Genomic DNA, 71,644 nt, shown 5'->3' on the forward strand with positions numbered 1-71,644 from the left:
AGGTCCTGAAAGGCCCGGGAATCACATTATAACGACCCGAATCCCACGAGGGCGGACGGGCACCTGCTTCATCAATCCGTTTGATGGTCAGAAGAGAAGGTCGAGAAGAGAAGACGTTGGTTAAGCTGGCTGTTTGCTTTCTTGGAGGTAAACACACCTCGCGGCACCTGGGCTCGGCTGACTTGCTGCTGTTTTGCGTCTCTCCCCGCAGCCGAGCGGACTGGCGAGGAGCCTCTGGTGCACTTTCACCCGAGAACGCCCTCTCCTCTGAGAAGGACAGACTTCCTGTGACCAGGACAGACGCGGGCCAGGAAGCAGGCGTCCTCTCGCTCTTACATGTCGCTCGAGCAGGAGCCTGAACCTGAGGAGCCAACCCTGGAGGGAAAATGGCGAGAAAAATAATAAAACGATGACCCATCATTAGCTCAGCGGTGTATCAGGCTCATTGCCCCCAGCTCCGGGCCAGGCCCCGGGCCAGGCTGGGGGAGGCAGAGGGAGGCTCTGGGGAGGCGGCGAGGGGAGAAACGCACGCGTGTGCCAGGCTGAGGGAGGCGGCGAGGGGAGAAACGCACGCGTGCGCCAGGCTGCGGGCCGGGTGCGGAGACCACGGAGTGCTGTCCCACCATTCGGGGCCGGGAGTCCGAGACCCCGGGGTCCGCAGGGCTGGGGCCTCTGGAGGCCTCCAGGGAGGGTCCGCTTCGGCCTCGCTCCTGGGCTTGCGGACGCCCGTCCTCACGGCTCGCCCCTCTGTGAGCGGCTCTCTCCAACGGACCCCTCATCAGGGTCACCAGGCACGCTGGGTTAGGACCCGCCCGATGACGTCCCATCCGAGGAACCCAGGGTCAGGACCTTAAAATATAAGCTTTAAGGAGCACAATTCACCCCGTGAGGACATGTGAATGCCATACCTGTGACGTGAAGGAACTTAGTAGGAGAAGATGAGAGAAAAACCTTTGGCTCTAGCCAGAGTGGCTCAGTGGATAGAGTGTCGGCCTGCAGACTGAAGGGTCCCGGGTTCGATCCTGGTCAAGGGCACATGCCTAGGTTGCAGGCTTGATTCCCAGTAGGGGGCGTGCAGGAGGCAGCTGGTCAATGATTCTCATCATTGATGTTTCTCTCTCTCCCTCTCTTTTCCTCTCTGAAACCAATATATATATATTTTTAAGAAGTGCCACATTTATAAAAAAAAAAAAAAAGAAAAACCTTTGTGTGGGACCCTCACGTTGTGGGGAGGGCGTCTGAGCTGAGACCTGGAGAGAAACCCCAGGCTCATGGAACTGAGCAGCAGCTGCCGATGCGGAAGGACCCCCACGGTGCGGAGGGCCACGGGGTGCGGAGCGGGGAGGGCCATGGGAAAGAAGGGCCCCCAGGCGGGGAGGGCCATGGGCGGGGGAGGGGGAAGGGGGAGGACACTGGGGTGTGGAGGGCCACGGGAGGGGGGCCACAGGTGGGGAGGGACCCCGGGCAGGGAGGTGCCATGGGCGGGGAGGGCCACGGGGGGGCATGGGTGGGTAGGGGGGCCACGGGCGGGGAGGGCCACGGGAGCAGAAACAACCGTGCAGCGTTAGAGCATCGGAGAGGAGGCACCGTGAGCAAAGGGGAGAGGCCCCAGGAGACCCACACGGGTGGATATCGGGGAGACGGCTCTCAGAACGGACAGAAGTGGAGAGCAGGAGGCCACACGGCTGTGACTGTCTTTATGACGTTTTAGAAAAGGTGAAACTGGAACAACCAACGGAAGGAGAGGAGCGAGGGAAACTTCTGGATGAGGAAGCAGAGTCTGCGGACCAAAGGTCACGGGTTCAATGCCTGGCCAAGGGCAGGTGCCTGACGTGCAGGTTTGATCTCCGGCCCTGGTTGGCACGTGTGGGAGGTAACCAATCGATATCTCTCTGACATCAATGTTTCTCTTTCTCACCCTCCCACTCTCTCTAAAACCCGTGGGAACAAATATACCCTCCGGTGAGGATCAACGGCAACAACAAAACCGCTCTCACACACGTGACGTCATTCTATGCAAAAAACCGTTAGTGAGAAAGGTCACAGACACCCACTCCCGCCCGAGGGGAGACGGAGGAGGGAAGGCGGACGTGCGACAGGAGGCCTCACACAGCGGTGACACGGGTGGCACAGCGAGGGGGCCCCGGGGGGGTGGGGACGTGCGAGGTGCATCTGAAGGCAGGACCCAGAGAGTTACTGATGGGCCCAACGAGGGGATCGCTTAGGGGAGGCGTCGATGGCGGTCCCACAGCGCACAGCGAGCCGACTGTGAAATTCCAACCCAAAGTGAGGGGCGCCCTGTCGCCGTGGCCAGGGCTCAGGTGGACACACACTGTCGCTGTGGAGACCCCTCCTCCCTGGGAGAGGTCACCCTCAGACCAGCCTCCTCCCCATCCTTCCCTCGGGGACCACGGAGGCCAATGCAGGGCTCCCGGCCACAGGGGCCGAGGGTCACCTGGGGTGAGGGCTCCCCGTCCCGGAATCTGACTCAGGAGCCGCAGGAAGCAGGTAGGACAGCAATCAGACCAACAAGAAAACCACCTGCACCCGAGAGTGAGGGCCTGGGGGCCAGGGGAGGGGGTTGGGGGAGGGCAGGGCCCGTCCACACAGCCCACAGCTGAGCCTGGGATGAGCCGGCTCTGCCTTCACCGGCAGCTCGGGGCAGGGCAGCTCTTAGCCCGGAGGCACTGCGCTGGCCCCCACACCCCGAGCCACTTCCGATGCCATGGGCTCGGGCCGCCTGCTGAGGACGCTGTGGGGTCAGTGGGTCTTCAGGAGACGGGCTCGGCCCCGGGGCCAGGACGCAAGGCCGAGCGTGAGGCCACAGCCCAACGCCCCCGCCCCCACCTGTGAAACCTGCCACGACCCCGCTCCTGTCTTCCACATGGGAGTTTATTATGTTTCACAACCATGAAGACACGGGAAGTGGCCGCGACAGAGAACCTTCCGGTGGCAGAACCAACCGCACGGCACCCCCCGCCCCAGCCTCGTCCCCGTCTCCCTCCCGGGTGGTCCCGTGCCCTTCCTCTGTGAATCCAAGGACGTGCAAGGTCCACATCTAAAGTGGCGGGAGCCAGCGGCGACGTGAGGCAGGACGGAGGAACACGGATGGGGACGTGGCAGGAACCTTGCGTGTGACGACGTCGGTGGGAGAGGTGCCACCTTGCATCCACCTCCTGAGCCCTAGTCACACGGGACCCTCGGTGGCGCCCTCCGGGGGCAGGCTGGGTGCGCTGTCGGCCGCCGGCACCTCCTCCTTCTTCAGCGAGGCCGGCACCCGGAGGCTGACGTAGGGTTTGTGACACGCCGTGTTGGCCAGAGGCGGGTAGTGCTGTCGGTAGCAGATGTAGGCGAACAGGAGGCCAATGACGCCGCCCACGAACGAATCTAGGCAGGAAAGAGAAAACCGGGAGAGGGGTTACGATGACGAGTCCTTCAAAGGGGCCACGTGTGTCTTCCGGGAGCCGGCTTGCTGGCTGGGCCCTGACGGCCTCCAGGAAGAGAAGCTGCACCAGAGGAAGAACTTGGTGGCCCTGCAAACTTTCCTAGACCTTACACATCCCTTCAGAATGTGTCCTTGAGCCCAGCCAGCGTGGCTCAGGGGTTGAGCATTGACCCATGAACCAGGAGGTCACGGTTCGATTCCCAGTCAGGGCACATGCCCAGGTCGTGGGCTCGATCCCCAGTGGGGGGCGTGCAGGAGGCAGCAATCGAGGCCTCTCTCTATCCCTCTCCCTTCCACTCTGAAGGTCAAGGTGCCGTACCTTATCCTTAGCTCAGAACGTCATGTACAGCTCATCTTTCCGTTCTGTCTCTGAATCTGCCATAAATGTGGGGCCTCTAACTCTCTCATGTATGTGGGTCTCCCGTACGCATGTAATTAAACGTGGCCATTTCCTCATGTTAATCTACCTTGTGCTGGTTTAATTATTAGACCCGCGGAGAGAACCGAGAGGGGCCGAGGAAAATTCCTTCCTCCCCCACAGCCCCAGGTGCCGGGGGCAGGGACGGGCTGCCGGGTTCACCGTTCTCTCTCAGACATCCCCTCCCTTCCCACCTCGGTGGCTACTAACCAGGCTGAGCCGGCACCAAGGCTTTGCTTGCCCTTCTGCCACCCACACAGCAGGCTGACCTGGGCCTCACATTCCTCTGAGCCTCATGCAGGTGTTTGAAGCGCTTATGTGACACCTGCCACGAGGGACAAGTGCCATCTGTGAGGTCACCACGGGGGTGGCCTGGCCAGGCGGGACCCGGGGAGTGCCGCTGAGGACGCCACCCGCGGGCCAGCCCTGCAGGGCGAGCAGGCGCCATTGGGGAAGTGAGAAATGGAGGCAGGGAGGCCCTGCAGGCTCCCAGCCAGAAGAAGGAGAGGCTTAGCCAACGTGAGAGACGGAAGGCAGGCCCAGCGGGCACCGAGGGGCGGTGTCTGTGATTCTGCAGGACGTACGTTGGCCAGGCTCCCGGTGTGGGCCCTTCCGGGCTCAGGTGAACGAACCCTCAGCACGAGCCGGGGCCCCACTGGCTCCCGGGGCTCTTGCCTGCATCTCTTTAGCCACCTCAACCCCCACTCAGTGCCTGGTAGGGAGGCATCGCAATCATCCAGGCAACAAACAACGGGGGTTTGCACTAGACGGGGACGCGGACGTTGGATTCTGGAAATATTTCGGACACAGAACCAAGAAGAGAAACCAGGGAAAGCCACGGGGAGCAGAGGGGGGTCCCCGGGAGGAGCAGGAAGCGAGGCTGCCTGTGGGCTGGGAGCCGCATGAGACCCCGAGCGAGGCCTGGGAGATGACGGCTGTTTACTCGACATGAACATGTCACGAGAAGCCAGACGAACTTCGCGAGAGGAACTCCCACCCAGGGCACAGCTACTCAAATTGAAACAGAAATGGAGTCACAAAGCCTCATCATATTCATGTTAACGACGTCTACAAGGAGCCGCTCGGGCTTTGCTGACACCCGGGGGCTCCACGCGAGTTCTCGTCATGATGGATGGCCCCGCCCACGGACGCTGGGCAGCTCAGTCACCACAGAAAAGCAGCCACTCCTCTATCTCAGTCAGGCTGCTGCCCCGCGCCACCTCCGCGGCAGCCCAAGCCTCGGGTGGGTCCCTTCTCCAGCTGCAAACCTGAGCCTCCTTGGTTACCCCCCCTAATACGTGAGTGGGAGGAACACAGCTCCCACGCCGTGAGCACTGCTGCTCCTGACGAGTGACGAGGGGGAGACCCAGCTGAGGCTGTGCGGCTGCGGGTTTTCACCGGCCCTTACTGCTGCCTCGCCACCACTGGCACGAACCCCTGGGAGAGGGGAGAAGGGCGTCCCACCGGCCTGGGCGGCAGGAACAGAAAGAGTGGAGGAGGAGCAGCACCTGGGCAGAGGAGGGGGAGGGCTCACCTTGCCAGTGGTGCTTGTAGTCGCACATGCGGGACAGCGCGATCATCATGGCGCAGTACAGGGGCAGGATCGCGGCGCACAGCCGCCAGCTCTTCCCCCGCCCGCTCTCTGTGAAGCAGTGCAGCTTGCCGGCCAGGTAGAACGTCGTGAAGCCCAGTCCCGAAAAGGCAACTGCGGAAGAGAAACAGCAGGGGTTACCTGGCAGGTGGTGAGTGGCAGGGATGCAGAGCACCCAGACACCTTTCTGCCCTCATGCTCTCCCCCAGGATGGCACTGGCACCATCTGGGAAACCTGTGCTCTGCTACGACCAGGCTGGTATGAAGCTCTCAACCATGAGAACGCCCTCCCAGGCTTGCATGTGACCAAATCTATTTTATCCATCCACTCATCCATCCATCCATCCATCATCAATTCATCCATCCATCCATCCATCCATCATCCATCCATCCATCCATCCATCCATCATCCATCCATCCATCATCCATCATCCATTCATCCATCCATCCATCCATCCATCATCCATCCATCCATCCATCCATCATCCATCCATCCATCATCCATCCATCCATCATCCATCCATCCATCATCCATCATCCATTCATCCATCCATCCATCCATCCATCATCCATCCATCCATCCATCCATCATCCATCCATCCATCCATCCATCATCCATCCATCCATCCATCCATCATCCATCCATCCATCATCCATCATCCATTCATCCATCCATCCATCCATCCATCATCCATCCATCCATCCATCCATCATCCATCCATCCATCATCCATCCATCCATCATCCATCATCCATTCATCCATCCATCCATCCATCCATCATCCATCCATCCATCCATCCATCATCCATCCATCCATCCATCCATCATCCATCCATCCATCCATCCATCCATCATCCATCCATCCATCCATCATCAATTCATCCATCCATCCATCTATCCATCATCCATCCATCCATCATCCATCCATCCATCATCCATCCATCCATCCATCCATCATCCATCCATCCATCCATCATCCATCCATCCATCCATTCATGCATTCATCCATCTATCCATCCATCCATCCATCCATCCATCCATCCATCCATCCTGTTGAGGAGCATAGGTTCCTGAGACACACCAAGCAGGTGTGGTACTCAGCTCTGCTATTTACACCTGTGAGCTCCCCTCAAGGCCTCAGTTTCCTTATCTGACAATGGTGGTAGCACACCATTCAGAGTGACCCTGAGGGTTAGTCTGTGAGGAACTGTAAATTGCCAGCATAGTGCTTGGGACCTACTGACCAAGCTCCTCACATTTCTGGCTCAGTAGCTACTACTGTGTGCAGCCTCAGGTCTGGAAAGTTCCATCCTGACAAGAAGCCTTTGCAAGAGCTACCGTGCAATCTGCGCTCCTGAGTTATGTAACGGCAATGCTTGCTTAGAGAGAATTCCAGAGCCAAGTTCTCAAGATCTCATCATGCTGCAGCCCTCGGGGCTCTCAGCAGATGCAAAACCATCCTCGCTGGTAAAGTAAACAAACCCGAAGGCTCGTGAGGTGAATCAGGAGATGGCGTTCCCATCCCGCTCTGCAGAACGCTGAAGCTCTCGCTGAGATGAGAGGGACAGACAGCCAGGAGCCATGCCTGCTTTTCTCCAAGATTCTTTAGAAACAAATTTCACTTTCGGAACCTGTTTTCATGCCCCCGTGGCCCCAAATCCCTTAATATGGTCAGTTTCTCGATTACAGTTTTAATTTCACAGTTTCTCAACCCATAGTTTAGCCTAGCTAAGATGCTTGTTCTGTTTCCTTTTTTATGACAAGCTCTATGCACTAGTATTCTAGGATACTAAGGAATTTCATTTTCAACAAGAGGGTGAAAGAAGACGGTTACAAGTCGGAGAAGGCGGGGCTACGGTGCATCTACAGGTGAAACCATTCAACGGAGCACCGGGCAAGGCAGTGATTTCTTCCTCATGAAATCAACAGAAATTCATTATCATCCGATGTAGCGACCCAGCCAGAGTTCAAATTTCAAGGAAAAATCTTGATGAAAACTGCAGAGTAGACTCAATATGCACAGTAACTTTTCAAAAACAAAACAAAAAAAAATCTCGCTTCTCTAAACCCTCAGCCACGGGATACTTGTGCTCTGTCTGATATAGGAAACAAAATCTGTCTCTGCTGGGTTGAAGAGAATTCTCAGAATCCTTGAAATCTGAATCTCACACCAATAATTCCTTTAAAATGTCTTTTAAAGACAAGAGTTCATTGCAATTATTGGTGGCAATAATTCAACAGCTTAAAAAATATCAATTAATTCAACTAGATAATTTAGGGGAAACGATTTGGGTCCTGATATAATTTAATAGGCTCATTTTATGGATGAGAAACAGAGGCTCAGATAGTCAATTATTTACTGAAGGTTAACACCTCCCTTAGAGAAATGAATTGCCCGGGTGGTGTGACCCATGAACCAAGAGGTTGCTGGTTTGATTCACCGTCAGGGCACATGCCCGGTTGTGTGTCCATCCCTAGCAGGGGGCATGCATAAGGCAGCTGACCGATGATGTCTCTCTCATTGCTGCTTCTACCTCTCTATCACTCTCCCTTCCCCTCTCACTAAAAAGCAATAAAAACGAATTTTTACAAAACCACCAACTGTGAATTATTTCTAAATAGAAAAGAGAAAACACCATAGGATTCCTTGCAGAAGGCAGTCACAGGACTGCTAACTGCCCATTTGTTTCTATGCCCTGCAGGCGTGTGGCCATTGGAATGGAGTTAATACGGAGGGAAGAGCAAGGGAAGTCACCGTCCATGGTGACTGAATGGATATAAACATGGCTGTTTCTGCTAGGTGTTCCTGCAACAGGCCACAGTCCTTGGAGGCAGAAAGACATACATGGCCACCAAAGGTCATGCCCTTGACCCCTGTTTTAGGCAGGGCGATACTTAAGCCACCTGAGCCAGGTGCAATGTCCATCTCAGAATGGAAATGACAGTGCAGTCTTGTTTGAGCATGAGCAATGGGGAAAAGGAAAAGGAACTAAAATGCTCGTCATTAGCCTGGAAGCAAATGTCAGAGGCAGGAAATGCAAACAGAAAAGAAGCAGACAATAAACTCCTTCTGTGGCACCAGTTTGCACCTTCAAAGAGGATTGTGTTTTTGGGGAAAAAAATCCCACCTGGGCACAATGCACGAAGGCGCTGAGGAAGCATGAGGGGCAGGGAGAGCGGGCTTTGCGGGGAGAAGGTGGCTGCCCTTTGGTCAACCCTGTGGTCCTGGGAGTGGGCAAGGCCTTGCCCGGGAGGATTAAGGACTTTGAAACGACAGAAGCCACTCTGCCCCCCGCCCCTCACCCCGCACTACTCAGTGAAGAATTCTTATTAGATGCCGCTCCTTACCCTAGAGAGAGTTACGAACTGTCACCGAGATCGGAAGCAGTTTCAATCCCCAGGACAGCCTTCGCGTTTCCCGCCTTGATGATGTGCCACAATGATCAGAAACATAAATATGAGAACAAGACTTCAGGAGGGAGAGATTACCCTGCTCCATATCACCGTTAGGGGAGCTGGTAAGAGCCTGGGCAGGATTACATAAAGATAACATTTTTATGAAAAATAATTGCATTTTACTTCCAAAGGCCTTACTAGGACATAAAAGCGATAGCAAGATTCGAATGGCAACATACACGTTTGAGAAACAACTACGAAGACCGTAGCCCTTATTTACCCAGGGTGCTCATGGGATTACCCTCTCCTGGGGGGCAGGGACCTCAGGAGTCCTGGAAACTGTAATGACCGACACTGCCCAGCCACCAGCGAGGAGATGCCTCAGATACACCTGCCTTTGGTGAGATGTTGTACCACCTGCACTTGGGTTTGTTAGGAAAAAGCAACCCTTCTGATCAGACCCCCAGCCGTCTAGATTGGGGACTTGAGCCCCACAGGAGGGAAGGTGTGAGAGAACAGAAATACATATTGGTCTCTGCCCCGGTTCCTGGCACAGAGCTCCTAAACCTACGTGATAAGAGCACCGGGAACAGCTTTTATCCTAATGAGGCGACGTGGGTGGGTGCCTGGGTGGGACCTGAATGGAGGCCGGTCACCCCAAGACCAGGTGATGAGAAGCTTGGAGTTTCAGCCCGATCCCCCATTCTCCAGAGCTGGGAGCAAAATGAAGACTTAATCAGCCTACGTGATGAAGCCTCGATAGAAATCCCGCCCTGTGTTCATTGCAACATTATTCACGGTGGCCAAGACATGGGAGCAACCAAAGTGTCCTGCGATCGAGGACTGGATCATGAAGATGTGGTCCACATGCACGGCGACACCACGCATCCATAAGAAAGGAGGAAATGTCGCCATCTGCAACCAATGGATGGACCTAGAGAAAATGATGCTGAGTGAAATACGTCAGACAGAAACAGCTAAGAACCACAGGATTTCATTCCTAGGTGAGATATAAACTGAAACAGCAGTGTGGTAGTTGCCAGAGGGAAGGAGGTGGGGTGGGGCGGAGGGGGCGGGGGGGAAGGGTCCTAAAATATGGTGACAGGAGAAGATTGGACTTTGGGTGGTGGGCACACGGTGCAACGAACAAATTTTGTAACATAGAGACCCACCCCTGAAACCTTGTTCATGTTGACCAATGTCACCCCAATAAACTTAATTTAAAAAAAGAAATCCCAACAGCACAGGGTCTAGAGGCTTCCAGGCTGAACACGCCTACATGCTGGGAGGTGATGCACCCCAACCCCACGGGGCAGGAGCTCTGGACCTGGTGGCCCTCCCCTGCCCCCAGACGCTGCCCTGCGTCTCTCTCCATCTGGCTGTTCGCCTGTGTCTTCATCACACCCTGTAATAAAGTGGGAGGTGTCAGTGTAATAAAGTGGGAGGTGTCCGTGTTCCCTGAGCTCCGTGAGCCGCTCTAGCAAATGAACCAAACGCAGGAGGCAGTCACGGGAACATGAGATTTATCGCTGATCGGCCAGATGCACTGGCAACACCTTGGACTTGGGATTAGATCTGAAGTGTGGGGGCCAGTCTTGTGGGGTTGAGGCCTGAGCCTATGGATCTGACACTCAGCGTCAGAACTGAGTTAAACTGTAGGACGCTTGGCTGGTGTGGAGAATCGGTTGGTGTGGGAAGACCCCCACACGTCTGGTGTCAGAAGTGTGACTGTGACCGAGGGTGAGAGTAGGGAGAAACGTGGAGGGGAGACTGGGTGTTTCTACACAGAACTCGAATGGCTGGGCATCCGTGAGATCTCAACCCAGACGTCAAAATATTCCCCAAATAAAGTTCTGGGGAAAAGTAAAACACCCAGAGTTAGAAAAGTCTAACACAAAAGATTTCAGGGCACACGTAGGAAAATGGGACTCACAACCACGTTAAACATTATAAGGCACAGAATGTAAAATCATTATTTGCAACAGGTTTAAGGAAACTATGGGGAAGCATAAAAAGAAAGACAGAGACCAATCATCACAAAAAAATAACGAAGCAGGTACTTTGTAAGACCAACGTTGAGCTTTTATAAAAACTCAGTAAATGGATTAAATAGCATGTGAGACAAAACCTAATAGAGAATTAGAATGGGAACATGATGGGTAGATAGATAGATGACAGACAACATGAACATCTTGAAGGAGAGGTTAAGTGACATGGACAACACGGTGAGAAAGGCCAGCAGATGTCTAACTGGAGTTCCACATTAGAGAGAAATGAAAGGAAAATGGGGAAGAAACAATATGGACACACGTAACGGCTGAGGATCTCTCAGGATGTTGAGGGACACACACCTGAGGGCTAGAAAGCCAATGACTCTCCTACAAGAGCTGTGACAGGAAACCCACGCAACAAAATGCTTCAGGACGCAAAGGAAAAGCAAGACGCCGAAAGCATCCAGAACGGAGAACAGGAAGCCAAGGGAGGAGCAAGACACTGACTTCAAAACACCAAGATGCTGACGCACAAAACCGCAGAATAGCACCCTCACAGCTCAGGGGAGAGCGACGGCCAGATCAGAATCCCAACGTGATAAAGCGGCCGCCCAAGGCTGTCAACGAAGGAACACGTAGAAATGAAACATACGTGTTACCACAAGGTACAGCCAAGAAGGACATGCAAAGGGCATTGTTCAGGCAGAAGATGGAGCGGCTGGGCTACCGGGTACGTTGGTCAGAGCTGAGGCATTGCATGGTTCTACATTGCTCAGAACAAAAGGAGATTAATGTCATGTCCAATGATTTTAAAAGTCACGTTCTTTTAAAGCCACGTGGGACATTTATGAAAACCGGCCACATGCCAAGCCTCAAATCCAGCCTGGGATCCCAAGATCAAAGGACAAGCCATTTTTACAGATCAATCATCTGACCACCATGCAGTTAAGCTATAAATCATATAAAAATTCAACAGCCATTTTAGTGTATTTTGTAGGTCTTGTACATCTTTTTTGTACTTCTCTCTGGTGTGGTAACAGAGATTCTAAAATCAGACAAGCGTGGTACAAGAAATGAGAATAATCGACCAATATCACTTAAAAGATATTTACAAAATTCTTAAACAAAATATTATCAACCAAATTTTTAGCAGCGAGTGAACAGGGAATGCATCTTAACTGAGGTGGGTTAATTCCGGGAATAAACACTGGCTTAATGTTTTAAAAAGTGATTACTATAAATCATCACATTGACACATTAAAGGGAAAAATGCCAACTTGTTAGATGCACAATATTCAAAATTCATCCTTAGCAAACTAGAAATAGAAGGAAATGGGGAGCAGGGGGGCAGGGAAGTCTACCAGAAAGGTCATGCTTAGCGGTAAAATGCTGAAGATCCCCTTCATAGCAGCAATAAGACACAGGGGTTCCAGAGGGTCACCCGGGCAATCCTGGTCAGTGAAGTGAGATAAGAGAACCAAATGAAAGGCTTACAATTGGAAAGAAAACAAATAAAGCTGTCATTATTTGCAGGTGATATAATTATCCGTGTAGAAAACCCAAATAATTGACAGACAAGGAATTAGAATTACTAGGAGAGTTAGAAAATTTATGCATTAAAAAAACTAATACACCAAAGTCAATTGCCTTGCTGGACAGCAGGAAACCATCAGCTAGGCAATTCAATTTAAAATATAAAATGTACAAGAGCAATAAGAACATAAAGTGCCCGTGGATTAGCTACTAAGTACTGTGTGAGGCCTTTACAGAGAGGAGGGTAAACGACGGAAGACGTCAAGTCCTAAGTAGACAAACATACAACGCACTGGGACAGGAGGACGCCCCTGCCCCCCCAATGGAGCCCGCGAGTCAGCAAAAGGCCAATCGAATCTGAGAAGGATTTTCCTGGAACCGAGTCTCAAACACACAGGGAACAGCAGAGGCCGGGACCAGCCACAACCACACGGAGAACACGGCAGCACACGGCAGGCTCTCGTCCAGGCCACAGGTTAGATGCCCTGCACCTGTGGTCACGTGACGAGCTCCACCGAGGGGTGCCTGTGGAGCTGCAGGAGCCGAGTGTTACTCCGAGGCTCTCGTCTCCCTGGGACGCTGGGTGAGAGCAGAGCCTGTGTCTGGGCCCTGAGGGATGACAATCCTACACGGAGAAGCGGAAACAGCCTTGCGGGTGTTAAGCCACTGAGACTGATATGCAAAGACAAGCCAGCCAACCCTGACGACATGGCGTTGGCCCTACAAATTTCAAAAGTTATTACAGACCTACAATGATTGGGATGCTCCAGAGAGGGATCAGAATAGAGAGGCTCGCCCTGGCTGGGGTGGCTCAGTGGTTGGAGTGTCAGCCCGTGGGTTCAATTCCTGGTCAAGGGCACATATGTACCTGGTTTGCATGTCTGAAATGAGGAAGATAACCAATCAATGTGTCTCTCTCACAGTGATGTCTCTCTCCTTCTCCCCACCCACCTTCCCTTCCACTCTCCAGAAATCAATGAAAAAAATATCCTCAGGTGAGGATCAACAAAACAAAACAAAACAAGAATAGAGAGAACCAAGAAAAAGGCCCATTCTCACATGGGTGTGAGATACGGCAGATCAGTGTAGATCAAGCATGTCAAACTCGCAGCAGCCAATGGGGCAGTGTGCCTGATGCCCACACCCCCCGCCATTCAGGGGCGCTTTGCCTTCTCTGCCTCCGTCAGCAGCAGGAGAGAGCAGGGGCCCCGCTCCCTGCACTGCGTTTCACAGGCTGTCCCTGCACCAGCTCCATCGGCTCCCGCCTGCACCGCCCCTCGGGCAGACTGACAGCCTTCCAATCACTGAGCAAACCTTCCACGTGGGAATGAGGCTCAGGGGACAGTGGGTCATGGATTCAGTCAATTCCGTGTGTTTGTTTTAAAGAAAAAGCAGCCACCGCAGCAGCCACTCGTCAATCCCGTCAACACGTCCCCTGGCCCGCCAGCCAGAAGCTCTCCTGGGAATGAGCAGAGTGGGCGCGTGGGGAGCCCCAGAAAGGGGGTCGCGATCCACAGGTTGAGAACCGCTAGCAGGGTCGCCTAAGACCATCGGAAAACACAGATATTTACATTACGATTCATAACAGTAGCAAAATTACAGTTATGAAGTAGCAACGAAAGTAATTTTAGGTTGGGGGTCACCACAACATGAGGAGCTGCATTAAAGGGTCACGCATTAGAAAGGTTGAGAACCACTGGTCTAGAGAAAGATGACTTGATTCCCCAACACAATGCAAGGTTTTGTCCAAGACGAAGAACCTGACCTGCCAGGATCTAGAAAAATAGGCGAATGTCACAAGACACACACAAGGACCATCAACATCTCCGCCTGGGCTAGAAGGTTAAGGATTCTACCTTAAAGGTGTTTTTCGACAAACATGTATTCAGTTCCTGCTACACAGCTGGCCAGGTATGAAGCTCAGCTCCAACAATGAGAGGCTTGGTTCTCGGCCTTGGCTGAGGAAGCAGAAACAGAAGTGATGACAAACCGTGGAGAGCGTCAGGAAAGGAGCAAATGGGCTCTCGGAGGAGAGAAAGCTTGAGGAGACCGGGAGGCATCGCTGTGTATAAGGTCCTGGGCAGGAGCGGGAGAGTCACAGAGCACTGGAGGGGCGTCCCGGCAGGAAACGGCGCTGCAGGCCTCGGAGGAGAGTCCACGCAGCCAGGAGCTGTTGGAAGCCGGCGTCCTGACCCTGGAAAAGTGCTGGGCGTATGGCCGGCCGGCGTGGCTGAGGGGTTGAGCATCGACCTATGAACCAGCAGGTCAGGGTTTGATTCCCTGTCAGGGCACAAGCCCGGGTTGTGGGCTCGATCCCCAGTAAGGGGTGTGCAGGAGGCAGCCGATCAATGGTTCTCTCTCATCACTCATGTTTCTCTCTCTCCCTCTCCCTTCCTCTCTGGAATAAATAAAAACATACTGAAAGGCGGAGGAAGGGAGAAACTGCTGGAGAGCGTGAGCTGGAATGCCGGCCTCCTGCCCCTGGACTGGGACCCTCGCCATCAGCACCTGGTTCTTGGGCCTTGAACCCAAACTGGAACTTACCCCCAGCTCTCTGCCCCACCCCGCCCCCTAGTCCCCCTGTCTGCAGATGGCAGATCGCGGGACGTCTCAGCCTCCATAATTACATGAATTATGTATTAAAATTCCTCACCGTGAATCTCATTATAGCTACACCATTGGTTCCGCTTCTCTGGAGAACCCTGACTCGCATGGAGAGAAAACTCAACTCGCTCCGGCCTGGCTGGGGATCCCAGACTAGAATTCCCGGTGAATTATTCAAGAAGCTGCTTGGCTGTGTTAACGTAAAAAACCACTGAAATCTGTAAAGAATTTTTGTGAGTTTATTTGGGCCAAACTGTCAACATATGCCGGGAAGCAGAACCTCAATGAATTGAGATAATGCTCCAGAGAATGGCGGGTTACATCTGTGTTTATACATTGCCATCAAAGGAAGGGACGTAGGTGGGTTACATGAAATCCATTGGTGACAGATTAGAGAGGCGGGAGAAAGCAAAGCGGAGAAACCCCTGGGATTGGATAAAAAGTAAAATGATGGACACATACTTAGGTGGGTGCAGGAACAATTAACATGATAATGAAGGAATTTGCGGTATCTGTCCTGGCACCCAGCACATTAGGCTGTGCCCCAGGGGCTCCAGAAAAAGGGAAGTTACAAGTTACCCAGACACTTCAAGGGTATGTTATCATAGATGCAAAAAGACAGACTCGGTTACGGTAATGGTTGACCTTGTCAGGGAAGATACCGGCCTAGGAGGTGACTGCCCACCATCACTGCTTTTAGTTCAAGTTTAATTTCAGACCATCCTTTGTGGTCACTTTAGGTCTCTGAGTTTGCAAGACCGCCATGCAGGCCTCCCCTGAGCTGTCAGGTCAGCATGTGACCCCTTTTGTCCACAGCTGCTCGGAGGGACGCTCAGCCCGATCTCAAGGCCTGGAACATGGAGGAGCCGCGAGGCGTCGGGGGCCTCCATGCGAGAGGACGGAAGGGGAAGACGGCACGTGTGCACCTGGGCGTCGGGGAGGTCACCCAGGTCCAAGTTTCATTCCTGGGAAGGATTTAAACGCAAAACTGAAGCACAGCCAAGCCTTCGTCCAGTGGCCTTCGCGCTGCACTGCCTCGACCCCCCTCCCCCGGGGCAGAGTGAGGAAACGGGGTGACGTTCCAGGGACCCTCAGGCCCGGCTCTCCACCATGGGGCCCTGGGCCACCGCCTCCGCCTCGGGGTCCACAGGCAAGAATGTGCTGGGGAGCGGTGGGAGCTACAGGGTGTTGGTGCTGCAGATGCCGAGTGTCCCTGGGACTCCGGCTGCTGGGACCTGGGACGTCCCTCACTCAGCTGGGCCAGGGCAGTGGATCCTGTTGGTCCTCCTTTCTCCCCAAGGTGGCCCAGCCCTGCCACCCACACCCCCGACGTGCTGGGGAGAGAGCGGTGCCATGTCCGCCGGCCGACTTCGCCTCCTAACGAAGCTGGTCCAGTTACCACGAAAGTGACTGCATTTCCCAAGCAGATGCCAGCGGACGGGAGAGGCAGCCCAGGCCCTGGGAGGCGGGAGGAGCGAGCCTGGAGGGGGACGGCGGCTGGGGACCCCGATGGCAGTTACTCAGGGATGTCTCTGAGTTTCATGCGAAAGGGAAAAGAAGGACGCATCTTTCTAAGGATGCGCACACCAATACGGGTCAGAGAAAACACAGAGAGGCGTATGTGCCCACGGCTGCGCCAGCTGAGGTCGGGCACCACTCAGGGCTTGGACACTTTCCAGAGGAGGGTTTTGTGAAGCACTGTTGGCTCACGATTGATCGATCGATTGATTGATGGACTGATTTCTCTCCTTCCTTTCACCCATTTATCAATCCATGAATCTACCCACATACCAAAATGTGTCTATTACAGAGGACATGTGGTGATTTGAATTTTCATCTTTAGAATACACGTCATATCTTGAACGATCTTGGGGCCCAAACTGGAAGTCTGAGCTAAGAGCCAAAGGTCTGGAACAGCCATGAGGAACCACATGTCGCCCGCGGGGGCGAGGAGGGGCTCATGGGTGGACGCTCAACCACTGAGCCGTGCCGGCCGGCGTGATGCATCTTATTTACCGTTGTATCCCCGGCGCCTGGCACCGCACCCAACACGAAGCCCTTCGGCGAACGTGACGGAGCGAACGCGCACGACAGCCCGGAACCTCGGCTTTGGCAAGAGAGCAACACGGATAACGACGTCCATTAACACCAAGTACCTGACACATGCGAGTGGATCAAATAAGACAACGCACCCAACGCTTGGGAACGGCTGCGCTGCAAAATGCCGGGGTCAGCATCGCTTATCCCATCCCTCACCCACAGGACGGGGCGTCCTCTCCCCACTGACCACAGGGAGGTCATTGCAGAGCTGGTGCCGGGCAGAGCGGGCACTGCCACCCTCCCAAGTCCCGTTCTCTCCACCACCTCCCTGCACCCCACTCTCTCCACCACCTCCCTGTACCCCTCTCTCCACCACCTCCCTACACCCCTCTCCCTCCACACTTCCCTGCACCCCACGCTCTTCACCACACCTCCCTGCACCCCTCTCCCTTCACCACACCTCCTTGCACCCCTCTCTCCACCACACCTCCCTGCACCCTCTCCCTACCACACCTCCCTGTACCCCATTCATACTATTTAGTCTTGGCCTTAAGGCTGGTCCCAGCTGGAACATCTATAATAGATTACATATCGTGTGTAGGCATACATGTATACATATGTGTGCTACATAGTGGTACAGACACACACACACAGAGACACACACACACACACACACAGCGCCATCCCTGAGGGAATAAACCAGAGTGAACCTGGAGCTACAAGGCAGCAGGCCCAGGGAGCACGGTCCAGCACCCGAGTCACAGGACGTGGATGAAGGTCACGTGTAACACCTGCTGGGCAGCAGCACCAACGTTTCTGAGCTCTGGAGCCGCGTCCACGCTTATCCTGCAGCTGAAGGTCCCGTTTGTGAGCTGACGCCCCACAGCGAGGAGATGAACCGAGCCCAACACGCACGCCCTCGCTTTCCCCCCCCTTGACCGTGCGGGGCGACCGGAACCGCGGGGAACCCGTGTCCGCGGCACTTACAGGAGGAGTGGATGCTGGGGAAGCTCTTGCGGCCCTCGGACACCAGCTCGGGGTCCCCCGTGCAGTGCATCTCGGCGTTCATCACCCCATCTGGAAAGCAGCGGTGAAAGAAATCGGGGCGCGGTCTACAAGAGACACCATGGACACGTTCCATGTAAACGCTGCCGTCAGGAGCCTGAGCTGACCCCGCCAGCCCCTCCACCCAACTCCTCCGGCCACACCCAGCCCCTCCAGCCACACCCCAACTCCTCCGGCCACACCCAGCCCCTCCGGCCACACCCCAGCCCCTCCGGCCACACCCAGCCCCTCCGCCACACCCCAGCTCTGCCCAGGGTCCCAAACAGGACGGACAGACAGACAGTCCGGGTAGAGCTTAGGCCTCGGGTCAGAGAAACCTGAGCTGGACTCCTGCTTTGCCGCCCAGGAGTGTCCTGACCTCGGGAAGGTCAAGTGCCTCCTGAGCCTGTTTCCACTTCTGTCAGGGGGAGGCCACCACCTACAAGGTGAGGCCTGAGGGGAACGGGGCTCAGGAGGAACCTCACTCAGTGCTGGTGACGTCAGCACCCCACCCGCCCAGGGCCCTGCATTGAGGCTGCGTCGGGATCCAAGCCTCAGGGGGGCTCCTGTCCTTTCACTGGGACTCTGGGTGGCCGGCTCCCCCTCCTCAGACAGCAGGGCTCAGCTACCCCCACCCGCTCCGAGAGGACCCCGAAGGTCCCGGTCCATGAGTGAGTGCCCGGCCACGCAGTGCGGTGGGAGAGCGCCCTCCGCAGGGGAGCGCCCGGGCCTCCTGCCGCAGCCTGGGCTCGGCTCAGCCTGGGACCAGATGGTGCTGAGCGCGCAGCTGTGCGGGTCCCAGGATCCCGTGACAACCCTGCGGCCGCCCCTGGGGCATCTCACTTTACAGGCTTCGAAGGGTCCCCCCTCCAGGTCACACAGGGCCAGCTCTGAACCCTGCCCCCCAATGGGTTCCTGCACCCACACACCTCACCCTGCTATTCTGCCTCGTTCCAGGGAGGGTTCTCTCCCAGGTGTGCAGTGGCCGATGGCCAACCACCTCTCAAGGAGTCAACCCAGTAACGCCACCGCGGGCACAGCTGCAAACATGGGGCCCCTTATCCGCACGCACTGGGGCACCGTTAACACACACTGGCTCACACACCCCCCAGCTCTAGGAGGTAGGCCCCAGTAATCACCAATACCATGCCAATAATCAATTCCAGTCATCTATCAGAGTCTTCCCCTACTGACCCACACCCTCCGAGCAGGCAGGCCTGACAACCAGCATTTCAGCAGGGCCCCTGGCAGCTCTAAGCACGGGCTGCTCGTGGGCGCGGCAGCCCAGGTCATGGACCGCCTGCCCGACCGGTGTCCCTCCCCTGCCCCCAGCAGATGATCAGTAAAGGCCGAGGCTCTGGGAGGGGGAGGTGATAACCTGCCTGAGGCCAACACCTGGTCAGGGCCCAGGCAGGTCTCGAGTTCAGGCCTTTTGGCTGCTCTTCTCTATGGAGACTGGCCCTCCCAGGCAGGCGGGGAAGAAGGCAAGACACGGAGAACAGAAATCACTTCCCAGGAAGGTAAGAGCATCTCCGTGCCGATCCACCCTTCTCATCCCCGAGAGAACGGTAAAGGGTGACCTGATTGATTCTGGAGGCAAAACCGATGAGAGAGTGGGTGTCAGGAGGCCCTGGGAGCACAGGATGGACTGGGAACCCCGGCCTCGGCCCCGGCCCCGGGCCACAGGAAGTGGAGTCGGTGGATCCCTTTACTACCGACCTCCCGCTTCCTGGGACGGGCTGGGAATTCCAAGGGAGGAAAGACCTGTGCTGAGGACACAACCCAGGACAGCATCGGAGGGGAACCAGCCGAGCGGCATCTGCCTCGTGCTGTGCCCTCCCTGCGGGCACGGTGACCCTGAGCGCCTCGGTCACAGCCGTTTCTCTGGGGAACTCACCTGCCCACGATCAGCTTAATCGTGTTTGTGCAGACGCCGTTCAGAGCGAGAGCCAAGGACACGGCTGCGAGACAGAACCACAGACAGAAAAGTGACCAGCTGGTCTCAGAAGTCAAAACCATCACCCACATCACAGAGCGCTACTTCCTTTACGCCCGCAGGAAGACGAGCCAGCAGCTTTAAACACAGGGATGGTTGGGTGGCAAGTAAATGTGATTAGGACAGGACTTCGGAGAGCGACTCATAAAATCCTGAGTCCTGAGCCGCGAGATTTATCTCCTCCTCGACGGCATGCTCAGTATCACCGAGGAGCCATCTGTCACGGGCAGATTTAAGGCCGCACCAGCAGTTTCTTTTGCTGATAGCAAAAAGCGTGAACTTCTCATTTCCTTCTGCAACCTTCGCAGACACAGTTCTCATGAGAAAGTCCTTCTGCAAACGAGGACACTCCCATTTGGCAATTATCCTTTTTATTTTATTGAACTTACGGGGTGACATTGGTTAACATGGTCATACAGGTTTCGGGCATGGACTGCTGGGTCATGTGGTAGCTCTAGTCGCAGCTTTTCTGAGGGACTCGGTATTGCTTGCAGAGTGGCTGTAGTCTCCCCACCAGCAGTGGACGGACGAGGGTTCCCTCTTCTCCACAGTCTTGCTATCACCTGTCCTGTTGATAACAGCCCTTCTAGCAGGCGTGCGGTGGGTTCTCACTGTAGTTCTGATGTATTCCCCTCATTGCTAGCGAGGTTGAACATCTCGTATATCGATAGGCTACTTGTACGTCTTCTTGGGAGAGGTGTGTTCACGTCCTATGGCCATTTTTTTTTTACTAGTAAATCTTTATTTTGAAAGTATTACATATGTTTCCTTTATTCCCCATTGACCTAGCCTGCTCCTGCCCCTGCCCCCCCATCCCAGGCCCTCAGCACCCCTTGTCTGCACCCCAGGTTATGCATATAAGCATACAAGTTCTTAGGCTGATCTCTTCCCACCCACCCACCCTATGGCCATTCTTTTCTTGGGCTGTTGGACTGGTGTTGAGTTTTTTGAGTTCTTTGTATGTTTTGGATATTAGACCTCTGTCGGGGCTCCTGTTTGCAAATATCGTCTCCCACTTGGTCGCCGCCTGTTTTGTTGTCGCTTCCTTTTGCTGTGCAGAGCTTTTCCGTTTGAAAGCGGCAACTCCCTCCTGTTGACCTGCCAACAGCTGCCATCGGTTATCCAGCAGGCGGCTGTGTCTGAGGGGAGGAGTCCCACGCCCGGTGGGTTCTGAGAAGGCTGGCCTAAAGCACCAGGAATCCGGGATATTCCTTTAAAATACCCAGCAGGGGCTCTCTGGCTCCGAAGGACTTTGATGCCTGAGGGACAGGCCATCCAAGGGTGCGAGTGACGGAGTCAGGGAGCTGCCCTGCAAAGGCGTTGCCCCCGTGTTCATTGCGACCTCACACGTGGCGAGTTCGTGTGCGGGAAGCTCAGATGCGGTGCACACGGAGAGCCCTCGGATGCCCGTCCCGTTTCTTGGCTGAACGACGAAGCACAGGAGCTGCCCTCCCCTCTGGCAAACACAGGAGCCGAGACTCGCGTGGGAACAGCTGCCCAGGGCTGCTCATGGCCACCAGGGGACGAGCGTGTTGTCTACGAGCAGAGCGAGCTTGGAGTGGCAGCGGACACTGCGGGCACAGGGACGAGATGGAGAAAGCCGCTTGCCTTGTTAAGATGTTTGTGTTGGGCTGGGCTGACCTTGGTTAATAAGATCACAAAGGTTTCAGGTGCACAATCCTACAGCACATCTGTGTACTGTACTGTGTGTTCACCACCCACAGTCTAGTCTCTCCCATCACCATTTACTCCATTTACCCTCTCCCCCCACCTTCCCTCTGGTAGTCACTGCACTGCAGTCTGTGTCCACCAGTGTATTTTTTGCTCAATCTCGTCACCTTTTTCACCCAATCCCCCCCGACACACAGCTGTCAGGCTGTTCTCAGTATCTATGAATCTGTTCGCTTATTTTTGTTCATTAGATCCCACGTGAGTGAGACCCTATGGTACATGTCTTTCTCTGACTGATTTCATTTAGCATAACGCTCTCTAGGTGCATCCATACTGCCGTAAAGGTGAGACTTCCTTCTTCTTTACAGCTGAGGAACCGATCACCTCACACCTGTCAGGATGGCATCATCAACAAATCAACCAACATTAAGTGTTGGCAACGACGTGGAGAAAAGGGAACCCTCACGTACTATTGGTGGGAATGCAGACTGGTGCAGCCAGTGTGAAAAACAATATGGATTTCCCTCAAAAAATTAAAAATGAAACAGTAACCCTGGCCAATATGGCTCAGTGGGTAGAGCATCAGCCCTCGGACTGAAGGGTCCCGGGTTTGATTCCAGCCAAGGGCACATACCTCTTGGTTGCAGGCTTGATCCCCGGCCCTGGTCAGGGTGCGTACAGGAGGCAACCAATCAATGTATCTCTCACACTGATGTTTCTCTCTGTGTGTCTCTCCCTCTCCCTTCCATTCTCTCTAAAAAAAAAAAAAAAAAAAAAAAAAAAATCAATGGAAAAATATCCTCGGGTAAAGACTAACAAAAACCAAAAAATTAAAGAAAAAAAGAAACAGTATGACCCAGGGATCCCACTTCTGGAATATATCCCAAGAAACCCAAACGCCTCTCGGAAAGAATGTGTGCACCCCTGTGCTCATTGCTGCGTTATTTACAACAGGCAAGGTCTGGAAGCAGCCCAAGTGCCCATCGGTAGACGAGTGGATCCCGCAGCTGTGCTTCATGTGCACATGGAAAGCCCACCTGCTTTTAACAAGTCGGGGGAAGCAGGGAGAATGGGAGCAACCAGTTCCAATGAACACCTTTGTCAGAGGAAGATTTACCACCTGAGTGTGAGGTGGGGGAACTGTGTATCTTAGGGTGGCGGGCGGCGAGGAGGGAGGGGCCATGGGCGGCTCAGCTGCGTGGTCCTACCACTCAGACACCACGCCTGGGGCAGCGGAGGTGTGGGGGGGGGGGCGCAGAAATGGAAACTGAGAGTGGGAAACTCAGGGAAACCCTCTGATTGCATCCCGTGTGCACAGACCCTCCCTCCTACACGCTGGCCTCCTGCCCTCTCGCAAGCTCGGGGCCTGCCGGAAGGTCTCCTGGGCAGAGAAGGGGATCCCTGGATGGTCTTCATGCCGCTTCTCCCACAGCCATGACGACGGACAGGCTGTGAGGACACCAGGACGTGACCGGGTCTCCCCCACACCGTGGTCCGAGGGCGCACTGCTGTGCTCCAGCCGGTCCGACTTCCCACCTGGTCCTGGCCTGGCCTCTGGCACAGACAAGGTCTCCGGGAAGAAGCGTCTCCAGCTGAGCTGCCAGTGCCTCAGGGAACTTTAAGGGGAGGCGTCAATCCAGAACCCCACACCCCGGCCTCTGCACCACTGGCTCGCCGCCGCACCGAGCAGGTCTTTAAAAGACCCAAGTAGCCGAGCTGGAAAGCGTGTGCATGTCACGTACCGCCCACAGCTGGCAGCCTCACTCCTGACCTGAAAGCCGGAGAAGAGAAGAGGGGGGTCTGGGGTGACAATATCGAGGGCGGAGGGCATCTCCTCATGAGAGCCATGGGGAGCTCCTTGCTGCCAGAACACAGCCAGACTCCTCCTTCTGGAAGCGACCTGAGTTATTTCCATCTGAACAGCACCCCAGGGCATCGGCATGGCCTCTCAGGCAGACACCAGAGAGGAGACCGCTGAGTGCAGACGCAGGAAAGGCCGCGAGCAGGAAATGAGTGACCTGATCCGGGCGCTTCCTGGCCGATAGCAGCCGGGGGTCTGGTGTGAGGGCTGGTCTGCAGCACCCACAGCTCTGTGGGCTCAGAGGCCAGCACGCCAGCCAGGCTGTCTGCTGACAAAATGCAAAGCCACGTGGTGTGAGCTGGCCGGCAAGAGGCCCGAACCGAGGGCACCTGCTCACCAGCGCGTGTCCCTGAGGCTCCGAGGCCCTGGGTCACTTTTGTTGCTGCTGGGAGTTAGCGATCCTTCCATGACGGGTTCTCGTCCCTCAGACGGTGTTCTCTGAGCCTGAAGCTGCGTGGGCCAAGTCTCGCTCCTCTGGTCCCGCAGCGATGCACAGAGGTGGCCACTGGGCCCGCAGAGAAGGGAGCGCATGGCGTCCAGCCTGCGGAAGACGCCCGAGGAAAGGGTCTGGGCACTGAGCCCCTCATGGGAAGTCCTGAGGTCCAGACACTGGGAAGGCTGCACCCAGTCTCTGCCCGTGCTTTTTAAATTCTGTGTGTGTGTGTGTATGTGTGTGTGTATGTGTGTGTGTATGTGTGTGTATATGTGTGTGTGTGTATGAATGTATGTGTATGTGTGTATATACATGTGCGTGCGTGTGTGTGTGTGTGTGTGTATGATTTCAGAGAGGGAGGGTTAGGGAGAGAGAAACATCCATGATGAGAGAGAATCACGGATCAGCTGCCTCCTGCACGCCCCCCACTGGGGATCAAGCTCACAACCCAGGCCTGTGCCCTGACTGGGAATTGAACTGTGACCTCCTGTTCCTAGGTCGATGCTCAACCACGGAGCCACGCGGGCCAGGCCGTCCTTGCTTTTTAAAGCCCTTCCCTCCCCGTTTCTAAGGCTTCCTGAAAGAAGGGGCTTTTTAGAAACACGAGGCTCTCCATCGTTTCTCCAGGGCAGGCTCTCATTTGTTTGGCAAACAGGACGCCCGACACCTCCCCCTTCTCTGTTAACGTGAGGAGGCGGGTTTGGGGTGCAATTCGAAATGCCACCTCAGGAAGACTCACCGAGAGCGAGGAAGCCCGGAGAAAGCCACGGTGAGCCCCTTGCCGCCGTCGCCACAGCCAAATCACCCCGAGGCCCTTCCCCACAGTCCCAGGTCTTGGGGTCTCATACCAGAGGGGAGATGAAGAAACCGTGAGGGCAAGGGGTGGGAATGCAGACGGGTCAGCCACTGTGGAAGACAGTCTGGAGTTTCCTCAAAAATTAAACATGGAACTGCCCTCTGACCCAGCGATCCCACTTCTGGGAATACATCCTAAGCATCCGAAACACCATCAGAAAGAACATATGCAGCCCTATGCTCATCGCAGCACCATGTACAAGAGCGGAGAGCTGGACACAGCCCCGTGCCCATCAGCAGACGAGTGGATAAAACGCTGTGGGATGTCTACACCGTGGAACACTAGGCAGCAGTAAAGAAGAAGGATCTCTTATCCTCTGAGACAGCAGGGAGGGGCCTGAGAGTATGGTGCTGAGGGAAATAAGCCAGTCAGAGAAAGACAAGTATCCCATGATCTCACTCATATGTGGGAAGAAAATAAACTGATGAACAAAAATAGATCCAGACATGGAACAGGAAGGCAGAGATGGGTGGGGGCATGGGAAGAGATTAACCAAAGAACTCGTATGCATATATGCATAACCCACGGATACAGACAATAGTGTGGTGAAGGCCTGGGAGGGGAGGGGAGAGTGAGGAGGGGGAAGGGGTCAATGGGGGGGGTGGGGCAGGGAGACTCTGCAATACTTTCAAGAATAAAGACAATTTTTTTAAGTGAGGGGGAGGGATCTCCAGGTCAGTTGAGAAGGCCCCGAACAGGACATCCGGGGACCACAGTGATATCCGTCCTAACCCAGCCCGGCCGCTCGGGCCATGGGTGGGAGGGGCTCCGGTGCCCCGGCTGGAAAAGCTGACCTCCCACCACCAGCCTCGGACGCTGGGCCGCGTGACCACCAAACCCAAAGCCACAGATGAGCAGCCGGGTCCTCGCCTGGCCTGCGGGGTGACGGGGGAGGCATCCACAGGCTGGCCGGAGATCACGACCTCCGTGGCCAGGCCCGAGAAATGACGGAGCCAGGGTCTCTGGGAGTGTGGACACGGTCGATTTCTGAGCTGCCTGTAACGTGGGCTTATTCGCCACAAACGTGAGACGGACAGGCAGTGGTGACAAAGTGTCCGGTTCACTTTCTTTCGCCACCAAGAGCTGCCCTGCGCTGAGCCCGAGCAGCACCCGTCTCAGAGGGAGGCGGACGCTAACGTTCAGCACAACGGACAGCGGCCACGGGCTGCAGGGGAGGCGGTGCCCTGGACCTTCCGGGCTTATAACGCATCGTCTTGCTTCTCCCAGGAGCAACTGAGGTTTCCTTAAACCCAGCATCTAATTCAGTCCTGCCCACCCCTAAAACCAGAACCGTGGATACTCTACCTAGGAAGGCTTCCTTAATTTCAGTCTTGTCTGTTCGCCGGATGATCTTCACCACACAGATCACAGCCAGGGGCGTGAGGAAAGAAATGGCCTGGAAGAGAGAACAGACGTGTCTGTGAGGACAGCGCTGGGCCCCCAGAGGCTGAGGGGTCATCAGGGCCAGAGGCTGATCGATATTCAGGACCAGTGGCTGATCGACCATCAGGGCCAGTGGCTGATCGACCATCAGGACCAGTGACTGATCGACCATCAGGACCAGTGGCTGATCGACCATCATGGCCAGTGGCTGATCGACCATCAGGACCAGAGGCTGATCGACCATCAGGACCAGTGACTGATCGACCATCAGGACCAGTGGCTGATCGACCATCATGGCCAGTGGCTGATCGACCATCAGGACCAGAGGCTGATCGACCATCAGGACCAGAGGCTGATCGACCATCAGGACCAGAGGCTGATCGACCATCAGGACCAGAGGCTGATCGACCATCAGGACCAGAGGCTGATCGACCATCAGGACCAGTGACTGATCGACCATCAGGACCAGTGGCTGATCGACCATCAGGACCAGTGACTGATCGACCATCAGGACCAGTGGCTGATCGACCATCAGGACCAGTGACTGATCGACCACCAGGGCCAGTGGCTGATGGGTCATCAGGGCCAGTGGCTGCATCGGGCTCCCTGGTGGATGATCTGACTGAACTCCTGACCCCTCCGAGGAGGAGGCTTTGCATCTATACTGCAGACTCCAGACGCTTGAACTGAGGGCTGATTGCAGGTTGTAATTGATGTGTATTGCCGGAGCCGTGTTTCAAGTGGTGGCTTTTCAAACAGAAAGGACTCGTCTATAATTATGACGACTCGTCTTTGCCAGGAAGCCCCTCACGTCCTTCCCTGCAGCAGGTGGGGGAGTGCTCCCCCCCACCCCAGCTCTCCGGCCACACGAGAGCCCGCAGGGCTTGCTCAGCGTCCATCATTCATTCCCCTCGGCGTTCTGCTGAATACTCGTCTCCGCACAGCAGAGACCAGTCCGTGAGCAGGAAGGTCTTCTCTTCCTTTCCTCATGCCCTTTCCCGCCGGACCCACAGCACACAGACGCGCAGGGAGCACTGGAATGAACCAGGAGGTGGGATTCGGGTGCAAACAACACCCTGCAGAACCCGCTGAGAGGCAGGAGCTCTGCTCAGGTGCCACAGGTGCCACAGGCAGGAGTCCCTTCTCCTCACCACGGCCGGGCCTCCCTGGCCCCCTTGAGACTCCGCGATAAGGCTGAGGACACAGCTGGTGGGAGTGGGCAGGCTCTGAGGGCAGGTGGTCTGCCTCCCACACCTGGTCTACAAAGAGGAAGAGGGGCTTCCTAACAGGACAAAGCGTGGCCAGAAGGTACGTTTGTCAGGACAGAATTCATCCATACGAACAGGCTCTGCTGCCTCCTCCAACCAGAGCTCAGAACATTGTGGGCGGGGCGGGGGGGGGGCGGGGAGACCTGAGAACCCCTCTCTGCTCACTGTTCCTTTCTGACCACGAGTGGGAGCAGCGAGCCTGACGAGCCCGCTCATCAGCTGTGGCCCTGAAGGCCTTGGCTGTTCACACCTCAAACAAGCAGGTCTTGCCCCCGAGGGCATCCAGGAGAAGGTGCCCAGGTCTGTGGCAGCTGCGGGAAGAGACTCAGAGGGAAGCGGAGCAGTAGAGCTTGCTCTGGGGCCACTCGAGAGGCGACAGGAGGACACTCACTCCTGGGGAGTCCGGACGTCTGGGGGTTCCACCAGGCCCGGAGCTCTCATGCCCGCGTCTGCAGTTCCCTCAAGCACGCGCCCAGGACAGGCTGGCTCCGTCTCCTCGGCGCTGATGCTGGTGACAGCCCGCTCAGACCCACTCGGTGTTTAAACAGCAGTGACTACCCTCCTGCAAAGGCCTGTCTGTGGTTCCCTGTCTTTGGACATAAGAACTGGAGGCAAAGAAATGTGGACGTGGAGAAGTCTGCAGCAGCTTGCTCCCTGCAGCTCACAATCAACCATCCCACATCGAATAAACAAACAAATAAAAAACCAACAGCGACGGCTGAGGGCACGCTCACTTCAGTCCAAAGTGAGAGTCAAGGTCAAAACGTCCTTGGCTCCTTGTTCCTCTCACGTTAGGCCGCAGAACAGGCCTCCACTCCCAACAGAGACGCAACTCAGTGACAGCAAACAGCTCTGCCATGACCCACAGTCACACCTCAAACACTGAAGAAAACCTTACAGGAGAACCTGGATGATACCCCAGTTAGACAAGAACAGGACCCAGAAAAGAACGGCAGCTGGGAAGACTCTCCCAAAGAGGCTCAGAATCTGAGCGGGAGTTTGCCCAACGACCGGGAGGCAAGGGCACACCCGGGAGACCCACCCTCAGGCTCGTGGCTCGATGGCCACGGGGCGTCTCAGCACGGCTCCCTGCCTCAGCTCTCCTGCTCCGCACCCAGAAATCTTAGCATTTGTATCTAGACTTTGAAACAACCCATTGCTCACCTCAGCCCAGGACACAGCCACAAATTTCCCACGTCACCCCACACGAACACTCATCTCTAAACTATGTTTCACAGCACATGGAACTTGAAGAATGGGGGGTACGTGATAAAGAGAAGCTCCCCCATGAAAGCCATACAGTAAACTAGTCAGACACCCCGGTTCCTTTGTTCTAGGATTCACAGATTTGACTTAGAGCCAAAATGGAAGAAGTCTCATTTAATACTCAAGTGTTAGGTAGTGATCTCCTTATAACCACCCTAGTTTTTATTTGCTCTGAGATTGATGAAAATCCAGTTTATTTTCCAGCAGAAAAGCAATGATTAAAAAGCGATGGAAATAAGATTTGAGTGCTCACTAGTGCTCTGGGCCGTTGAAGGAGTTTGCAGACACAAAGACCTTCCCCGTCATCGCTGATGACAAGAGTTCCTCCATAAAATCAGAGGATCTCTTTCAAAACGCAACCATGATTCTCTCGTGCTCTGGGAGAGCTTTGGGACCAGGGCCTCCTCTCCAGAGGCAGGAGGGCTGGCAAAGCGGAGTGACCTTCCTCTCTCATCGCCGCGTGCCTGGAGGGCTCCTCTCCGCCCGCAGCGAGGCCGGCACCAGCCCGGAGCCCTGAACCCGGTCCCAGCCCGAGGGCAGCCTCACAGAAGGGGGCTCGGGGCCGGCTGCTCAGATGGGGTCCCGGCCCTGCCACTCACTCGCTGGAACGCAGTTCTGCATCTGCCACCGTGGAACTGAAGACCCTCCTCCACGGCGTGTGGGTGGGGCTCACTGAGACCATCTGCCCACGCCCACCAAGCGCCTGAGGAGGGGGCCTCAGAGGGTGCGGCTGCCGTGGGGCAGGTGACGCACAAACACCCCAGCGCAGCCATGCGACGTGGGCGCTGGCCCTCTCATTCCAGAACCCGAGACCCAGGCACTACCCCGGGCTGGCGTCACACTGGGCGCCTGGTCGGCGGCGGGCAGCTGACCGGCTGAAACCCGCGGCGAAGACCTCAGCTTCTCTTCGCAGCAGGCGAGCTGCAGTTTGCAGCGATTTCACTGTGAATATTGGGGACAGCCCAGCGCAGCTCGGCCGGCAGGCCCCTCTTCCCAGCGCCCGCCATCACTCCTTCTCGCGTGAGCCAGCGGCGCCCGCCACCATTTGGTTTTGAACTTGAACCTGATGGACTGCTCACCGTCTTTCTCTCAGGTGGCCCTGTCTCCAGGGGGTTAGAAAAGCTGAAGGGGAAACTCACTGGGTTTGTACTTGGGAGAAAGGCCGAGCCAGCGGGAGACCTGGTACTTACAAACATGAGGCGGGTGGGGATGTTGTCCGACTGCACCAGGGGGTTTTTGTACAGCCAGATCTCCTCCGGCTGGATGACTCTCTGGAACGGGTCCAGAAACTCCGTAAAACTGAAACAGCAAAGAAAGATGCGTGAGGGCCGAGCGCTCAGCTGCTGTCTTAGTTCCGGGAAGGCCGCGTCCTCCTCACCCCCAGGGAGCACCAGCCCACCTCCCACCCCTGGGAGCACCAGCCCACCCCCCACCCCAGGGAGCACCAGCCCACCCTCGGGAAGAGGAGGGTGATGCTGCCCCATCTGGGGGCTCTCAGCCGGACCAACTGGGGAAAGACAGAAAGAATGACAGAGTGGGTGGCATCTTCCCCCGCCACCTGCCTGCGTGGACTGATTCTGGGCATGAGAACAGCTGTGAGCGCAACATGCAAAGACCCTAAGAACCGGGGATTCCAAAGTGAATGGGTCTAGTTCTGCCTGATGCCGAGCAGGTGCTCAAAAGAACTTATGGAGGAATGAGTGGCCCCTCTCTAATTTCAGAGAGAAAACACGTTTGCTGATGTCCCCTCTGACAAAGGATCGTCATCGCATTCTGGCTGCAGAAGGGAGTTATGGGAAATGAATTATACCTCGAGGGGTCACACACACCCCCTCCCCAGACACCGGGAAGCCGCGTGCCGGCAGGATGGCCCAGGGCACAGCACGCGGCCAGGAGCCTGACGATTCGATGCTCGCCCGTCCCTCTGCTCCGACACCTGCCTGACGGTTAGGAAGAGCTCCACAAACGAGCTGACTCACGTGGGAATCCGCCATCTAACGGGTTCGTGGAAACGCTCAGCTGGACAAGCTCAGCCGGAGCTGAGGCCCCGGAAGCAGGGGAAACACCTGTCGTCAGGGGGCCCGAGCCGAGTGCTTACAGACTGGCTGAGCTCGAGTCAGTAAGTGATGGGACGTGGCCCCACAGCCAGGAAGTGGCGGCAGGGACCTGAACCCAGGGCTGTCGACTTCTGGTCCGAGCGGCCCGTGGGAGACCAAGGCCTGCGAGGCACCAACACGCACGTGCTTGGCCGTGTGCTGCCCGCGGGATCTCCACCGCCTGAGCTGGCGGGCACCGAGGGGGGGAAGCTGTGGTGACCCTCTTCTCAGGCGGCGCCCGCCCAGCAGGAGCCATGACGAGTTCGAGTCCAGCATCTCCCAGACTCTGCCGGGACGGGAGATGAACTCGGACCTCAAGGCCCAGCTGCGGGACTGGACATCACAGCGGCCAAGGAAAGTGAAGTTGGTGGCAGTCGGAAAGCTATTATCTTCGTTCTGGTTCCTCAACTCAAGTCTTTACAGAAACCCACGTCCGGCTGGTCCTCGAGCTGGAGAAGGGGGTCATGGGAAGCACGTGGTCTTCGTCGGGCAGAGGAGGGTCTGTCTGCGCCGACCGGAAAAAGCCGGACAGAGAACAAGCAGAAGCGTCCGGAGCCGCACGCCGACCGCCGTCCTGGAGGCCTCGCTCTTCCGAGTGCGATCGTGGGCAAGAGGATCCGCGAGAAGCTGGACGCAGCCGGCTCCCAAGGTGCATCGGGACACAGCGCAGCCGAGCAGCCGGGCACAGGGCTGAAACTTTCTCCCGTGTCTGTAAGAGGCTCATGGGCCAGGACGTTAATTGTGAATTCCCAGAGTTCCAGTTGGAAAGAAAAATGACTAAAATATCGTTCTCAGTTTAAAAACAAAGGGTGAGGTGCCAGCCCACACACAGAGGGGGCGGGGGTCAGGGGTCAGGGGTCAGGGGTCTCTACTCGACGGGCAGAGTCCACAGCACTAATCCCGCGGGAGCAGGCGCTGCAGAGCCCAGGGCACTCACAGCCTCCCAGGCCTCAGCGGGGCCCAGACCAGTGGCCAGCTCCACGGCCGCCTGACTGACAGGGTCTCCGGGGCCTCGGCTGCTTGGCGGAGCCCGGAGGCGCACACACCCCTCAGGGAGGCGGGAGGGCTGGCGTACAAGTGCCCGGTGCCCGGGAGGCTGGAAGCAGCGTTGATGTAGGGCTCGTTATCACCATAAGTTTTTGTTTGTTAACCTTCACCCAAGGATATTTTTTCTATTGAGTTTTAGAGAGACTGGGAGAGAAGGAGGGGGGAGGGGGAAATGGAGGGGGGGAAGAGAGAGAGAGAGAGAGAGAGAGAGAGAGAGAGAGAGATTGATTGGTTGCCTCCCAAATGCACCCTGATCCTCGAGCCTGCAACACAGGTTCGTGCCCTTGACCGGGAATCAAACCCACGACCTGAGTTACAGGCCGACACTCTAACCACTGAGCGCACCGCCCGGGGCTATTGTTCGTTTTCAACTCCTCCCCTCCCAGGTGGAACATCCTCTCCACAATCAGCCGGAGGTTAACGGGAGACCCCCAAGCAAGCAGTCTGCACCTGGTTAGATGGCGCCTATGATTTTCAATCTCTGTTCAAGGAGCGAGTCACCCCCACCCCCCGCCTGCCCCGTGCTCCTCCGGACTCCCAGGATGGTCCGCACCTGGGCATGGTCTGGGGCAGCCTCCACAGGTCCACCACCTGCTCCCCACAGGATAGGCCTGCACACCTGTCACTACCTGGTGGCGAGGGGGGTGAAGATCCAAAGATGTGGGGCCCAGAGCCCTCGCCCAAGTCTGAGAATGGAGAGGCCACCAGCCAGGTGCCCTGGGCATCTGCTCTGTGCCAGTCGCGGTGTCGCTGCTCAGGGCAAAGGTCTGACCGGCAGACAGTCAGACTTGCAGGAGCCCCGAGTCCGAAGCAGAAGATGGACAATCGGACGATGGCCGCATTTGGGGAGCACCGTGCAGTGGGAGAGGCTGTCTAGGCGCTCAGTGGAGAATGACGGACTCTGCGCTGCAGACTTGGAGGAACTTCTCAGGGAAAGTCAGAGCCTGCCGGCCCGGAAGCCAGAGCGAGATCCGTTGGGGGGGGGGGGGGGCGGGGGGGGCGGTCTGGAAGCGGGGCTCTGGGAAGGACGTGCCGAGGCAGTTCACATCCTTAGATCTGCAGCTCCGACTGCAGTTAGTAACACTAGTTACATTTACAGTCACCATCTGGGAACCCCAGGCTCTGCTCTGCACAACCTGCCTTCAGGCTGGGCCTCCCTGGCCCCCCGCTGCCGGCGCGGCTGCCGGCCCAGCAGGACCTCACAGGTAATCCTGTTAGGTTCCCTCATAGTTCAGCCCCATCATTCCTGCCAAGATTTTTATGAACCTTGATTCTATTATCCTACATATTAGCCTTCCATCCTGGTTCTGTGTCATTCGCAAATTTGATAAGCCTGCTTTCTATGTCTTTATCCAAGTTGCTGATAAAAACCTTGCACAGGAGGTCAGAGGCCTGAGGCCTGGCCCAGGCAGCACCCCGCCCCCCGCTGTACCCCAGAGCACAGCCAATGCCTGCTCACTGGATGCCCTGCTTGTTCACCCTCCAACTACTTCAGCAGCCAGATTTCCTCCCCTTGTCCCCAAGGGGCACAGACTCGGTAACAACGGTAACACCTCACCCACCCAGAATCACACACACCCCTCCCTCAGGACCAGCCAGCACCCAAACAGCCCCTGGGTGTGCAGGACTCGAGCCTAAGACAGGAGCCTATCAGGCCCTCCGGCTGAGCCTATAACTCATTTCACCCACAACCATGTTTACACGTGACCACCTTCCTTTCTTCCTTTCAAGGCAGCTTAGCAGCTGCAAGTCAGAAGCAGGAACATAACTTGGTTTGAGTAAGTAAAAGGTCTGTAGCCTTTCAAGAAGACAGATAAACTTTCGACTCTAAGAAACAAACCACAATAATTAAATTCCCACTAACGCGCCCCAGCTGGTTTGGTTCAGTGCATAGAGGGTCGGCCTGCGGATCAAAGGGTCCCGGGTTCTATTCAGTCAAGGGCACGTACCTCAGGTGCAGGCTCCTCCCGGGCCCGGGGCCCTGGTCAGGCTGCCTGCAGTAGGCAACCGATTGATGGGTTTCTCTCTCATCGATGTTTCTCTCTGTCTTTCCCTCTCTCTTCCACTCTTCCTAAAAATCAATGGAAAGATATCCTCAGGTGAGGATTAAAAAAAAAAAATCCTACTACTGCATGGGAAAGGGGTCTATGCCTCAGTACACCAAAAGGAACCACAGACGCGGCGGGCGTGGCTCAGTGGTTGAGCGTTGACCTATGAACCAGGAAGTCATGATTCGATTCCCCGTCAGGACACATGCCGGGTTCCAGGCTTGATCCCCATTAGAGGGCGTGCAGGAGGCAGCCAATTGACGATTCTCTCTCGTGGATGTTTCTATCTCTCCCCTTCCCTTCCTCTCTCTCTAAATCAATTAAAAGCTATTTTTTTTAAAAAGGAATCACAGGTTCCACCAGTGACAGGTGGGACAAACAGAAAACAAATAACAAGGTGGCAGACGTGTCAACCTTAAAAATAAAACAGCCAGTTGTTTTTCCAGCAAGAATGACTTCACTCGGGAATAGCAGAGGAACTGCAATTCAGGACATGCAAACTGTTGCCAACTGCATGCACGTGTGGAGAACAAAGGAGGGAAGTGTTACTCTTTAGAGGAAAAGGAGGAAGTTGGGAGGAGCAGTTAAGAACAAAACTCCATCGGAGGAGAGCTGAGTGCCGCGTTGCAGTGGCTTCTCACTGGCTGCGTCGGTGGTTTCTCATTGGCTGGGCTATTGCTGGGCAAGGAGAAAACCTTCCTCTGCCGGGGTTATGACGTCAGCTTCTTCCTGCCCCCACTGTCAACGTGAGCTTCCTGGGGCGGTACCTGCGTGAGAACGCCCCTTTGGATGAGGTTTTCCTTTATTGTTTTCAGCCTTAGACTCGACCATATCAATAATTGCATTAAATGTAAATGACAACCACTCCGAGTAAATGGCAGAGACTGGCCAGACTGGATAATACTAAAAGGTAAAACTAAACGCTGTTTATAAGAGACACACATTAAACATAAAAATGCAGGTAAGTTGAAAGTAAAAAGATGGAAAAATATATTCTGCGCAGACATTAATTCAAGAAAGGTAATGTAGCTATGTATTAGCATTAGATAAAGTAACTTCAAGATAAGCAATATTAACACAAAGATGAAACCTTAATAGCAATAAAAAGGTTCATCAGAAGAAGGCAACATTTAAGAACACCAATTTGAAATGTAGACATGAGAATTTTTTACTTTGAAATCATCACTAAAGGAAATAAAGGAGGGTAGCAAAAAAATTTTTGAACTATTCAGTTAAACCAAGAGGAAAAAATATTAAAATGAAGCACCACACAAAGGAAACAGAAAAAGTTGGCAGCAATAAGACAAAATAAGTTCTTTCCAAAAAAAAAAAAAGAGGATGCTTTAATACCCTTGTTTGACACATATAACCTATCTACATATTAAAAGTCACAAATTAAAAGGAAAAAGCATCATGAGAATATAGCAGATTTGACTAGCACAGCTGATTGCTTTAATAGAGTTAGAGCTTTGTACCCACAATGCATTATGTTCAAGCTATGTAAATTTACAAAAAATTGACTGTGTGTGGCCATACGGAATATCATAGAAACAAAACACAGAAATCCCACGAGCCACAGCCTCTGATCTCAGCACACAGACAAAGCACCCACCCACCCACAGAGCTGGTAACAGCAGCATTGGGTCGCGAGCCCAGGTGTCCTGGCCCTGCAGCCGGCAGTGTGACCTCTGCTCCTTCCCAGGGAGAAACGGCCATTCCCTCAGTGATCTGAACATGCTCTCAGACGCAGTCACTAGAATATTACCCTGAGCCAGCACCCGGCAAACATAATCAGAACAGAATTCACTTGCAATCCCACCGACACGTGAAAGTTTGTATCTGATAACGATACCACTGAGAAAATAATGTCTCTTTCAATCACTGACAAATGGAAGAAAAAAAGTAAATCCACTACCTCTCTCTATAACTTAAAAATTCTTATAAAGAATTAAAATTGAAGAACAATGATATAAAATACTGAACAACACAGAAAACAGTATTTCTATTTTGGATGAGAAGGGACTTTCTAAATTGGACAGAAACTCTTAACCCATAAAGGAAAAAGATAGATTTAACACATAAAATTTAAAATGTGCACAATAATAGAAATTGCAAAGAAATATAAAAGTGAGCCCTGACCGGTTTGGCTCAGTGGATAGAGCGTCGGTCTGCAGACTGAAAGGTCCCAGGTTCGATTCCGGTCAAGGGCATGTACCTTGGTTGCAGGCACATCCCCAGTAGGAGGTGTGCAGGAGGCGGCTGATCGATGTTTCTCTCTCATCGATGTTTCTAACTATCTATCCCTCTCCCTTCCTCTCTGTAAAAAAATCAATAAAATATACTAAAAAAAAAAAAAAATATATATATATATATATATATATATATATAAAAGTGAACCATAGACATGGAGAAAATACTTGCCAAATAGGAAAGATTAATATACTTAATGCATAAAGCCCTCTTACATAATAAGATAAATTTAAAGATCCAATAAAAGCATGAATGGCCGAAACCGGTTTGGCTCAGTGGATAGAGCATCGGCCTGCGGACTCAAGGGTCCCAGGTTCGATTCCGGTCAAGGGCATGTACCTTAGTTGCGGGCACATCCCCAGTAGGGGGTGTGCAAGAGGCAGCTGATCGATGTTTCTCTCTCATCGATGTTTCTAACTCTCTATCCCTCTCTCTTCCTCTCTGTAAAAAATCAATAAAATATATTTAAAAAAAATAATAAAAATAAAAATAAAAAAAAAAGCATGAATGAAGGAGAATAACAGATATTTAATTTAAAAAATACAAATTGCCAATACATGAAGTGAAAAGACGCAAATGTTTTATTCCCTCCCATGGGATAAAATAAGCAAGTAGATCTACAGAGATAGACAAACTAAGAAAAAAAAAGTTAAACTATGGATAAAATATAGCCTCAGTTTTTGCTATTATATAGAAACTGGAGGCCCGATGCACGAAGATTCGTGCAAGAAGGGGCCTTCCTTCCCCTGGCTGCCGGCACCGCCTTTGCTCTGGCCCAGAGCCGCCTTCCCACGCTGCCCAGAGGCCTGGAGCAGCTGGGCAGTGTGGAACACCTGTGTCGTCGCCATGGAGACAACGCAAGCATCCCGCTCCTGGCCACTCGGCACCTGTGTATACAAATTAACCCACCATCTTTGTTGGGTTAATTTGCATACTCACTCCTGATTGGCTGGTGGGCATTGTGAAGGTACAGTCAATTTGCATCTTTCTCTTTTATTAGTGTAGACTAGAGGCCTGATGCACAAAATTTGTGCAAGAGTAGGCCTTCCTTCCCCTGGCTGCCGGCACCTGCTTCCCTCTGGCACCTGGGACCCGGGCTTCCCTCTGGCCGCCAACAGGCACCAGGGACCCGGGCTTCCCTCGCAGCCCCAGCTTTTGTCTAGAAGGTTGTCCATAAGGACGTCCGGTCTAATTAGCATATTATGCTTTTATTATTATAGAAGATGTGTGTTTGAAAGTTTAATTTTAAAAAATGAACAGAACAGAATTGGCAGAAAGAGGTACAGAAGTTCAGGGAGCACTGCACTTTCTGTATTTTAATTTTCACAACTATTTTATAATCTTGAATTTTTTTAAGTGAGGGATGACAATTGATTCCCATTACAGTCACTGTGTGTAAATCTTCCTCATGTGTGCCCAAATCTGACCTATTTTTGATAGCTGTAATTCTGAGACATGTTTTTGTATAGTGCTCTTTTCCTTTACTATGAAATCATAAAATCTCAGTTTCTCCATGGTTTTCAGAATGATTATCTCAGTAGCTAATAACGTCCTCTGTGCCCAGAGTCACCAAATTATTCTTCAAAGGGTGACCAGTGGAGTGTTCATTGATTTTTATTTGACAGAAGTATTCACTTTGCTTTGTCCAGAGCACAGCAATGAGCATCTTTACACGGGAAGATTTCTGCATCTGTAACCCTCGTGCCTCTTGTAAAACTTTTCTTCTAAACATTTTCAATCAAAGGGCAGGAATAATTGTGTGCAATATTTTGCTCTTCGAGGGGGTGTGTCCATTTACAATTCAACTGCATGCTCCGACCACATCTGTCTCGCCACAATCTCGCAGTCCTTGGTTTTTCTTTAAATAGTTAGCGGATATAAAACATAGAAAGGCTGATTTCTGACACTCACTGCAGGCATTCCCAAAGCAATCACAAAAGAATCAGAGCCGCTCTGAGGATATTTCTTTTTTCCCCCAAACAGGAAATGTCGATACTGATTTTTCTGATTATGAATGAAAGTAATACACTTTACTGTAAAATAGTTTAGACCATAAATAACATTAAAAAAGCAAGTATTACAAAGTTCCACGGCTTGAAATAACCACCATCAAGATTTTTTGTGTCTCTTCACAGACATTTTTCTTATAGAAGCGGACACAAATTCAGGTAACGCGTCGCCGCATTAAGCTTGCACTGCGCACACTTCCGTGACTGGCTTATCACTTAGCAGATATGGATGTCCTCACAACTCGTCCACACAATTAATTCCAATGGCCGCACGTTCTTCTCATTGTAGCACACGAAAGCTTGTGCCGATCTACCCTCGGCGTCGTTTGTGTCCAGACACACCTGGCATTTCTTCGGGAACCACAGTGTTAGGGGTGTCTGAGTTACCAGCACCTGTTGGTTCCGTTCGTATCTGCTGCCCCTGTGTCTACTGAAGAGCTCTTCTCTACTCTCTCTTCTGAGCGGCAGGCGCTCTCTGTGAGGAGCTCTAACTCCTCGCCCTGTAAGTTAGGACAGCCGTGTCACCTGCGGGGGGGGGGGGGGGGGGGGGCAGAGACTAAACCATCTGAGGGTGCCAAGCCCCTGGCACGAAGCCGCAGGCGGGGAGCTCAGCTGTGACCTTGCCTCCCTCCGCCTCCCTCTCTCCTTCCCCCCAAGGTGGAGGTACAGGCCAACTAAGAGGCACCTACACATGTACACACACTGGCCGCTTCCCTCCCCAGGGGGGTCCTGGGTAATTCTTCAGAACGCCTTCCCAACTTCCTACGTCCTACTCAGGGCTCAGCTCCCCTGCAGCACCGAGAGCTGCGCCCTCATCAATACACTGTGACATGAGGAACCTTTTAAGTGACCTATGCCTCCGCCTCCTCCCTGGAGGGAAAGGTGGGGTGGGGGGAGTGGAGATGGGCTTTAGCGCGGACCACGTGCCCGCGTGTGCTGGGCACCATCTCACATCGTCATTTCATCTTCACAGCCTCCTGGACGAATACACAACTCAGGTCATGATGCTCACGTAAACTAAGATTACAAAGCACGTCTCACAACCAGCAGGCGGGTTTCCCAAAGCCTGAGGGAACGGCCCTCCTGCCGAGTGGGGGGCCCTCCTGCAAAGCGTCCTTGTCGCTTCACCCAGAGCAGCTGCCCTGCAGACCGAGACGAAAGCAGCGTCCGGGCCGTTCTCTCTCTCAGAACGAGGGCTGTATAGAGAGCAGCCAATCCTTCTGAACCTCAGGTGAGTGCCCAGCACATCCACTCCTTAGTATATACCAGCAGAGACTACAAATCGTTCACCAACGAGAGTAGCATTAGGCTTAACAGCCCAAACCAACAAACAACCCAGGTACCCACAGGAGTACATGAGTGAATGAGGAGAGGTACAGGGATGCAACCAGATGCTCACAGCAGTGGAATCCACAAACCACCACCACACACCACGCGGATGAATCTCCAAAACCTGCGGGCAGCCCTGGCTGGGTGGCTCAGTTGGTTAAGCGTTGCCCATACACCAAAAGGTTGCAGGTTCGATCCCCAGTAGGGGCGAACGGGAGGCAACTGATTGGTGTTTCTCTCTCCTGGGGTGAAAGCAGAAACATCAGTGATGGGATGCACCGGCACTGACAACCGTGAACAGGGCCCCGTGTCCATGGGGTCACACACTTTTCTGTTTCAAGTCTCCTGGGGACCCCCAGTCAGTGCCTGTGAGGGACCGCCCAGGCTTCCCCACAGAACACGAAGACGTCGCATGCTGGCTCATTTCCTGCCACCATCCCCCACCCCCGACACGCTCCATGCTGAGGCCACACCTGGTGACCTAATCCCACCCACCATGTGCGCCCAGGCCTCCAGGTCTTTGCTCCAGGACACTCTGTCTGAAGAGCCGTCCTGGGCCGGGCCCTCTATGCCTGTCCCCGATGCTCCAGCTGAGAGAGAAGGGACTGCCGATAATTCTCTAACACGACCGTGTATGTTCTTACAGCAATGTCCTCACACACCGTGCCCTCTGGGCTCCAAAGACCTAAGGACGACCCCTCGGGGTCTGCAGCGTGTCCTCGTCCCATCTCTTCGAGGATTTGGGCCACAGCTGCCACCTCCCACTGCTCAGGTGTCGTCCTGAGTCTGACTTTACATGGAGCGACTGCTCTTCCTTCCCGCGTGGCTCCAGGCCGCACACGTGCTTTCCTGGAGATCAGGCCGTGGCAGGGCCTCGCTTCTGGGATGCGGTCACTTCCGCTCAGTCTGCAAGCTGGTGCTGGACGCTCCAGCTCAGTGGCTGACAGTGCGGGGCCGGCCCGACTGCCTGTCTAAATCCAGGCAATGGCTCGGCTAGTGGAGCAGGTGACGTAACCTCTCCAGGCCTTGGTCTCTTTGTTCGTGGAGTGGACAGAATCTAGAGTGTCCACTTTGAGTGAGACGGCGTATCTTTGGTCAGGCCCTCGACTGACCAACGCTGGCCGCTACTTTTACTAAAGCAGCACAGGGAGGCGACTGAGAGCCAGACGAGGCAGCGGGAGCACGGAGACTGAGATCTCAGCCTGTGACGCGGCAGCTCCTTCACCCGCCTGTGCTTCCGTTTCTCCATCCGCGAACAGCCCTGTCAGCATACCGTCTAAGGGCTCCCCACAGACATGTGACCCTCCTCCTCAGGGCCTGGCACACGGTGAGCCCCGCATGCAGTCACTATCGGAGTGAAACTGGAAGGAGTGGGCACTGGTCTCAGGGCTGTTGACCGGCTGCCACGTTTCCTCGCGGTCTTGCTCACGCAGGCCGAGGGCTGCAGCATCTGCAGAGACGTTCCCAGAATCTCCCCTGGATGACGGAGGGCAGGGCACAGGAATCCTGTGTGCCCTGCTCCTGCTCTGCCCACATCCATACGTGAGGGCCAAGGGGCCTCTGAACCCAGAGCTTCACGGTGCCCGACGCAGCCTCCACGCCCCCGTCACACGTGGACTTTTCCTAAACGCTGCGTCCCTCTACCAGTGCATTCCTGTTCGGTCACCCTTCCTGAGCCAGCTCCAGTTTGCATTACTCACCCCTCATTCTCTTCCCAGTGACTTGAAGTTCTCAGGCTGGACTGTCCCAAAGGCACAGAGCGCCGTTTGGGGCGTCTCTCAGGGCAGCTCTGGGGGCTGGGAGCACCTTAGAATCCCGAGTCACCAGCACCTGCCTGCACACTGAGCACTGGTCCCCAGGTGAGCCGGGGACACTGTCCTCCCACCATCGTGGTCCCAGATGCACTTCATTCCTGCAAACGCAGACGCCACAGGACCTCCTGGCATCGGGGGATGGGCTTCCTGGCCTCGTACAGAACAACTGGTCAGAGAACAGGTGCGTCCACAGGTGATGTTTCCCCTGAGGCACCAGTTTGCAACGCAAAGTATCCCTCCAACCAGATTTTTCTCTTATCCAGGGCAATCAACAGGGTAGAAATGCCAAGCAGAACCAGGTGAATGAGATCAGCTACGTGTTCCCAGCAGCGGAGACATTGGGTTCTGCCTGCCCAAAGGGACTTTCCACTCCTGCCCAGGTGAGGCCCTTTGGCTGAGACCACCGTCTTCATGAGCAGAGGTGAGTACAGCCCGCCCAACCTTGCCATCCGACCAGCACCGGCAAACGAAGAATAAACTCCCCCGCCAGCCTCTGTCACCTTGCCAGGGCCTATCGGAGAAGACAGAGGGTCATCTGTGTCTGGGAGCCCAGAGCCTGTCCTCCGGGAGCCGCCATCTGCCTGCCATGACAGCTCCGAACATCAGGATCCCACGGGGGGGGCTCCCGCCAACACTGACGCTGGTGTTTGCAGGTAAAGGAGCCACAAGCTGACACAGCGATTGGATATGAAAACCAGGAAATCGGCCCAAAGAGCCATCCATGCCCAGGCGTTTCCCGCTGGGTGAGTTAAGTCGTTAATACCAAGGGGGAGTTTGGAGAGAATATAAAAACTGGCTTGCTTTTACACATCAAGAGGGCTCAAGAAGCACATTAACAGTAATCATCAAATTTTCAAATCCATTGCACAGACCTTTATGTATTTGTAAACATCTCATAAATGTTTGAGGAAATATGAAGGAAAACCTGAAAACAATATAAATATGATTGGACTCTTTATTTTTTAAATCCTCACCCAAGGATATTGTCCCATTGACTTTTAGAGAGTGGAAGGGAGGGGGAGAGAGAGAAACATCGATGTGTCAGACACATCAATTGGTTGCCTCCCTCCTGCTCCCCAACCTGGGGCTGGGATCAGGTTGAGACTGAATCGAACTCAGGACCCTTCAGTCCCAGGGCCAACGCTCTACCCACTGAGCTGAACCAGCCCGGGCGTGTTGACCCTTTTCCACCGTGAGGTTCTCAGCAGCAGGCAAACCAGGCCACTTCGGAGCGCTCCTCACTTCCCTTCAGCGCCACTCAGTCCCCAGCAGGTGCTCAGTTCTACCTGCACCCAACACTCTCATCTCTGACACATAATTTCATGGGGCTTGGCCTCTCTGCCCATGGAAACTGTCCAATCACTAGTCTGAATGTTTATTTCAAAGGTAGGAAAGTAGAGTAAGAAGAGGGAACCGTGTTTTCCCTTTTCCCAAGATCCACTGAAGTTCTGGGCCCCTGTTCCCCTGAATCGCACGGTGTTTCCTGAGGCAGGAGGGCCTCCTGCACCTGGGGGCTGGGCCCTTCCTGACGTGGGGGTAACACTGGTGGCTTTCACCCGGGAAGGAAAGCAGGCGAGACAGGGCACGTCTGTCCCCGTGTGCCCGGCTGCCAGCAGCTCCCAGCCTCCCACCTGCCCGCGGCGACTGGGCTCCGGCAGAAACCAGGGAGGAGGGGCCTCCAGACCGGAATGGCTCCGCGAGCTTTTCAGTAACACAAACAAGCAAAACAGCCAGCAAATCCATCAAGTCCACGCAACTTTAACCCGTGACACGTGTCAGAACAGCGTGGGCAGCGGGGAGAGGGGCCCTGCCGCCAATGGAGGGACAAGGCCGGGGTGAGCCCTGGTGATGGGCGATGGCAGGCCTGGGGGGTGTGAGCTGCAGAGGCCCGGGGGCACCCCCATCTCTGCCAGGCTGACCTCCTCCCTCCCAGATCTCTATTCCAGGGGCCCCGCCGCAGCCCAAGGGGCCCTGGGTGCTGGCCTCCGCACAGAGCGCCCAGGGGGCGGCGGGCGTCTGGAGCCCACACCGGGGCGGCGGGACCCCCACGTCCCGAGCTCCCGCAGCCACGACTTTCCGGCCAACAAGCACCACCGACGCCTCCGGGAAAACGCTCACCTGCGCCCGGGGCGCTCAGCGGGGGACACGGCAGGACCCCGAGCCTGGCCTGGGGCGGCGGGAGCCCCGGGAGAGGAGCCGGGAGCCGGGGCTGCAAACACGGGCTCCGAACTCAGAGCAGAAACTTCCCGAGGGCGCGTCCGCCTCCAGGGGATCCCCGAACCCCGGGCCGGTGCGGCGGCGGCGGGCGCCGGCGAGGAGGACCCGCTGCCCCGCCCGCTGGTGGCGGCGGCGGCGGCGGGAGCAGGTCTCAGACCCGCGCGGAGGGTCCCCCGGTCCAAAGGGCACATCCCGGGCTCGGAGCTGGGCCGGGACCTGGAATCCAGGCCCCGCCGGGACGCGGTGGCCCAAACAAAGTTGGGGTGCAGCATCGCTCGGTCCACGGGTCCCCGCGCCTGTGCGCCCCTACTTACACGAAGACCCCGAAGAGCAGGGCTCGGACCCCGATCTCGACGGCCAGCTCCCGCATGGTGCAGCCGGAGCGGACCCCGAAGGGAAGGCGGCGACTGTGCGCGGCGGCTCCCGCTGCTCGGCCCGCGCGGCTCCCCGGATCCAGGCCGCGGGCGGGGGCGGGCGCCGGGCGGGGGCGGGGGCGGCGGGGCGGGCTCAACCCAAACCTCCCGCCTCCGGCCGGGGCTCCGGGACGCGGCAGCTCCCCCTCCGCTCCCGGCCCGGTCCCCGCGCCTGGGGACTCCCGGTTCCCGAGCGCCGCCTCCGCCTCCTCCGCCTCCACGCCGGGAGGGGAAACCCCGCCGCCCCGGCCTGCGCGCCGCTCCCCGAGGGTGGGCGGCCCCTGCGCAGCTTCCAGCTCTCCGCGCGGGGTCCCTGCCCCTCCCCTCCGTCCTCTCAGGTGGGCGCCCCCTGCCCCCCGGCACACGCCCCCCGGCACCCGCTGTCCTCTCGGGTGGGCGCACCCCGCACCCCGGCACACGCCCCCCCCGCACCCCGCACACGCCCCCCCGCACCCCGCACACGCCCCCCGGCTCGGGCACGCACGTGGCCCGGTGCCGGCGGGATCCTCGGAGCTTCTGGCGCCTCCCTCCGCGCCGAGCACGCTCCTCCCTCCGCACCCCTGCACCTCCCCGGCCTGGAATTCTGTTTCTAGGAAGTTTCCCCTGCACTCGCGGGAGCCAGGTGGCCCTGCGATGGGACAGGGTCGTCAGTCTGTCTGTCTGTCTCTCTCGGAAGAATTTATAATTAAGGGCCCGTCCCTGCCAGGACAGAAACGCTTTGCTCCTAGGAAAGGACTGACAGGGCCCGATCGGTGTGTCAGATCCCACAAGGCGGCCAGCCCGGCCCAGGATGGCGGGGGGGGGGGGGGGGGGGGGTGTGGCCCCAGCAGCTGCCCAGCTGTGAGCGCGCACCACGTAAAGGCCCTTGGGCGCCCTGCTGCTCCCGGCGGGTAAATGCATGGACCCAGCACCCAGGAAAGGCAGGCTGAGAAAGGCATCCAGCCCCAGCACCCAGGTGCCCAGCCGGGGCTCCTCTGGTCTGCGTGACCCCAACGTTCTCCAGGGAAGGACGCCTGGGTGGGAGGGCCTACAGCTCAGAAACCCTCTCTCATTAGAGTAAGCAGGTTTGCCTGAACAAAGCCAGCGTCCTGACTGAAGTGTGAGGCTGATCTTTGAAACAGTCACGTAAGTGCAGCGTCCCCGATGCTCTCAAAGTGCCACTCTCTGAAAATCTCTCGTTTCATGTCAACAAAGTCACCTCACAGTCATGCCTCTGCTGAAGGGTCTCGTAAATCCCCAAAAGCACTGTCCAGTAGGATGACCCCATGTTGACCAGACTATTTTCAAAGAGAAAGCCACCGTGGAGAATACCATTGGCAACAATTCCTTCCTTATAATCTAATTTCCCAATGAGACCATCGGCATGGCGACCCTCACCTGTAAGGACCCGTACATCCAGGCTTTCCAGGGTTACCTGGTGTGAACTTGCTGATAACCCTAAAACACCAAGGATCCAAGAAGAATTCCAGAGGTCAAGTTCAACCCAGTACACGACTATCTTCCATGATGGTCTCAATAAATAGGTCTTCCTGAACACCTCCAGGGATGGGGAACTCACTCACTGTTCAGCTCATGGGCCGACCAGCTGTCATGTCCTCTCAATGACCTCTCCCAGTGAGTGATTGGCAGATGTTAATGATTCCGTTCTGAAAACAATTACTGCCCATCTCTCATGCTTCTGGAATTTAACTGAAGAATCCACGCTGGGTTGAAAAGGAGGTCTTAAAAACCCCGTGTTCGTATTTGTAGCTGTGTACCTGTATGAAGACAGACGTTTTTCTTTTCCACACGATCCAAACAAACACTGCTACAGTCTCGTCATGTTGCTTGTCATGGGCTTACTCTCTCCTGGTTGAAAATGCAGATGAAAGAGTGTATTTGAAAGGAGTTTTGTGGGGGTTTTAAAAAAGATTTTTTATTGATTTTGAGAGAGAGAGGAAGGGAGAGAGAAACATTGATGCGAGAGCAAAGCATCAAGCTGCCTCCTGCATGGCCCCCACCAGGGATGGAGCCCGAAACCCAGGCATGTGCCCTGACTGGGAATCAAAGCAGCAACCCCTTCCATGCAAGGGACGATGCCCCACCCACTGAGCCACACCAGCCAAGGCAATAATAGCTATAGTTTCTCAGCACTCACTGTATGCCAAGCATTGTCTTAGGAACTTTACATTCTTCATGAACTTAATTCTTACTCAACAGTGTAACCTGTATATTATTATGCCCATCCTTCAGATGAGGAATTTGAGATACAAAGAAATTAAGAATTGGGCACAAAGTCACACAGGAGTAAACAGCAGAGGCAGGAGTTGAGCCTGGGGACTTGAATCCCTCTGTCCCAAGCTCTGTGCTTCCAGGAAGAGGGGGCGTGTGGACCTGAAGATGAACAGCCACGGGGAGAGCCAGGGAGGAGGTGTTGGCTGGAAGGTTCCTTAGATGCCGGGAAAGGGTTGAGGTTTTAGCTTCAGGAAATGATTTGCAGGAGACAAAAGGAGGGTGAAGCCAGCCCTGGGCAAGAAGTGCAAAAAAGAAAGCTGAGTCTGCCCTGGCTGGTGTGGCTCTGTGGGTAGAGCGTCAGCCTGCAGACTGAAGGGTCCCGGGTCAATTCCGGGCAAGGGCACATGCCTGGGTTGCAGGCTCAGTCCCTGGTGTGGGGTGTGGAGGAGGCAGCCAATCAATGATTCTCTCTCATCATTGATGTTTCTATCTCTCTCTCCCTCTCCTTTCTCTTTGAAATCAATAAAAAATATATTTTAAAAAGAACTCAGTCTCAAATGAGAAAAAAAGAATTGAGAAGTGAGGAACATAGCTACATCAAGGGACTTGGTCATACAGAATAGAAACCAGAGTTAACTAACTTAACAAGCAGTTCTTTAGATGGATTTTATAACACGGACAGAAAAGAAAGAACCAGACTAAAACAAACAAATAAAAAAAACCACCGCTGAGAAACAAGCAAGAACAGGAAGATCCCGCAGCAGGAAGTACACTGTGGCCACAGGGAGAGACCGCCTGCTGAGGCCGAACAGAGGGGCTCCTGCGTCAGGTCAGGTCGCAGCGGCCTGGGGACCAGCGGGCCAGGTGCCGAAGGATGAAACCCAGCAAGGCGGCCACCGAGGAAAACCACACGCCTCTCGGGAGATGGCTGAGCACTGAAGACATCCGCTCTCAAGGTCTTGTGTCTGGGGTCAGCGTCACCGCCTTGTGCCAAGGTCCCTCTGCTCAGAAGTCCCCATCCCATCCCGAGGGCAGACCCTCATTATAAGTGATGGAGGTCGGTGGCCAACGCCATGGCCGCATGCTGCTGGGCGAGTACGTGGCTGGGAACCTCTGCCCGTGACCGCCCGAGCACCTGCTTAGCACGGCCGCTGTCAGAGGAACCAGGGCAGGAAAGCGAGCCTGATGGGGGAGAGGGTTCAGGGCCGCCCGCCGACCTCACACGGACACGAGTCACCATGACCACGGGGTGTTTTCTCCATCCGAGCAAAGGCTGTGCCTGCGTCGCTTCCCTGCCTGTGCCTGTGCCGACCTGACATCTCAGCGCGAACCCTGTTGCACAGAGACGCTCCCAAATCTGCTGTTGTAGATTCCTCTTTTTCCTTTTTTCCAGCTTGACCTGGAGGGCTGTTACAGCGAATCAGTAAGCAGGACTCGATGCTCGTGCAGGTGTCTGACAAATCTGGCCACTGACGCCGAGGCAGGAACTTGACATGACAGGGAGAGCACAATTACCATTGTGAACGTGACCCCAATGGGTGATCGAGCGCACGAGGAAAGAAAACTTTTACTGGGGAAGTTTCATTTCAAAGGAAAAAGCTCCAGAAAATTCTAAAAACAATCCTTTGATTTAATCATTAGCATCTGAATTGCTCTGCATGAGAAAACGCCTTTAAGCATTCATAAGATTAAGGTGCCAAAATTAATGTGTAGCTATCATAGAAGTGCTTACAATTGTCCAGAAATCGTGCATAATTAAATAGCAATTTTTCAAACGCTTCAATAAAACGCCGTCAAAAAAGAACATGAAGATTTAGGGGAAGAAACGTTTGTGAGCTGTGAGCCCTCTTGTGGCCATAGAGCGCAGTGCAGCCAAGACCTCCACCCTGTCCCCCACCCCAGTCCTGGAGCAGGCGGAGTTGGGGGCCAGAGTCTAATTGTGAGGCCTGACTCCCTCACCTCACCTGCCGGGGCCTCTGATCCTAAGGAAGCTGCTGGGCAGTAAGCAAATGCTCTTCTCTCTTTCTGGCGCCATCGAGGACATCAGAACAGAGCCCGGCCTTTCCCGCACCTCCCTTGTTACTGGGCAACAGCAGGCAACCCTTAGGGAGCTTCAGCTGCTTTGAGGGACAGGTTGTTGGACTAGGGAGAAGGGCCAGGATTCCTGCGTGCAGGTGCTGCAGCTGAGGCTCCAAGGGGCTGTGTGACTGGCCCATAGTCTCACTCTTCCCGCCTGATGTTAAATGCCACCTTCCTGGGCTTGTTTATTTATAAATATGGTTTTATTGATTTTAGGGAAAGAGACAGAAACATCGACATGGGAGTGATTCATCCATTGGCTGCCTCCTGCACGCCTCCTACCAGGGATCCAGCCGGAAACCCAGGTGCTGCCAATTTACCTCCCATGCACCCACCCGCGTGCACCTGCTGCTTCCCACCCGGCCGCACTTCCTCGCACAGGTTGTCCTTGCGACTCATTGGCATCAGGGCAGCAGCCAGCCAGCTGTCCTTCCGGCCAAGGCCACTCTCCAGGCGGCAGCCAGAGGGGCTTCCAAACCTCAGAGCCAGCCAGTCTGTCACTTAGAACCCTCCGGGGCCCTGTTGCTTTAGGAGAAAGTCCAAGATGGCCACTGTGACCCGTTCAGCAGCCTGCTCCCCCCACCTGCTCTAGCCTCACAGACATTCCTCTCAGGGCACTCCCTAGTGCCAGCCATGACCCAAGACCCTTTCAGGAACATCACCTTGTTAATCTCCACACCTTTGCAGGGAGAATTACTATTCCCTTTTAAAAAAAAAAAAAAATGAAGCAGGCACAGAGTGGCTAAAGGGACTTTGCTAGGCGTCCTGGTTTGAAATCGACGGCTCCTTCTGTCTCAGGCTGCTGCTCCGCACCCTGATTACCGTCACTGACCATGTTGTTAAGCCCGTACTGTGTACAGGACACCATGCGAGGCCGACTCAGGGCACTCTCTCCACTGAACAAGTCATAAAGCACCTTGTTCACACACGGTCAGCAAGGTGCTACCTGGAGACCACCTGACTCAGCCCTTTAATCCTGGAATCTAGGACAGCGTCCAGCATACAATGGTGCTCAATAAACATTTGTTCTTTTCTCTACTGCATGCCATCTTTCAGGATGTGTAGTTTGTAGTGTTTCTAGAGGCCTCCTCTTATGAAAGATAAAAAATAAGAAAATATGAGCTTTGCTTATGTTCTTCCTTGGTCTTTGGGCTCCTATGAGTCTAGAAAAAAAATTTTTTTTACCTCTCCAGGTAAAAAGTGTACCATCACGCAAGTCTCTTGCCCTACTGGCAGGTTCGATGATGATGTGATGAAGATGCTGGAGGATGTGAGCCATTCGTGGACTATGTCCCGTGGTTCCCATAGGACAGGAGCCTCAGGGGCTGGAATGAGCTCTTGCAAAGCCCAGGAAGGCACTGGCTGCTGGGACGGGTGGCAGACCTAGAGGGAGGAGCCTGCCAGGCGGCTGCTCATCCGGTGACAGGCGTTGTCGGTTTCCACGTGTTGCCTCGGCAACCTTGCCCTTCAGATTTGGAAAGTTTCATGAACAAGATTGCCCTGGTGTTAAAGATTTCATTTTTAAAAAAACAAGTAACAGGCCGACTCAGCCCCGGGGAGTGTACTTGTTTGGAGGGCCTTTCCCATTAAGCCAGGCACAGGATGAACAGACGGAAGGCCGGAACCATGAACAGGAAAACAATGAGAACCACTTTAATGTTCATCCCACTAATTAAGGATTTGTGGAAATCGGAAACCATTGCCCTGGGATGCAGTTGTTGAAAACTATATTTTGAATATCTGAATTAAGGAATGTGTTTTGTAAAGTGGACTTCTCCTATAAGTTGGCACAGCCTTAATGGAGATACAGATCCGTCTGCCCCATAAAGCTGCCTGGGAAAATACAGCGACTGGTGGTTTACGGAACATCCCACTGTTGGTGGCAAAGCTTGCGTCTCCCTGAGGATCAGGTGCCACCAATAAGTGACTGTCTCAGTGAGGGTGGTCATGAGCATGAATAAGACAGCACATGCTTAAAAATACTGCAAAAGCGAAAGTGCTAAACCACTGCTAACGGTTTGTTTAATCCCATCTCACCGGATTCAGGGGCTTACGTTTCTGCTCATTCGGACCCTCCTTCTCTTTCCCATGGTATTACATAATACTATTCTGCTGCCTTCAGCAAGCACATCACAAAGAGGGTCACGAGTGTGAAGTTCGCAGAGCAGAAGTGTGTGCAGGGTGGACACAGCCTCAGGACACCGGTCACTGAGCAGAAACCCAGGCCATCCTGGCCCAGTAAGCAAAGTCCTGGTGATTGGCCTCTCAGCATTGGGTTTGCTTCGGGACAAATGACTTCACTACTGGACATGGGTTGACAGGTCTGGTTGAAACGTCCTTGCACCTTTTATGTGCCCCTGAGCCACAAAAATTCCTTCCTCCACACAGATCAGTTTCTTGGAAGGAATGATAGTACCTAGGAGCCACGTGTCACTTGAGGGGCAGTCAAATCCCTCCAAACTGAGATGTCTACTTGCCTCTCTCATCCTCCAACTGGTTAGGATGCTCACCTGCTTCTTCTCCAGAACGAATGGGAGGAATGAACATGGGCAGATGGTATCTGAGAGCAGAAGAAAGCCTCTCACCCATTCATATCATCCCTTTCTTCACTCGTTCATCCATTCATCACTCACTCACTCTATGAATCTGGTGGGTACCACACAGTGCTATGTCCCATACTGGGTATTACAATACCTGGTGAACAGGACCCAGACCTGACCCCTCACCTCTGCTCTCCATTCTCCCATCACATGGGTGCTGTTCCTACACACCTGTTCCTGCCCAGGGCATTTGTACTTGCTGTCTCTTCTGCCTAAAATGCTCTTCCCCAAACTCTCTCAGAGCTTTTGCCTCCCTATCTATCCCTCTGCCCCAAGTTCACAGCCATCTTTACAAAGAGGCGTCCCCTGACTGCACCATCTGAGAGGAAATCTCCCCTCCCACCCTGCATTCATTTCCTTTTTAGTTGCTGTGAAATTTTTCTGATATTTTGGACAGTTCTTTGTTTTCTTCCCTATTGGGTCCTCAGCAGCTGGCACACTGCCTGGCATATAATGAGGGATAATAGATTGCATTGATTTAGCCAGTTGCCCTTTAGAGTGCTTTCCTTTTTATGGAGTGTTTTAATTAGTCATCCCCACAAGCCTATGAAGTGGGTGCCAATAGAGGCAGAGAAGCTATGCAACTTGGCCCTACAGTTAGTAAGACCTGCACCTGGTACACTGCGCAGCCACGTGCTGAGTAAGGAGAAACAGGCTGGTTTTTGAACTCAGGAAGTTTGGTTCCAGTATTTGGACCCCTGACCCTGTACCAGAGTTGTCAGACAGTGTTAGGAATGAATGAGTGAATGAGTAAATGAATATAAGAATGAATGAATGAGTCTAGGGTGGAAGACAAGATAATTAGTTAACACCTGCAAAAGTACGAAGAACTGTAGGCTACTGAGCATCGGATAGAGATCAAACCTACCATCAGGGGACACCTGCCACGGCCGTGACACGCAGTGACAGAGAGGAGTGTGGGTGGGAGCTCCTGCATCAGGTAACCGGGGCGACACGGGCAGCACAGAAGGCGGCTGGACCCAAGATCAGCCTCAGGTGCAGAGTATCTTTGTGATGATGGGGAGGACGAGGCAGGGCATATACCAAGGGAGAAGCAAAAATTGATATGTTTTTTTGGGAAGAAAATTTGCAGAATCATTCTATCTCTAAGCAGCATACAGAATTTGAAATATATCCTCTTTTCAACCCAGCAATTTCACTTTTAACTATCTTTCCTACCAATGTACTTGCACATCTATAGAGAGGAATATGAAAGGTAGCTATTGAAATATCCCAAAACTGAACAATAAGGAAACAAGTATTTATCAATAGGGACATGGATTAAATGCATTTTGGTACCACCATAGTGTGTGGAATATTCTGGAACAATTTCTTTAAATGACTTTAATCAAGATACACGGCATGGTGTCAAGTTAAAAAGTTAAGGTAACTTCACGATGCACGGAATGATCCTGTTGATGTATTTAAAAAGGAAAGACACGAAGCCCTATATACGTGTACACACACACACACACACACACACACATGCACACACGTTTAAATGCATGCTGTGAAATGTTGGGGGTGTTTTGAAAGCACATTCAGCAAATTCTTATTCATGATCTCTGGGGAGAAAGAGGAGGAGAAAGGAGGTTCTGACTAAATCTGAAATGTTTGCATTTCTATAAAAATGTAGTCAAATAGTGTTGTGATTTTAAAAATATATATCAAAAGCCTCACATTGAAATAAAAAGTTAAAGAGCACTGTGCTGTCACTATAAATAGTGTCCCCTGGCAACATCCCTCAAGGCCCGCCCAGGGGTCACACAGCTTGACCCAAGTCATCTTCCTAACATTTCTCGTTTAGCTGCTTTGCTTCCTCATTCACTCGGGTCAGTGCCTCTCAGATTCTGACTCCTGGCTTATTTCTGACTCAGCATTTGAGCTTCATCCAAGGTTCGGGACCCCTACCTGTGCACCCACCGTCGACTCTGGGCCTGCTGTGGACCAATCGATGCAGTTTTTAATTTTCCTCGCCCGAAGGGTTTCCTACCTCACCAGGAAGTCAGGTGAATGTCCTCCTCAACCCCCCAGCCTCACAGCTCAAGAGGAAGGAACTTGGCACATCTACAGAGGAGACGAGGCCGTTCGCAGCCGGGCCTGGGGACAGACAGGCGAGGATGAACTCTCTGTGGGAGCCTCCCCTCGCTCTGCTGTGCAGGCAGGATTGTCCCCGTGGCGGTGCTTTCCTTGGACTCTGACACAGGTTAGCTCAATGTGTGGGAAGGTGAAATCATTTTTGGTTAGTTGAGTTTTTTAGTTGCATTAATGAAACCAATGTCTTCGTTAACTTGGGCGTTTCCGCAAAGCCAAGACGACTTCTCCGATTGGCCCCTCCCTGCGTGTTCAGTTCCTGCCTCCACACCTGTCCCAGCAGCACCTGTGACCTGCCCCTGGTACACTGTGCGCGGCCCACATGCTGAGCAAGGAGAGAAGCAGCCCCCAGGAAGGCCTGGGGATGAAGGCCACGAAGAGAGACCTTTACACCCTGGAGCTTCCAGTCCAGGTTGGAGGACTGGCCCAGGACACATAATCTCAATACCTCTGCTGAGTGCTGAACAGTCACAGGCACAGGGACCTGAGGAAAAAATCTGAGGTCCTGCCCGGCCGGTGGCTCAGTGGTTGAGCATCAACCCATGACCCAAGAGGTCACCAGTTCGATTCCAGGTCAAGGCACATGCCAGGCTTGCAGGCCCGACCCCCAGTAGGGGGCCTACAGGAGGCAGCCGATCAATGTTCTATCTCTCTATCCCTCCCCATTCCTCTGTCTCTAAAAATCAATAAAAACATTTAAAACCAAGTCTGAGGTCCTTAGCTTGCACAGGGTCTAGGGTAGAAGACAAGATAAATAATTAGTTAACATCTGCAAAAGTACGAAGAACTGTAGGCTACTGAGCATCGGATAGAGATCAAACCTACCATCAGGGGACACCTGCCACGGCCGTGACACGCAGTGACAGAGAGGAGTGTGGGTGGGAGCTCCTGCAGAAGATCTGGGACAGGCTCCGTGGAGGAGACGAATGAGTAAGAGCATCAAGGGAGAGAAAGATGGGGCAGCAATGGAAAATGCATGAGATTTGAAACGAGCAAACTGGCATGGCTCGAGCAGTGATGACCATCAGTGATGACTGAGTGGCCAGGGAGGAGGTGACCCAGGAGAGGCATGTGGGCCTGGCCAATGGGGAGCCTGGAATGGCCACTCCCACCACTTCCACTGCCTGAGAACCCGCCCACTGGCACTTCAGTGCTGACCCTCCAAGCTCTGCTGTTACTTCCGCATCCTTGTATCAAACAGATATGACTTACCTCCCGTTTGAATTGATGGAAATTTATTTCAACCCTTGTTGACTTTCTTTATAAAATAAAAGGTCCACTTTTAGAAAGTCCTAGATAATGAGCATATGGACGATGGCTGTTCGGGGACTTACAATGGCAAGGAGGCGAAGCCGGGTGTCTGGGTCGGTCTCAGGGCGGCCAGGAAGCTCACTGCTTTATGGACCAACACACCTGCCCCAGCATGTCATCAGCTGTTTCTCCTGAGTGATGGGAGCCGCTCCCCCCCCCTCCCCCTGCACGAGGCAGGCCAGGGTCCACTGCAGACACCTGGCAATCTCTCGTCCTCCAAATGGCAGGTAAGACACTGAGAGACTCTGAGCACTGCCACCTAAAACCCTTCCTGGGTAACTTTCCGAGAAACTCAGAAACAAATGTTACAACACTTTAAAGAGATTTGGCATTTGGGGCCACAGGAGGATACATAAAGTGAATTAATTATTTAGCTATTTTCTGTAAAGCAGCCAGAAATACCTTGGAGGCATCTGAGTTTAATTCTGCTAAAGAATTAGCAGTCTGCTGATTTCACCCTTTCATATTTTACTGTTTTTCCCTTCTGTTTATGCCATTAAAGTCTGTAACAGCAGAAAAGATGAAAGAATGCACTCAATTGCTATAAAATGCTAATCTCACTCTGGCCTGAGGTGGCTGTTCAAGGTGCTTTCTCCTTTAATGAGGAAACGCCTGGGTACATTTCTGCCTCCCAAAGGAAGCTGTTGATGCTAGGGTCACAGCCTCCTAATTTATGGGTTAATTTGATCAAAAGCAGTTTACACTGCAAACCTGCATTTCCTTCACTGTTGGCAGCAGCGAGGAACCAGTGTGTACAGCCAGCATTCGCTCCTCCCTGAAAGGAGTGCAGGAGCCACAGGGATGGAAACCACGAGTTGATGGAACTTCCTCGTGCACAGAGGCTATGAGGAAGGAGAAATGATGGGATAGAACGAAATTCGTGGCAGCGGCAGAAACAGGCACAAAGCATTGTTATCCTGAGGGCTGGACTCCAGGGAAGGGGCAATGAATGGCCACCTGGGGGGGGGGGCGAGTTAGTGATGTCACCTCAACGTGGCAGAACCCACCTGGCATCCTGTCCCTTGAGAGGCCCAGTGAGGAGGTGACACTTGGGCAGAGATTTAACTGAAGCAAAGGAGTCGGCCCAGGAAGGCGGAGGTGACGGGTTTGGAGCAGAGGGTCTGAGGCAGGAGGTGTTTGGAACATTTGAGAGCACAGACTCATGAGTGACCTTGAGTGAGGGGAGGGGTGTGAGCCAGGTCTAGGCATGGGAGTGGCTGTGCTATGTTTGATAGGAACCTATCCAGGATTTTAAGCAGGGAAGTCACATGATTTGATTGGCTCAATTCAGAGACGAAGATCACTCTGGCTGCTCAGCGTAGAACTGACTGTGACGTGGTGCAAAGGTGGAAACGGAAAAGGGGAGAAGCTAGCACAGTTGCGAGGAGGACCTGGAGGGGAAGTGCTGGGGAGAGCCCAGTGGGTCTGGGGTGCAGTGTGAAGGCTGAGGAGACCAGGAGCAAGATTTGGGTGCAAGTAGTTTACGGAGAGGTGGATCCCAGGAAGCACCCCCACCTGCCGTGACCTCCAGGCTGGGCCAAGGGAAATGGGGGGTGTGGGGGGGACTCCCACTGCACCTGCTCCTCTCAGACCTTTGCATCTTCAGAAGCAATGGGCCTGGTGCCCAGGAGGATAGCAGACAGGGGAGGTGTTAGGCATTTGAGGAAGATGCGGTGTGAAATAGTCATCGGGAAGCGTGGGGAGAAGTGACCAGAAAACGGCCTGGGCTGGAGCAGAGAGGGCACCCACTCTGAGCTCAGAAACATCCCCTCAGCCCTGAGTTTTTCCACCACATTCAGGCGCATGGCAGTCAGCGAACAGGGGGCTGGCTTCCCAGAGCTGGGACATGGTCAGGTGTGTGTGAAGAACTGGGGGAGGGGGACCAGGGAGTTTGGTTTATGCGATGCATCAGGAGAAATCCAGTTTTGTGGGGCCTGAAATGTAAGCAGTTTGGGGCCCCTTTTCAAGGAAAAGGGTACAAAATCAAATACAGAATTAAACACAAAAGTGAGAATATTTTTAGAATGAGAAAATGTATCATAAAAAATTTAAAACTCAACAGATATCACAAAATCCAGAAAAAAAACACAATTTTTTTGTGAATTAGCTGCTTAGCACAACTTCATGTTCCTTTCTTTCCTGCTTCTTTTGCCAATTTACATGACAATAACTCTGTTATTTTCTACACAGAGAATAGAAAGATAGCTCAGTCTTTCCCCTAACAAGGTTGATTGATAGTTCTTTTTTCTTATTGATAGTTGGGACAAAGAGCACATGCACTTTCAGCCAGCTAAACTTCACTATCTGTAACACTGCCACAGGTTGTAGGCCACAAACAGGATGTCTGATAAATTCTACTACACACGATGGCCATCAGGAAACACACAGTGCATTTATCATTGTAAATGTTGCATCACTAGGATCTGCCCACCCATTCATTTACTCACCCACAAATCCACCCACCACCCACCCACCCATCCATTTAAACCCTTAAGCACCTGATAAGTGTAAGACATGAAGCTTACTGTTTTATTTAGACAACAGAAGCCTTTCAAATTATTTTCATTTCTCACCGCACTCCCCCCATTTCTCTTTATAAGGATGGATTTTATGCAAATCCCTCATCTCATTTATAATTACATCTTCAAGATCACGGTGAGCCATTTTCTCCCCATAGAGGCCCCTTCTCCATGCTACTTGCCCTGCTGGTGCATGACTAATTAGCTCCTCTAGTCATAACGACCCTTCTTCTAACATTCAGGCACCCAGCATCGTGGTGTCACTTCCTAAAACTTAATAAGAAACAATCGCTTGGGGTTTGTAATTTTACCAACGGTAGCTACATTGCCCAGGGAGAGGTGAAGAAATAAGGTCCAGCTCAGTAGCTAGGAGAAGAAAACTGCACAGAGGCAAGGACTGTGGAAAGTAAGGGAGGTCCCTACCAAGCAGGCTGAGCTGCCCGTGCGGGAGCCTCATGGATCACACGTCTTGATAGACATCCGGATTGTTCTCTTCAGCAGCTGAAAATATCTCTACTCCCACCAACCTTCTGACATTGACCGCCACTCCCCCCTCCCCCCATCCCCAACGGCATTTCATAACTTTGGACAATGTGATAGGTGAACAATGGCATCTCTTTGTTGCTTGATTTGCATTCTTTAATTATGGAGTGAGGTTCTCACTTTCATTTTTAACCTGTCACTGCAGGTGGTGACAGGAGGAGGCAGCTTAACCCTTTGCACTCGCTTGCTTTTTTCTTGATTCCTTTATTCTAATGCTAACCGTGTCGAGTCACACTCGACATCCGAGTGCAAAAGGTTAAAGCCGAAGGTAATGTGAGCAGCTTCCTCTTAATCCCAACACCAACCTCACCAGGTGATAAGCCTCTAATTTAGCCTTCAGAGAGCTGGGCTGTGAAGTCTCAGCAGCACCTGGAGCCTCAGCACACCAGGAGCGGGGGCTGTCTCACACCTGGCCGCTCCCTCTCCTGGCCTCTCCTGTGGCTTCATCGAGTGCTGAGTGGCTCCACAGCCGGCGCAGGGCGGCCATGAGGCTTTGCCTGCCTGTAGGAGCTCCTCGCAGCCTTCGCTGACCCAGTCTGAGTTTCGAACCCTCCCCGTGGTCGGACACTTCTCAGGACGGTGTGAGCCCAGCCGCGTGGGTTTCAGGAAGCGCTGAGGGGGCTGTGTCAGTCCCCGGGCGGCTGTGCTGGTTCCTTGGACAACCTGGGCGGCTTGAAACAACAAAAAGTAGTCTCAGTCTGAGGCCAGGGTCTGAAATCCAGGTGCGGGCAGGAATATTCTCTCTCAAGGGCTTCAGGGGAGAAAGTTGTCAGCTTGAGAAACGGAGGGAGCGGCGAAAACAATCTTTGCTGCTCCTTGGCTTGTAGCTGCGTAACTCCAATCCCTGCCTCCATCCTGTCGCCGGGCCTCTTCGCGTGGCCATTCCACGGTCCCCTCTTCTTATGAGGACACCAGCCAAGTTGGGTTAGGGCCACCCTAACGGCCTCAGCATAACTTGATCACATCTGCAAAGACCGAGTCCCCGTTAAGGTCACATTAACAGGGACCAGGTGTTAGGGCTTCGACACACCTGTGGGGAACACAATTCAACCTGTAACCGCTGCCTAAACCTGGAAACTTCCCTCTAAAATCTCACCTCCAACCCATTCTCCACCTCGCCACCTGGTCCACTTTCTATTCTAGGGACTGCCCTCCCACCCTTTTCTCAGGAGCCCGTCACACTCCTGCCATCTGCAAACTCCTCAGCACATGTGGGTCTTTGCTAATTTCTGCCTCTTCTTGAATGTCTTTCCTGTCCCCATGCTTTGCATTCCAGCAGCCCCCAGCCATCCGCCCTCCCCAATGCACCCTGCACTTTGACTTTTATTTCTGTGTCCAAATATCCTTCCCTATCCTATCCTCACCTGCTGAGCTCTCACTCATCCTTCAAGCCTCAGAGCAAGTGCTGCCTCCTCCAGGAAGCCTGCCCCATCCCCTTCTTTGTAAACAGAAACTGCTCCCGGCACAACGTCTTTCTGCCCGGTCTTAACATGTCTGTCTTCCCTGCAAGAACATTTCTTCCAGCCCGAACTGTGGCCTCCATGAATGAGCCTGGAACACAGAAGGTGCTATGAAGCTTCTGGACAAGACACATGGATGATCATGTGACTCTCTGGTTGCAACAGAGTAAAGCTGGCACATTCCCATGTCTGATGATCATAGAAATACTGAGTATGAAGCACCAAGAATCTGTCTCTCCCTGGACAGCAACTGTCCTGGCGGAATCCGGATGATGGAAGCCTTTGGAGCGCTGGAGTCTGCGGAAGATTCACGGTGTCAGCAGGAGCAGGTGGAGGCGGCCAGTTGTGGCCATTCCCATGCATTTCAGAGGTAGCAGCTCCCACCTGCCACTCCCCAGTCCCACGGCAGGCACGGCACACAAGCTCCTGAAGAAGCCTGCACTCAGCTGGCAGGAGCCAGGGTGGCAAAGGGACCCTCTCCTCCAAAGACGGGGGTGTGTGCTTAGACCTCTGATTGTGGCTTCTGACCCCAGAGGAGCAGACTGAGAGGCAGGCACCTTCGTCGTCGCCCCTCCCCCTCTGGAGCAAGCCCCTCCCCCTCTGGAGCAAGCCCCTCCCCCTCTGGCTGAAATAACTTCCAGCGGGGACGGGGGGGGGGGGGGGGGGGGGGGAGGGGGGGGTTGGATTGGATTGTTTTCTCCCTCTTAGTTCTTCTCTTGTCCCCCTTTTGCGAGCCAAACGTTAAAAGCTAGGACATGACAAAGCAACTGTATACAGGAGGGAAATTAGAAAGTGATCACACACATCTGGTCAGGGTTTCTGATTTGCCCAGACAGACAGACAGCCTAGAGCATGAATTTTAATCAGACCTGGGATTTTTCCCCAAAGATGCTTCTCCTGTTCCCAGAGCAGCTTATCCCACAGCCCAGGCTGGGAGAGCCACAGCCCAGGCTGGGAGAGCCACAGCCCAGGCTGGGAGAGCCAGCCAAAATCTTCCTGCCAAGAGGCTGAAACTGATCTCTGATTGCTAACACCCTCCCTCCCCTGGAAGGTTTGAACGATGTCACATCTCCCGGGAGACCCGTCAGCCCCCAGACACTACCGAGCCAAAGAAGCCTCAGAGTGACGGGGCTCTGAACAGTTTAAATTACATCCGCAGAGAAAGGGAAGGAGCCAAATTCAAGGGAGAAATCCCATCAGTGTTTCCCAAACAAAAGGTCTCTTCCATTATGACTTCAATTATTCTTTCCGCATTTCTGATTAAAATGTAATCACTCTCACAAGGGTTCACAGAAGCCAGGATTCTGGGAAAGAGATTGCCCTTTCCACAGAGATAAATTCACAGATTGGGAGACTATTTAGTCAGAAGTGTGGTTTGGGGGCAGGACCAGACCTCACCTCTGTCTGTGGTCAGGAAGGGGCGATGGGAGTGTCCACGGCCAGAGACGCCACAAGGGCAGGAATCTTGGTCTAGAGCGAAGGCTGACATTTCATAAATGCTTAATAAATGTCTATTGAATGATCAAACGTGGAGAGCGGCCACAGTGTTTGGACAGGTTCAAGCCTCGGACTAATGAGAGGGCACGGACCTCTCATGGCAAAGCCACGTGCTACCCTCCCAGCACAATTATAGCCAAAGGCTGTAGCTGTAAGCTTGAACCTGTGGTCCAAACCTGTGGTCCCACGTGGCTGAGTGATGTGGGCTTGACAGAGTTCAGGTGCATGGAACGGAGTAGATTAGGACATCGATAACATCGTGACCGCGCCCTCACTTTGCCTCGTGGAATCTGCCTGTAAAATAAAGACGGCTCGCAGGCGGTGTCGCTGTCTCTCCATCAGAGAAGCAGTGTCCCACCGAGACCCGGCTTTCATTCTCTCGTCTGTCTTTTCTAAAGCCTTCACCACGCCCCCTCAGGTTCACCCTTGGCCGTGCTGCGAGGCACAATAAAAAAATGGAGACAGAGGAAGAAAAAAGATGGCGACCGGCAGGAAGGTAGGGAGAGAGAGAGTGTGAGTGAGGAACCCATAGAGGAGAGTGTAGACGTGTGTGGTGTGTGTGTGTGTATGAGCTAGGGTCAGTTAGATTCTGCAGGTCTTCCAAGGGGCTCCCTAACCGGGCAGTCCTAGACGGCGGAGCCCCGCGCACAAAGCGGACACTTCTCGGCGGCTGCTGCGGACGCGGAGACCACGCCATCTTGGGAAACAGAGCTGCCTGAGACTCGGATCCTGGCTTCTGACACAAACCAGGACCCTGCAGCCACTGGGGACAGAGAACTGCCATCACAGCTTCAGACCAACAAACAACAAGAATCCAGACTTCCCCGCAGATTTCCGTGAGTCAAAGAGCCTATCCCCCTCCCGGCAGGCGCGCGGATAGCGCCATAGTAACTGAAAGACCCGCCCCTCCCCCAAGCTGCTGAGCGCCCACAGGCGCGCGGAAAGCGCCATAGTAACTGATAGACCCGCCCCTCGCCCAAGCTGCCGAGCTTTGCGCAGGGACGCAGGGACGCGCTTCCCCATAGGGAATTTGGCGCGCGCGCGGGACAGAAGCAGCTCCCCGTCAGGGAAATCTGTCAGTGCGCACAGAGGGATCCCCTTCAGGGAATTTGGGGAAATTTGGCTTGCGGGTCACAGCTCCCCCTTCAGGGATACTTAGAGCTTGCACAGAGGGGCTTCCCTTTGGGGAATTTGGCGCACAGGACAGACTCCGCCCCCCTTCCGGGACTCTGGGAGAGTTCACCGAGCCAGCTCACCTTCAGGATTTTAAGAATGTGCGCTCTAGCCGGTTTGGCTCAGTAGAGAGAGCACACACAGGACGCAGTTCCACTTCAGAGAATTTGGCACGCCGGACACAGCTGCCTGGGATCCCTGACTCACAGCGCATCCACACTAAGAGCCAGCGACCCCAATTGTTGGTGTGTGCACACACAGGGACCCTGATTCTCAACGAGAAACCGCACAAGGCAACAGAGACTTTGACACTCGAGTCTTGGTGCAGACACAGGGAAACTCTTGACTCCTGGCACATGCTAAGGATCTCATTTTCGGCACATACCAACAGTGTGGTGCAGACAGGGCCCCTGATTCTAAGTGTGCACACGAGACCACACGGAACACTGGGGACACTGACCCTGGGCAAGTCTGGTTCCCGCCAACCAAAGGCAGCCACACGTCCTAGTGTCAGAGCACTTCAGTGAAACTCGGGTGGAGCGAAGTCCCCACAGCACACGGCCCAGGTCCACGCAAACGGAAGCTTGAGCTTTCTGGTAATAGCCAGAATGGGGAAACGAAATAACTCACAGAGGAAAGAAAATGTGGAGTCGCCAAGAAAGGAAATTAGTGAAATTGAAGCTTGCAACATGACCGAAAAGGAGTTCAGAGTAATGGTCGTGGAATTTATACATCGGATGGATGAGAAAATCAACAACTTATGCAAGAATCAGGAAGAAATGAAAAGTGATATAGCTACAATCAAAAACACCATGGAAAGTTTCAACAGTAGACTACAAGAAGCAGAGGACCGAATTAGTGAGTTAGAAGATCAGGTACAGAAACAAGCTCAATCTCAACAGCAATTGGAGAAAAAAATTAAAAAGCAGGAGGAAAGCCTAAGGGAGCTTCGGGACAACATGAAACGAAGTAACATGCGTATAATAGGGCTGCCAGAAGGACAAGAAGAGCAGCAGGGATTAGAAAATCTATTTGAAGAAATAATGACAGAAAACTTCCCGGATATGGGAAAGATAAAAGTTACGCAAGTACAGAGAATCCCAAGCAGGATCAATCCCAAAAGACCCACACCAAGACATGTCATAATTTCAATGGCAAATATAAATGATAAAGAGAGAATCCTAAAGGCGGCAAGAGAGAGACAGAGAGTTACCTACAAAGGAACACCCATCAGATTGTCAAATGATTACTCAACAGAAACACAACAAGCTAGAAGTGAATGGAAGGAGGTATACAAAGTGTTGCAAAGCAAAGGACTGAATCCAAGAATACTATATCCAGCAAGACTATCAATCAAAATTGAAGGAGAAATCAGGAGCTTTGCAGACAAAAAAAGCCTCAGGGAGTTTATCACCGCCAAACCAGCAATGCAAGAATTGCTAAAGGGAATACTGTAAAAAGAAGAAATAAACAGGTAAGAAGGAATACAGACACAAAAATAGATATGACTACAAACAAATACCTTTCAGTAATAACTTTAAATGTAAACGGACTAAATGCTCCAATCAAAAGACATCGAGTAGCTGAATGGATAAAAAAACACGACCCATATATATGCTGCCTACAAGAGACCCACCTCAGAACAAGAGACTCACACAGATTGAAAGTGAAGGGATGGAAAAATATCTTTCAGGCAAATGGAAATGAAAAAAAAGCTGGGGTAGCAATACTTATATCTGACAAAATAGACCTCAAAGTAAATGCCATAACAAGAGATAAGGAAGGCCACTTCATAATACTAAAGGGAGAAATCCAACAAGAAGAAATAATTCTGGTAAACATATACGCTCCCAATATAGGAGCACCCAAATACATAAAAAAACTCCTGGAGGCTATCAAGGGAGAGATTAATAGCAATACGATCATAATAGGAGACTTTAATACCCCACTATCACCACTGGACAAATCCTCTAAACAAAAAATCAGCAAAGAAACAGCAATCCTAAATGACTCACTAGACCAGATGGAATTAATTGACATCTTCAGAACATTTCACCCCAAAGCCACAGAATATACATTCTTCTCAAGTGCACATGGGTCATTTTCAAAGACAGACCATATGCTGGGTCACAGGCAAAGTCTCTTCAAATTCAAGAAGATAGAAATTATATCAAGCATCTTCTCAGATCACAGTGGCATAAAACTGGAAATCAACTACAATAAATACAATCCAAAGAAATCAAACACATGGAGACTAAACAGCATGCTATTAAACAAGGACTGGGTCACCAGAGAGATCAAGGAAGAAATAAAAAACATCATGGCAACAAATGACAATGAAAACACAACAATCCAAAATCTATGGGACACAGCGAAAGCAGTCTTGAGAGGGAAGTTCATAGCTCTACAAGCCTATTGCAAAAAACAAGAAACAATGGTAATAAATTACTTAACCCTACAACTCAAAGAGCTAGAAAAAGAGCAGCAAGAAAAGCCCAGTGTAACCAGAAGGAAGGAAATAACAAAGATCAGAGCGGAGATAAATGACATAGAGACCAAAGAAACAATACATAAGATAAACAAAACCAAGAGCTGGTTCTTTGAAAGGATAAACAAGATTGATGGACCTCTAGCCAGGCTCACCAAGAAGCAAAGAGAGAGGATCCAAATAAACAAAATCAGAAATGAAAGAGGTGAAATAACAACAGACCCCGCTGAGATACAAAGGATTGTTACAAAATACTACGAACAACTCTATTCCAACAAACTGGACAACCTGGAGGAAATGGACATATTCCTAGAAAAATATAACCTTCCCAAAATCAATCAAGAAGAATCTAAACAGCTCAATAGGCCAATAACTATGGACAAAATTGAAGCAGTCATCAAAAAGCTTCCGGCAAACAAAAGCCCGGGGCCTGATGGCTTCACAGGAGAGTTTTACCAAACATTCAAGGAAGAACTGAAACCTATCCTCCTCAGACTATTCCAAAAAATTCAAGTGGAAGGAACACTTCCAAGCTCCTTCTATGAAGCCAGCATCACCCTAATACCAAAACCAGATAAAGACAACACAATGAAAGAGAATTACAGACCAATATCTCTCATGAACATAGATGCCAAAATCCTCAACAAAATTCTAGCAAATCGGCTCCAGCAGTTCATCAGAAAGATCATACACCATGACCAAGTAGGATTTATCCCAGGAATGCAAGGATGGTACAATATCCGCAAATCAATAAACGTGATACATCACATAAACAAATTGAAAGATAAAAATCACATAGTCATATCAATTGATGCAGAAAAAGCATTTGACAAAATCCAACACCCTTTCTTGATAAAAACTCTCAACAAGGTGGGAATAGAAGGCTCATACCTCAACATAATAAAAGCTATATATGATAAACCCACAGCAAACATCATACTCAATGGACAAAAACTAAAAACATTTCCCCTAAGAACAGGAACGAGACAGGGATGCCCACTCTCACCACTCCTGTTTGACATAGTACTGGAAGTATTAGCCATTGCAATTAGACAAGAAGAAGAAATAAAAGGCATCCAAATTGGAAAAGAACAAGTAAAGCTGTCTTTATTTGCAGACGACATGATATTGTACATAAAAAACCCGAAAGACTCTGTCAAAAAACTAATAGACTTAATAAATGAATTCGGCAATGTAGCAGGATACAAAATTAATGCCAAGAAATCTATGGCCTTTCTATACACCAATAGTGAACTTACAGACAGAGAGACTAAAAAGGCAATCCCATTTACCATCGTACCAAAAAAATTAAGATACCTAGGAATAAACTTAACTAAGGAGGTAAAAGACCTATACACGGAAAACTACAGGACACTGAAAAAAGAGATAGAGGAAGATGTAAACAGATGGAAGAACATACCATGTTCATGGATTGGTAGAATCAACATCATTAAAATGTCCATACTACCCAAAGCAATCTATAGATTCAATGCACTCCCCATTAAAATACCAACGGCATACTTCACAGACCTTGAAAGAACTCTCCAAAAATTCATCTGGAATAAAAAAAGACCCCGAATAGCCACAGCAATCCTGAGAAAGAAGAATAAAGTAGGAGGGATCTCAATACCAGATTTCAAGCTGTATTACAAAGCCACTGTTCTCAAAACAGCCTGGTACTGGCACAAGAACAGACATATAGATCAATGGAACAGAATAGAGAATCCAGATATTGACCCAAACCACTATGCTCAATTAATATTTGACAAAGGAGGCATGAACATACAATGGAGTCAAGAAAGTCTCTTCAATAAATGGTGTTGGGAAAATTGGACAGAAACATGCAAAAAAATGAAGCTTGATCACCAACTTACGCCATACACAAAAATAAACTCAAAATGGATACAGGACTTAAACATAAGACGGGAAACCATAAAAATACTAGAGCAATCCACAGGCAGCAAAATCTCAGACATATGCCAAAAGAACTTCTTCACTGACACTGCCCCTAGGGCAATGGAAGCTAAAGAGAAAATTAACAAATGGGACTACATAAAAATAAAAAGCTTTTTCACAGCAAAAGAAACCATAAACAAAACAACAAGAAAGCCCACTGTATGGGAGAACATATTTGCAAATGGCATCACTGATAAAGGTTTAATCTCCAACATCTACAGGCAGCTTATACAACTTAATAAAAGGAAGATAAATGATCCAATAAAAAAATGGGCAACAGACCTAAATAGAATCTTTTCAAAAGAAGACAGAAGGAAGGCCAAGAGACACATGAAAACATGCTCAACGTCACTAATTATCCGAGAGATGCAAATCAAAACAACAATGCGGTACCATCTCACACCTGTCAGAATGGCTATCATCAACAAATCAACAAACGACAAGTGTTGGCGAGGATGCGGAGAAAAAGGAACCCTCGTGCACTGCTGGTGGGAATGCAGACTGGTGCAGCCACTGTGGAGAACAGTATGGAGTTTCCTCAAAAAACTGAAAATGGAACTCCCATTTGACCCAGTAATCCCACTCCTGGGAATATATCCGAAGAAACTAGAAACGCCAATCAGAAAGGATATATGCACCCCTATGTTCATAGCAGCACAATTCACCATAGCTAAGATTTGGAAACAGCCTAGGTGCCCATCAGCAGATGACTGAATCAGAAAACTGTGGTACATCTACACAATGGAATACTATGCTGCCATAAAAAAGAAGGAATTTTCATCATTTGCAGCAACCTGGGAGGAATTGGAGAACATTATGTTAAGTGAAATAAGTCAGTCAATGAAAGAAAAATACCACATGATCTCACTCATTTATGGATAATAAAGAACATTATAAACTTGAACAAAAAGATAGATACAGAGACAGTAAAGCATCAAACAGACTGTCAAATTACAGGGGGAAGGTTAGGGAGTGGTGGGGGAGATAAGAGATCAATCAAAGGACTTGTATGCATGCATATAAGCATAACCAATGGATGCAAAACTCTGGGGGGTGAGGGCATATATGGGAGTGGGGTGGGGGGGGCAATGGTAAGATATGTACACATATAATACCTTAATAAAAAAAAAAATGGAGACAACCAAAATATCAATCAGTAGGGAATAAGGAACAGAGATCAATTGTAAAACACGTGTGGACATATAAGATGTCCCTGTCCAAATGAAAAGAACAACAGCCATGGGGGGGAGGGGTGTGTGTATGTGTGTACAGGCCTGGCTAAGGGTACACCGAGCTGTTAGCTAGATCAGTGGTCGGCAAACTCATTAGTCAACAGAGCCAAATATCAACAGTACAACAATTGAAATTTCTTTTGAGATCCAAATTTTTTAAACTTAAACTTCTTCAAATGCCACTTCTTCAAAATAGACTCACCCAGGCCATGGTATTTTGTGGAAGAGCCACACTCAAGGGGCCAAAGAGCCGCATGTGGCTCGCGAGCCGCAGTTTGCCGACCACGGAGCTAGGAGATTGGACAAGAGAGGGTCGAGGGAGTAAGTCTTTCACTAGTTATTTTATATTCATCTGTTGGGTTTTAATTTTTAGCAAACCACATGTTAATTTTGTAACACAATATTATGTTGCCTGTTGACGTATAAACTGAGACTCAGCTGTACCAGATTTTGTTTCCAATTCTCTGAACTGAGCCCTTCATTGGCATTGCTCTGTCTCTCGGGAACTCCAGGTGCGAATGTCAGCCAGGCTTGGCTGTGGCCACAGGACAGGAGTGACGGGTGGGCAGGGATGGAGATGCGGTTTACAGATGAGGTCGGGCACCTCTGGGTGGTATGGCTGTAGACTATAGGTGACAGTTTACAAAACACATGGGTGAGCCCTGGTTAACCACTTTGCATGAAGCATCAGAAATCAAATGATCCACCTGACATAACTGGGGAAAGCATGGAGGCCACCTGTCATTGGAGTTGTGAGACAAGGCTCCAAACGCCACCAGAAATGCGTATGTCGTCCACCATGCATCTGCTGGGTAAGGGCTGACATCATAAGCGTTAAGTGCTTAACACCCAGAAGGGCCAGGCCAGGAAGGGCCTCAGAGACAGTAACGGTGGCCTGAAGGCTACCTACACCCATTCTTTCCCCTTTTCCGTTTCCTAAGGGCCTCCTCCCAGCCCCCAGGTGGGCGTGCTCTGTTCCTTCCTCTTCAACCACCCCTCCACCTCCATCTCCTGGGCTCCTCTCCCGTCCCACGCTTGGCTCTGGAATAAAATGCCAGTTTCCTACTGTCTGACTCTTTAACATGACACTCCAGTTCCCCTTCTTGTTTATTTGAAGAGAGGTGTTGCCAGTTATGAGGGACAGAAAGGATTACAAAATTATGCACTTAGGGAAATTACAAAACTATGAAGCGGTGGTTCTAACTTTAATATTCATCAGAAAAACTGTAGAAACACCCAAAGACTCCTAGGGCTGATATACGTTCAAATAAAACTGTCATGTACATTAAAAATTTTCCACATGGAACTTAGATTAGTGAAAACACTGGGAGACTTTTTTTTTTATTTACCCAAGTAAGAAAGAAAGCAAAACAATACTCACAGTCCAACTAGTCACATCCCGGTAATAACAGAAGGAATCCAAGAAAAGCAGGAAGTGGAGGCCACAGAGAAAAAACAGCTGTACCTTTTTATGCCTAAAGTTAACTCAGAATATTTTAGAAAGTATTCCAGAAAATATTCAATTAAATATTCATTGTATCGTCCATTCTTGTGTATATTGAAAATATAGATCATTGGTTCCCCTTAGAAACCCTTAATTCTAAATTTAATATTTAGAAATTAAAGAAAAAGGAAGACAATAAGGTTCTTCTATTGTCATTTTCTGAAACAAACATCAAGATGTGAACACACAGGTCAAGTGGAAGACCTTGCACGAAAGCAGCCAGGTGGCCTCTGGAGGCTGCAGTTGGAGGAGGTGCCCCCCACTTCTCCTCCCCCCTCTCCCCTTCCCCCATTCCCCACCCAGTCCCCTAGGAGCATCTGCTGTGGTGGGGGCTGTCCTGGAGGAAGAAACAGAGCCGGCTGCAGCCTAAACCAGATGTGGGGATGCCGGGTGGGACGGAGCCGCAGGGACCATGGTCTCCCTCTGGCCACCTCCAGGGGAGCAGACTTGGGGAAACCGGGAGTAAGACCCCAGCTGCGAGGGGCACCATGGGCTCCTGAAGGCCTCCTCCTCGGCCCAAATGACCAAAGTCTCTTTGTTTTGCCAGGAACAGACCTGCTCTAGCTAGATGGGAGCGGAGGTGGGGGTGGGGTGGGGTGGGGGGGTGGGGGGGAGGTGAAAGGAAACTCTTGGAAGGACACTCTCAGAAGCAGTTGTAATGGCTGAGGAGCCTGAGGTTTTTGCTTGGAATCTCTACCATTAACATGACGTGGCTCTGCAATGCTGCCATGAAGCTCTGACATAACCGTCTGGAGTTAGCACAGACTCCGCAGGTTAAGGGCTCAGTCCCCAACAAGACTCTCACTTCAGACACAAGTCACCAGATCGGGGTCCAGGCCACCTGCTCTTCTGACCAATTGGCTACAAATTCAGAAGGTTCACATGAACCCCTGAGATTCCATAATTAGCTAGAAAGACACAGAACTAAGGAAAACGTGGACTTACCATTGTGTTTTCTTGTAGAGGACGAGGCAAAGGAGAAGACATACTAGCAGAGGGTGAGTTCGGGATGTCTCAAAGACAGAGCTTCTGCGTCCTCCCCCATGAGGTCAGGGCACATCCCCCTCCCAACATCTGTGCTCACCAACCAGAGCTCAGCCAAGCCTAGGTATCCAGAGTTCTTGCCCGAGTTTCGTTTTGTAGACAAGACTGAGTGAATCACTGGACTTCGTCTCCAGCCCCAGACATGGGATGTGCCACCCAACTCAAAGCCCAACCCTCTAACCACGTGCTCGGTGCTTCTGGTGTGACCAGCGCCCCCTGGAGCCATTGGAGTATAAATGCGGGTGTAGTCCAGTGGACCACCATGAACAGCAGACACACTCCTGCCACTTGGGATGCTCCGGGGGTTAAAGCTCCCTCCCAGAACCAGGGACGAAGGCCAGGCATCATCTCTGCTACACAACCGCTCTCCATGCCCGGCTTCTGGTTCTCCATGTTTTCTCAAGAGAACAAATCTAATTGGTCCAGCCTGGGTCCAGAATCCACCCTTAGTTTAATATGCCAGAGACCCAAGGGGCACAAACCCAGCTGCTAGGTAGACTGCTACCTGGGAGAGACTAGAGAGGAGGGGCAGGCGGACTCTGCTCCCCACAGGTGCCTATTAGGTCCTGAATAATAGCATCACATTGAGAACCCAGCAGCCTGGAACCAGGAGACCTGGTTCTATCCCAGTTATTCCCTTGGAAAAAAACAAACCAGTAATTTAATATCATTAGTGAAAGTATTGAATGTATTCTTAGAATACTGTCAGAGTTGAAATGAGCGTCATAAAATCCATCAGAAATGTGACAGGAAAGCCTGAGTTCTGTGTCTTTCTAGCAAGTATGGAATCAAACTTTGCAAAATGACAACATTTTCTTCAAGTAATTGAAACCTTCAATCTTGCTATAGCAATACCAATAATATTTTTATTTTGTGAGGTTCAGAAATTATATTAGGTCCTCAACTTTTTAAAAATAATTTAGGAAAATTCATATTAAGGAAACTATACCACTCTGAAGATTCTAAATTCTAAAAGAGCAAAGGATAAAGTGAAAAGATTGAGTATGTTTACACTATTGAAACACATTTTTGTGTGATTTTTATAAAAAAAGAAAGCTGGAAATATGAACGTCGTTGTCCTACCTGATTCTCAGAGCAAATCCTATCACACGAGAACGGAGAATGCCACCGAAGGGCTGATACCCCGGTGGATCGTGTGTCCCACAGAAGCTGCTGTGGAAGGTCGTCGGCTCATAAAGTGAGTTGACAAGGAAGCATTGTTTCTCTTTTAGAAACAGCCAGACAGAATGCACTTGGATACTCAGAGTCCTGTTATGTTTACGAGACACGTGCCCTTTCCAACTCGCCCAGTCGAGTGAGCACGGCACTTGTGTACAGGACGCCTCTGATGACGCTAATCTGCATAAAGCCCAGCACCGCGGCCCACGAGCTCCCACTGCCGGAGGAAGTCAGTGTGGTTCATTGCCTCAAGCCTCTGGAAGAACAACACAGTATCATCACCACCAAGGACTGTTTTTGAACCCACTGGCCATTGTGTTAAACCACTGAATGTGGGCTCAAGACCCAGCCAAGTTTGGGTCCCATAACTCCCATCTTTACAGGGTTTTGACTTGGCCCAGGGACTGGGGACCCTGCAATTATCCACGGGCTTGCCTCCGTGTTTGCGTGGCTTCACCCATGGCTTCACCCACAACAAAGAACTTGGGAAATCAGATTCCTCTCAACAGCTGGGGGAAGAGCGCCAACAGGACCAACATCATCAAGACCCAACTGCCAACTTGGAGAGTTACCAGAGGGTAGTTTGCTCTCCCGCTGTGCGTTCCCACACAGCTCCTGCAGAAGACCCCCACCCCGGAGGGCAGAAGACAGGGTCCCTGACACACTCTAGCAGGGGCTTTCTTAACCTACACGTTTCACAGACTCCTGGCATCTTCAGAACCCAAGAGGAAA

General features: G+C 52.5%; 1 protein-coding gene across 1 annotated transcript; it reads right to left on the reverse strand.

The window, feature by feature from the left end:
* Positions 1 to 3,073: 3,073 nt before the first annotated feature.
* Positions 3,074 to 44,031, reverse strand: PLPP4 (phospholipid phosphatase 4). Its single transcript, XM_079793428.1, has 7 exons — positions 43,921 to 44,031; positions 29,987 to 30,095; positions 26,185 to 26,275; positions 19,960 to 20,023; positions 18,006 to 18,130; positions 5,398 to 5,568; positions 3,074 to 3,387 (listed from the first exon to the last, which is right to left on the reverse strand). The coding sequence occupies exons 1-7, from the start codon at positions 43,974 to 43,976 to the stop codon at positions 3,188 to 3,190; spliced, it is 816 nt and encodes a 271-aa protein (XP_079649554.1). The 5' UTR covers positions 43,977 to 44,031; the 3' UTR covers positions 3,074 to 3,187.
* Between the last annotated feature and the right edge of the window lie 27,613 nt (positions 44,032 to 71,644).

Source organism: Cnephaeus nilssonii (assembly GCF_951640355.1).
Source record: "Cnephaeus nilssonii genome assembly, chromosome: 16".
Lineage (NCBI taxonomy): Eukaryota > Metazoa > Chordata > Mammalia > Chiroptera > Vespertilionidae > Cnephaeus > Cnephaeus nilssonii.

Excerpts from the sequence above, each read along its gene's own strand:
- PLPP4 (XM_079793428.1), bottom strand. The coding sequence starts at position 43,976 with ATGCGGGAGCTGGCCGTCGAGATCGGGGTCCGAGCCCTGCTCTTCGGG. Across the intron at positions 26,276-29,986 it reads TCCCCACCCGCCTCATGTTT|GCCATTTCTTTCCTCACGCC; the intron begins GTAAGTACCAGG and ends TCTCTCTTCCAG. Across the intron at positions 18,131-19,959 it reads ATTAAGCTGATCGTGGGCAG|ACCGCGCCCCGATTTCTTTC; the intron begins GTGAGTTCCCCA and ends TGTCTCTTGTAG.